At 33.6% G+C, this 60,888-nt stretch overlaps 7 protein-coding genes and 1 long non-coding RNA gene across 14 annotated transcripts; 3 read left to right on the plus strand and 5 right to left on the minus strand.

Annotated features, from left to right (window-relative positions):
• The first annotated feature begins 5,549 nt into the window (after positions 1-5,549).
• Positions 5,550-10,875, plus strand: LOC100867309 (G protein-coupled receptor Mth2). The gene is made up of 7 exons (XM_003690969.4): positions 5,550-5,925; positions 6,223-6,861; positions 7,402-7,643; positions 8,020-8,186; positions 8,268-8,501; positions 8,907-9,179; positions 9,518-10,875. Exons 2-7 carry the CDS (start codon positions 6,748-6,750, stop codon positions 9,991-9,993), a joined length of 1,506 nt encoding a protein of 501 aa, XP_003691017.3. The 5' UTR covers positions 5,550-5,925; positions 6,223-6,747; the 3' UTR covers positions 9,994-10,875.
• A 191-nt stretch (positions 10,876-11,066) lies between these two features.
• LOC100866643 (inositol polyphosphate 5-phosphatase K) lies at positions 11,067-15,244 on the minus strand. Its single transcript, XM_086908204.1, has 10 exons — positions 15,154-15,244; positions 14,887-14,991; positions 14,514-14,630; positions 14,350-14,427; positions 14,055-14,202; positions 13,783-13,958; positions 13,412-13,639; positions 13,180-13,333; positions 12,864-13,053; positions 11,067-12,738 (listed from the first exon to the last, which is right to left on the minus strand). The coding sequence occupies exons 2-10, from the start codon at positions 14,910-14,912 to the stop codon at positions 12,563-12,565; spliced, it is 1,293 nt and encodes a 430-aa protein (XP_086764330.1). The 5' UTR covers positions 14,913-14,991; positions 15,154-15,244; the 3' UTR covers positions 11,067-12,562.
• An 811-nt stretch (positions 15,245-16,055) lies between these two features.
• LOC100867641 (uncharacterized) lies at positions 16,056-24,881 on the minus strand. Of its 2 annotated transcripts, XM_003690972.4 has the most exons (7): positions 23,410-24,881; positions 22,349-22,897; positions 20,751-20,984; positions 19,365-19,525; positions 18,851-19,251; positions 18,166-18,243; positions 16,056-16,445 (listed from the first exon to the last, which is right to left on the minus strand). In XM_003690972.4, the coding sequence occupies exons 2-7, from the start codon at positions 22,703-22,705 to the stop codon at positions 16,300-16,302; spliced, it is 1,377 nt and encodes a 458-aa protein (XP_003691020.2). In that variant the 5' UTR covers positions 22,706-22,897; positions 23,410-24,881; the 3' UTR covers positions 16,056-16,299. The 2 variants fall into 2 exon arrangements, with proteins under 2 accessions (XP_003691020.2, XP_086764329.1); XM_086908203.1 differs by lacking the exons at positions 22,349-22,897; positions 23,410-24,881 and adding an exon at positions 21,160-21,803.
• Positions 24,882-29,684: 4,803 nt separating this feature from the next.
• On the minus strand, positions 29,685-34,943 carry Trp1 (translocation protein 1). Of its 4 annotated transcripts, none has more exons than XM_086908206.1 (6): positions 34,882-34,943; positions 33,079-33,227; positions 32,098-32,538; positions 31,378-31,725; positions 31,210-31,310; positions 29,685-31,099 (listed from the first exon to the last, which is right to left on the minus strand). In XM_086908206.1, the coding sequence occupies exons 2-6, from the start codon at positions 33,112-33,114 to the stop codon at positions 30,934-30,936; spliced, it is 1,092 nt and encodes a 363-aa protein (XP_086764332.1). In that variant the 5' UTR covers positions 33,115-33,227; positions 34,882-34,943; the 3' UTR covers positions 29,685-30,933. The 4 variants fall into 4 exon arrangements, with proteins under 4 accessions (XP_086764332.1, XP_086764331.1, XP_003690934.3 ...); XM_086908205.1 differs by having other exon boundaries at positions 32,098-32,541; XM_003690886.4 differs by having other exon boundaries at positions 32,098-32,541; positions 33,079-33,224; positions 34,882-34,934.
• On the plus strand, positions 33,079-34,842 carry MED18 (mediator complex subunit 18). Its single transcript, XM_086908216.1, has 3 exons — positions 33,079-33,260; positions 33,874-34,102; positions 34,187-34,842. Exons 2-3 carry the CDS (start codon positions 33,900-33,902, stop codon positions 34,632-34,634), a joined length of 651 nt encoding a protein of 216 aa, XP_086764342.1. The 5' UTR covers positions 33,079-33,260; positions 33,874-33,899; the 3' UTR covers positions 34,635-34,842.
• A 553-nt stretch (positions 34,944-35,496) lies between the features above and the next one.
• On the minus strand, positions 35,497-38,590 carry LOC100867758 (protein-lysine N-methyltransferase SMYD4). Its single transcript, XM_003690973.4, has 7 exons — positions 38,056-38,590; positions 37,346-37,874; positions 36,962-37,284; positions 36,582-36,790; positions 36,390-36,514; positions 36,048-36,257; positions 35,497-35,969 (listed from the first exon to the last, which is right to left on the minus strand). Exons 1-7 carry the CDS (start codon positions 38,372-38,374, stop codon positions 35,648-35,650), a joined length of 2,037 nt encoding a protein of 678 aa, XP_003691021.2. The 5' UTR covers positions 38,375-38,590; the 3' UTR covers positions 35,497-35,647.
• Positions 38,513-40,483, plus strand: LOC147657617 (uncharacterized). Its single transcript, XR_015292098.1, has 2 exons — positions 38,513-38,873; positions 39,962-40,483. It is a non-coding gene; the product is annotated as an uncharacterized LOC147657617 (long non-coding RNA).
• LOC100872956 (aquaporin AQPAn.G) lies at positions 38,829-51,204 on the minus strand. 3 transcript variants are annotated; one of them, XM_086908213.1, is made up of 5 exons: positions 50,792-51,204; positions 49,649-49,842; positions 41,435-41,578; positions 39,962-40,347; positions 38,829-38,873 (listed from the first exon to the last, which is right to left on the minus strand). In XM_086908213.1, the coding sequence occupies exons 1-5, from the start codon at positions 50,808-50,810 to the stop codon at positions 38,864-38,866; spliced, it is 753 nt and encodes a 250-aa protein (XP_086764339.1). In that variant the 5' UTR covers positions 50,811-51,204; the 3' UTR covers positions 38,829-38,863. The 3 variants fall into 3 exon arrangements, with proteins under 3 accessions (XP_086764339.1, XP_086764338.1, XP_086764340.1); XM_086908212.1 differs by lacking the exon at positions 38,829-38,873 and having other exon boundaries at positions 39,007-40,347; XM_086908214.1 differs by lacking the exon at positions 38,829-38,873 and having other exon boundaries at positions 39,007-40,347; positions 49,649-50,332; positions 50,792-51,198.
• Positions 51,205-60,888: the final 9,684 nt, after the last annotated feature.

The following is a 60,888-nucleotide window of genomic DNA, read 5'->3' on the forward strand; positions in this document are numbered from 1 at the left end:
AAGGAAGGAAAAAAAAGAAAAAAAAGAACGTTGGTATTTTCAGAACGAGAGATTTACCCGTGTCCCCGACGAGGAACTAGTTTTCGATAAACGAGCACCTCCTCGTTAAGTGGCTCCACGAAGGGGGCCGAAATCGTACTCACCCTATATCCCCGAGCGTTGGCGGGATAGAGAGGACCGGGAGGTGAAGGTGGGAGAGAGAGGGGCGTGCACGAAGAGGGAGCGGTGGGACAGAGAGAGCGAAATATTTTTATTAAAAGGAGGGAGGCGACTTAATGGAGGGAGAGAGACGGATTCGCGGCGCAGTACACCGTGTCGGATGCTGATGCTGCATTAAGCCCCGTTTGCACTTCCGCCCTTCCATTCGCGAGCTTCGATCCTTTTCATATGCTCCCTTCGCGTCGTTGCGTTCCCAGGAATTGTGTTTTCGATCATTTTAATTTCATAGTATAATATTCCCGCCAATTCTACCGAGAGTAATCCCGGCCGCGGTGTGTACCACTCGTTGTCGCGTTTATTTTTTTCTTTTTTTTTTTTCTCTCTCTTTTTTTTTAGCAAGCATTTTCGGTTCAACGATTTTGAATGAAACCGTGGAGGAGATTTGAAACGCTTTGAAGGGAATAATAGCATCAGCCGGATCCGATGAACGTCAATTACGGCGAGTAAAGGAAAAAGAATGAAATTCGCCCGTCTGGTATGATTAAATTGGAACGAAATGCAATTCTAAAATGTTGTTGTTTTATTAACGAGAATGTTTCTTTTGCGGGGAAATTATTATAATATATATATATATATATACGTTAAAACGAAAATGAACGCGACGTTAAAACTAGAACGCAATAAAAATAATTATATCGTGCTAGATACGTGATAATCACGTGGCTAAAAATAAAATTCTACGTGTACACAAAGTACAGAGTAGATTATTTAATTTGTATCACAAATATTAGATGCATGATAATTTGTATCAAATTTTTAGTACAGATACTTACTTCACGATACATCTTATACATTTCGTGTACTTCTATATTTCAAAGAATATACGAAACGAGATACACAATGAGAAGTCTCATTGTGTTGAAGAACCATCGACAAACAATGTTACGAAGAGGGGAACTGCATGTCTAAGGACATAATCATAAAAGAAAATCCTTCCAAATGGAAGTACTATATTGACTCGGTGGCAGTGTTGCATACCAATAAATGATATCGACCTCTCTATTTCGTCAATTCCGCAGTTTCGTCATGTAGATATCGTCGATCTTATCGACTCTCAACCGATATATCGTCGAAGCAGAAAGCGATACATACATTGTTAACTATAGGGCTGTTTTTATCGAGTAAAACTAGTCTTCCTCGTGTTTGTTCGCGACTTAAGGCAAACACGAGGTATACCAACAAGGTCACGTGATGGACTTCGTTCAGGACGAGACGAGGGAGCATACATAGAAGGGAGACGTCACTGACCGTGAACGCACGCGAGACTCGCGACAATTTTGTCCACGACATAGCAGGAACTCCGTGCATCGGCAGATAAAGCGGAAGAATGCGGCCTCGATGAACTTTGATTCGGGGAAAATGCGCTTACTGCCATTTTCTAATCGGCTCTTTCTAATGGACGGTTAAAACGAAGCCTGGTTAAAATGTATTCACGATCTATAATCTACGATTAAATACTTTACGATAAAATATCTGTGGGAAAAAATATTTTCAAACTATTTTCGTGAATAAATTGTACATATAGATAAATTTTTTGTCCCCAAAAGAAAAAGAAATCAATGAAATCTATCTTCGACTGAATATAATTTACCATTGGTAACAACTGTATCACATGAATGGCTTCCGTCAGGTAATCCGAGGGAGTGTTCAATGTTTGCATTTGACGAAACATCGAGGAAATGTATTTGAATTGATCTGATATTGGGATACATTGACTTGAGATGATTAAATGATTATTTGCTTTTTATTTTTTGTTTTTTTTATACTTATATTATTTAATTAAATATAAACGAATAAAATTTAATTTATCTTAATCAACGTATTCATAATAAATAGCATTGCAATTAATTTATAAATAATTATAGTTATTATACGGTTCATAATATTGAATCCACAACAAATAACGTAAGTTTCATTATCTTTTTTTTGAATAAAAATATAATATCTATATCATAATAATTTATTGAAATATATAGAAAAAAATTGTATTTAAAATTTTTTTGGAATAAAATTAATATTTCATATAGAAATCTGTGTTATCGGCTGAATGATGTTTGAGATTCACATCATTTCTTACCAGAGAGCACAATGGTTCCTTATCGTTCGTTACTATTTTAAACGAAATCACAAAACGTAACTTTTCCATCAATTAAAAATAACATTGCAGTTAAGAATTAAAAAGTTCTCGATTAACGTTAAAAAATTTAACTTGTAACATTTAGATATTTATGAATTTATCGAATGATAGATACAATAATGATGATTATTAATATTCGGATTAAATTTATCGATGTTATTCATTTAGATCTAAATGATCTGCATTTATGGAACGATCCTTGTATTATTTTAATAATAATAAAAATATAAATATAAATATGAATCGTTTATCTCGATATAACGAATGCTATTATTACAATCGTACAAATATTTTTCCCCTTTTTACTTGTTATTGTCATTTTTCAATTCGTTGAAAAATTTATTCAAAAATGTTTACATTATGGAAAATCGTATTAAGCATAAAATAAGCAATATCTCTAAACTTGAAACGGTATTTTTAGTACACGATGTTGAATAAAAACATGAAAAAAATTCTCACGTATATATATCTTGCCTGATACTTCCTGATCGCTACAGGTGGTCTGGTAAAACCTTCTTTTAGGTTTGGTACGCCTACACGTTTCAAGACGTCATTGGATTTTCTCTAGTCCGACTCATTCCATTCTTTCGTCCGATCCCATTGATGCTAACAACATAAACCGGTGAACTGTTCGCTGGTACAACTCGTTACGTCAATTGCTAAATTTGAATTTCACTCGGCTTCGCAGAAGTTTAACCTCTCTGCACGTCAATCGAATCACTGAACCTAACTAATCGATCGAAACGCCGTACAATTGGCGGGAATTTACATATGCACGCGGGAAAATTTGACTTTCAATTCTACGATTATCGCGAAATTCAATATTTACACAAGTTTTAAAAAATTATTCAATCGCATAAAAATATGAATATATATTGAATTATGAGTAGAATTACGATACGACCGATAAAAATCACGAATGATGGATTCATAAGTCTTTCTTTTTTTAATATGAAAAATTTATATATACGTATATCGATTGACCGACAGTTTTCATTCTGTTGTATGTCTACTTTCATACAAAACATATTTTCGCTACTTACGATACTTTTCTTCAACAAAGATCTGTTTCATCGTGTATTCAATCGCGTGTATTCAATTTTTTTCTGAATACTCACATTGACGTCAGACATTGTTTTGTACTGGAAATATTATGTATATATAAAATCAACGATTTTAGTTAGGAATTTAATTGTATTATGCATTCATCATCTATAACGATTGAACAATAAGTATCAAGAAACGTTTCACGTTGATATGCCGTACAAGATTACATCAGTTTTTCTTTTCTCTTAAAAAAAAATCTCTTCATTTGGCACAGATACTCGTATAGAATCTATTACTTATAGATATTTGTCAAACTAAAAATTGTTCCAAATATTTAAAAATAAAAGTACGAGAACGCTTACTCATCGTTTTATCTATTATTACTTTCTAGTACAGAATAATGTATCTGCCGCATCATATATTACGTAATTTTTTTTATCAATTCCACTCAGAAAAAAATTAATTTTTCCGAGAAATTATCTTATCTTGGGAAACTTATTTCCTCTATTTATTATTTCTATTAATTTAATAGAAATTTGGACATTGCGAAGGAAAAAAGAATTTCGAACGAAAATTAATTTTTCTTTCTTTTTTTACAACAAGGATAATATTACTTTTTTTTTTTTTCGACGAGAATTAATAAAAACGAAGATAAACGTGTGTTTAAATGCCTCAACAATAAATCACAATGTACAATACCGACGCAATATCGGGATTGATAAAAAAAAAATTTTTTTCTTATAAAAAGTAACTTTGTCATTGATTTACAATAATAATTTCTTTCTGTGTGTAAATAACGATTCATATTAATGAATGAAACGTTCTTTTAACGAAGGATAAAAGAAAATTGATAAAATAAACTTGCGAATTCTTCAACTTCTAGTCAGCTCTCAACCCGATAAACCGATCCTGGTTTCTCTCTAAATTTATCGCTGGTGATTAATCTCATCGTAACTGTGGATACTGTGAAAACTTCAAAAAATTGTTGAACCGTGATCACATTACCCGTGTAATACAATTTTAACGTAACAAAAAATTCTAATCAACTTTTACGAATTCCACATATCGAACGACACCACGCATCTAAACGAAAAAAAAAAAAAAAAAAAGATCCATCCACCCAGACGAATTTTTTACACTTCTTACTTTTATCCAAATTTATAAAATGAAATGTTGTTCTTAAAATACCATTTGACGCGCGCAAATTTTCAAAATTAAATCGAAGGAATTGATTGTTGAATCGAACGAAATGCGCTTCTACGAACATCACCTGGAATCACGACGGAGGAATAACAACGGTTCCTATGACTGGCCGATCCACCCCGGATTCGGGGAAAATTCAAACACAGCTTGCGTTTCGCGGAAGTGATATTTGTAACAACATTTCTAAAACTATATTTCGTCGTATGATTCTACGCTCACGTCATCTCGATCGGCGATAATAGAGAAATTTCTTCGATATTACGTCACATTGTGCGGATATCGTTCGTAAAGGTATTTTTTAACGAGTAGAAAGGGAGGTTGACCGATATCGCGAATTCATTGAATTTTCCTTCGCATTATTATTTCCTTCTTATTATTACACGTTTCATTTCAACGAACGAGGGCAAAAATAAATTTAATCCGGACGTTTTCGTTTCGATTCAAACTTTTTATTTCGAAGAAAGAAAAAAAAAAAAAAAAAATTTGGAGCATTTTGTACCCTTTCATCGTGCACCTCGTACTCTCCGCTTGAGGAGTGGGCAATTTTTTTATACAGAGATCCGAAACGATCTTATCGACCCCGATATTCTTGATCGTCAATGTGCCTCGTGATTCTTTGCGGGAGATAACAGATAATAAGCAGAACAGCGCGAATCACAAAAATATTGATAAATTAAATTGGATCGATCCAAGTAGAAATTTATCGTTCAAGTAACTCGTGTGATTATCTATTTTACTTTAAAAATTTATGTAAATTAAACGTGTATATTCGCGTGTGTATTTATTTTTTAATTAACGAAAAAAAGAGAAATCGAAGCGATAACAATTCGATAAAGGGAAACTCTTTCGTTTCGTTCTGAATGATCCATCGATGCGAAAACGATGTGTAATTACAACACCTGTCCACCCGATCTAAGAATGTACGTATGATGCATCGTACGAGTAATCGTGCACTGATAAATAAAGGCCTTGTGCCTCGAGGAGTGCGGCCAGTACGCCGGCGGACATCGATGGGTGAGCCGCGTGAATTTCGATACATTATTATGTGTATATATTACGTGATTCGCTAAATTTCAATTGGATATTTCATTTCAATTCGATCGAATTTTCGCGAGCGAATGTACAATTTGTTCGAATGCTTCGAATCTTTCTCGTTGGAATTTCTCGTCTTCTTTTTTTTTTTTTTTTTTCCTCCCCCCTCTCACGGATCAATCAAAGGCGCGATGATAATTGTAACAGTGAGATAAAAATTACGTAATTTCAATACGAACGCGTTGTTTCCATGCTTGTGATCGAGTTTCTCAAGTGGATGTGAACAGGTATTATATCACACTTTTTTTCATCCTTTCTTAATCTTACTATCGAAGATACGATCCTCTTCTCGTTTCCTTTTGAAATCGATCGTTTCACTTTTATTACACTCGAATGTTTCTCATCATTCGTTTTATTTTTTTCCTCTTTTTTTTTTTTAATTCCTCGGGTTTTCACTTCGCGTTTGATGACTAATCTTTCGGTGATCCCCCCCGAAGAGGATAAACGCTTCTTTAAAGTTACCTTACGCGATTATGATTGATTAAGTAACGACATTGATTAAGCAAGGCTGTTTGTTGTTCCAGGCCTCGTTCGAATTACGAAGATTTTTCTTCAGTTAAATATACCGAAATGATCTTGCTCTTCGACAGAAAGTATTCGATCTGAAAAGTGAGAAAATAATCAGAGAAGGGGGGAGGGTTGTGTAAACTCGCTCGATGCGCGTGTAATGTCTTGGAATAATAATAATAATTCTGTTACCTGAAATCTGTCTTCAGAACCGTTGTTCTGATATAATTTCAAGCGAGCAAAGCGACGATCATCCTGCGAAAGAAAGCGCAGTCAGAGAATACCAGGAGACACGAGAGTTGGGAGAAGTATATAAAATGTCGTTAACAACGTCCAATTTTCGAATTTTCTACTTCTCTCTGGGTGAAGTTTCTTCGAGTTTCGGGCAACAAGGATATTTTCATTGAACGAAAGGAAGGAAATTCGTGCAACTGTTGACTTTTGAAATTTGGAAAATTTTGGAAAAGGAGAAACAGAAGTTTTACAGAAGTGTTTAAGGAACGGTGTTGTTCGACAGTGTTGAAAATCCGAGAGAAAGAAAAATGTCTGGAGGCGTGAAAATATTTTTAGCGTTATTGCAGATTTTTTTTCGCGGGTTGACGATTTGCACAGCTCGCATGGAAGATGAACCACCGATCATTCATTCGATCCCTTTCGTAAGTATTATTACTTTGTTCGTCCAAAGATAATCTTTAAATACGATAAGATCAATTTTTAAATCAATCGAAGTTATAAAAAGATTGATATGTATAAAATGCTTGACAATGAAAAGTATCTTGGATAGAAATTGTAACGAAGTAGTTTTTTTTTTTTATAATATAATCGAAACACGAGAAATGGATTCTTCGTTCGTTGAAATTTGTTTTGAGGAAAATTCAAAGGAAAGATCAACTTTGAAAATCTTGTTCATGTAAATGAATATTTATGCAATTCACGTGATTGAAATAAAGCTCTCTGAAAAATGGAAAAATGGATAAACACTTTTAAATCGTATTGCGCGATAATTTACATAATAAGATTAAATAATTCATTCTATTCAAATATCGTTTATTGTTTCAACTGTTTTAAAGTGTCACTGTTCACGCTATATTATTTTATCAATGAAATTCTCGAGGTTGGATACCGAATTCCTTTGATAAGATAAATTTTTAAGATCGATATTGTAAAAACGACCTTCGATTTTGTTATCCTTACAGGAAAACAAGACGATAAAACTCGACGAGTACGAAAATTTACCTGTGGTTGGAAAATGTTGCCCCATAGGAGAAGCTTTTGTGATAAACGTAACTGGCAAAACGGTTTGCGCAGTCATGAATCCCTTCATTAGCGAAAATTTCTCTCCTATTTTCTATAATTTTAATGATTCTGGTTATCAAGTCCCCGGCGAGGTTCGAAGTCCATTTGTCGCCATTATTGGAAATCCCTGTAAATACAAAAAGTGAGTACAAAATATTCAAATTACGTACACACTTCACACAGCTTGAATTAATATTAATTAATTTTACTTTTAACTTTTGCTTGAATATATCGTGCGTTCTTTCTCAAGTGTGAAAAGAAAAAGAAAAAATTTAGAGTTTCATCTCTAAATCTCGTATCGTAATATCGTGCATTCTTTGTATTCAAGTTTTATAACATATTCAAGGATGAGTAGCATTCTTTTTTCAATTCAAATGCAAATAATGATTGCAATTAATTTTAAATATTATCTTAATCTATCCGCTGTGTTTCTGAGAATGCTAAAACTATCGGGCATACATCGAGGATATGGTTTGAAGAAAAAAAAAAATAAAATAAAATTTTGCATTATTCTCCAGATACATTTTAAATTCGAACGAAGACGCGCAAGATTTTCATGTATTATTAACGAATGGCTCGATATTTGCACCCGAACACGAGCCAAAAATATTGCAACCCGGAATCGATTATTGCATAGAAATTATTCCAGAGATGGGAATCAACACTTTCGTGTGTTTTCCTGAAGGTGAGCCCTGAAATATACACGTTGTTGATAAAATCGATCCACGTGTTGATTCGCGTATTAACATTAACGAAATTGTTTCAGATCGCGTAATAATAACCGCAGACTCTCGAATTACGATCTACGCTTGCGGCCTTTTAATATCCGTACCATTCTTAATTCTTACGATCGCTGCGTATTCTCTTACACCAGAGTTGAGAGACGTATATGGGAAAGCAGTGTGTCGTTATTGCGGATGTTTGGCTCTTGCTTTCGTCATGTTGGTAATCATACAATTATGGAATATAGAATTGTCGAACCAAACTTGTACAAATATAGGTAAGATGATATATTTGATAATACGTATCTAATAAAACATGTAGTCATTAAATGTAGATAAAGTTACTTGCACGAAAAAAAATTCTCGAGTATCCTTATCTAAGAAATTATCAGATATTGCTATACGATAGAATTGTATCTGAACTTAACTGTTTCTTATTATTTAAATGATATAAAATATAAAATTCTAAATAGCGAAAAGAAACAATGAACACGCATTATATAAATTCTAGTTACATAAGTCATAATATATTCTTTAACGAGTTCAAATGAATGAAATTGTATTCTATTGTTACCGTACACAATGTAATTAGCGACAGTGGAATATTATGGAATAGAATGATATAGCAAAAACCAATGTTGTTTTATAGAATTTAAGATCAACAGTGCGATTGAATTTTCCAGCATTCATTATCCAATTCTCCTTCGTCGCGTGCTTTTTCTGGCTAAATGCGATGTGCATTGAAATGTGGTTATTAGTGCGTTTCTACGTCGGTAAATGTAGGAACAGAGAAAACTGCAAAAGGACAGAATCAAGAACGTTATTCTTTTGGTACTCTTTATGGTGTTGGGGTCCCTCGGTGATACTTATCCTTGTCTCAATGATCATGGATCTTAATCCGATGATACCTGCGACTTACGTGAAGAATTCCGGCAAGGAAAGTTGTTCGTTCAAAGGTAAGTTAAGTATTTGAATTTCATTTCAGATTAACATGAAACATTTTGAGTGAGTAGTATATAATCTATTGAATGATATAATAAGGACACTATGTCGTTCTTATTTTTATTCCTACGACATTTTCAAGAAATTCTTTTGATTTCAATTTAACCTCTATCGATAAAAAAAAATTTCACGGAATATTAATCATATTAACGTTGAAATACGTATAAATGATAATATAAAAGAATAAAAAATAAATAGAATAGATAATATACAGAAAAATATTAAAACAAACATACCATTGTTAAATCAATAAAATTTTTAAAATTATTATTCTTATTATTCTAATTTGCAGCTGAAGACGAAGCGATACCATATTTTTATATACCAATTGGATTGCTTCTTCTCGGGAATGTGATTCTTTTTATTTTAACTTTCATCAAATTGACTAAATATCAAAGGGAACTTGACTTGAGACGTCTCAGAAGAAACGAACCAGTGGATCAAAACGATCGAAGGACCCTTCGATATTTAATGAGAACCGCATTTGTCTGCATGCTAATTTTTTTCTTGATGAGCCTCAATTGGACGATGGAATTAATATCCTGGTACATCGATGGAGATTCCTTCGATTGGTCCTCTTTCGACCTCGTAAACGCTCTTCAAGGTGTTCTTATTTTTGGTTTGTTCGTGCTACGAAGGCCACCAAGAGACTTTATATGGAATAGAATACAAAAATTTCGAGGTATTAATGAAATACCAGAACGAGAAATTGGAAGCATGGAATTGGGTCTGCTTCAGATGATGAATGGTGATCCTGTGCCTAGATAGACATGATTATTGCTTAAAAGTAATTTATTTTTCGATCCTTTCTCAAACTTGTTGAAACATCATGAAAGGATAACAAATCAACTGCCGAAAATATTTGAAAGTTCCTTGAAGAGATGTACAATTTTAGTATAACTTATTTATAAAGTATTGAATTAGTCAAATATGCAAAAATTGACGATTTTTACGTATTTATTTTAAACAAGACTTATCGAATTATTATTTATTAATTAATGAGTTAGAAGAAATTAGTTAACTCACATCACATGAACAATATATTTCATTAACATTATGCATAACAATTTATTTTGTATATCATCTTGATTTCAAATAAGCAATAATTTATTTAAAAGAACTTGATTATGTGTTATGAATAAAGAATAATTTTATATTAATGAAAACTAGAAGTCATAGATTGTGTGTAAGTATATATATATATATGTATTTACATTTAATTGTTAGATTTTATTATTCAAAAACAAATATGATAAAAATTAGTAAAAAAGAGATTTGATAAAATATATAATTTATTTTTAAGGTGAATTTATATTATTTAATAAATTTATTCATATTTTTGGAGAATTATAGCCTGCTTCTTAAAAACTTGTTTTGATTGATATAAAAACATCTGCAAATTATTTTATGATATATGCAAATTGTATGTATATTGATTATGTAATAATAAGAAACCAGATAAGTTTATATATATATATATATATATATATATGTGTGTGTGGAATATGCATATACATTTTTTGAATCTGACATTAAAAAATTTTTAATAATTTTTAGATATAAAATAACATGCAATGTTATTGTTAATTAAAGATATTCAGTATCAATTTCATTTATTTATGTATCATTTTTTTAATAAATATTGTTTTTTTTTAAATTTAATCAATATTTATGTTTGTAGTTAAAAAAGAAATATATTATTTATTTTGTGTATTATATTAATATTAAATATTCTTGTATTAATTATTATCGTTTTAAGTATCCTCGTTTTTGTATTAGGAATAGATATCATCTCAATATATTTATTTCAACATATAAAATCATAAATGATATTTAAGAAATTTTTTGACCAATGAAAAATATTATTTATTTGTATCTTTTGATACTACAGTATACATTTGTTTGCTTTATTTCTGTTTCTAAAGTATTATATAAAAATAAAATAGTATGGATTTGTATAACCAAATCCATTGCCACAATTATTACAATATTTTACCGATCAAAACGAAAAATTTCTTAACAAAATAATAAATATTGATTATTATCTACGAGTGCTTTTTCGAACATTAAGTACGCAAAATAACATTGGCATACTCGTTATAAGCTCTGTAATGTAAAACAATTAAGCATTAATGCTTTTGGGTAATAATTAATAACCCAAACCAGGTACCTAAAGTAATTTTTGAACATTAATGTTGTACAAGTTACATTGTATCATTTAGAGAGTATTCTTCACATTTATGCGTATATTTGCTATTGCATTATCCAGTAAATACTATTTCAACAAAATTTTATACATCATTTTATGTATAAAAATATTAAATTATGTGATAAAATAAGGACTAATTTTTAAAAATTTATTACAAAAATATACTTTTTTTTTATTAATTAAATTATTTACTTTAAAGTTGTTTAAAAGAAATTATTATTGAAAATTATTTACCGAATAATACATTTGTGTACTTGGTAATTTTTTTTCATTTTAAATATTTGATCATTCAAATTTCAAGAAAATTTACATTTATACATAATTACACATATACATAATTATAACATATCAAGTGTGCAAAAGTTTCTAATGTAAGCTCTTTCTAATTCTATAATAATGCAAAATGGTGATTAACAAAAATTATCATTTTAATATAAATAAAATAAATTTGTATAAAAAATTTAAATAAAACTTGCTTTTTGTAACTTTTTCAGTCACTATGCATTTTATGTAGCATACAATAATTTAATTATTATAATTACAAGATAATTAATATAAGAGAATAAAAAATTAATATATAATATAATATTAAATTTGTTTGAAAAATAATAGTAAACACATTAAAGGTTTACTATAACAAAATCGATATATAATTTCAAATATCAGATATCTTGAAAAGAGAGATACCTTCAATGTGCATATTTCATATATATCAATGTTCATAAGATCAAATAACATACTAAAAGATAATATTCTTGAAGATATTCAATTTTTTCTCTACAATTATCTCTATTTATTATCATAAAACAAATAAAGATATTTTATAAACCAACTTAAATCGTTAATATTCTTTAAAGTTCATTTAATGTATATGTTGTATAAGCATAAATGTAAAGTAATATTCTAATCTTTTAGAAATAACTATTATAAGAAGATAACAAAATCATAAAGCTCAAAAAACTACATTTGAATAAAATAATATTCAATCATTCGGTGAAACTATTCATATGAATTTGATAATTTTTGAACATACATAAAGTGTCACAATTATATGTTAAGTAATTATCACTGGTTATTATTGGTGATTATGACGCATAAACTATTGATTGAAAAACTAATTAAAATTTATCAGATAGGTCTGTGATGGCCTGGAAAAGGTGGACTAACGCCTAAAATTCCCAAAAGATTTCCTCGCTGAGCAACATAAACCAAACGATACATTCCAGGTGCTCGGAGAGCGGTATCATTAAAATAAATTCGTTCAATAATCGAATGAGGTTCAAAAGGAATTGGCGATGATTTACCTAATATAAATTTAATTTTTATCATAAATTCGATGAAATAATTGTGATGTATTTAATGTGAAAATATAAATAAAATAAAATAATTGATATATTTAAAGAATTATAATAAAATTATAATATCTTACCTCGACCCACATATTCATAAACAATATATTCATCTAAACTGGAAAATTCATTGGGAAATAAACCTACCCAGTCACCACTAGCAGGTCTGGCATCTCCCAATAATTTATATGACACTGAATTTTCTTCATCTATAAACCAAGATGATACTGGTTGAAATTCTACACCATAATCTTCTATACATGGTCTGATCTGTAAATATAATGTAAATCTTTGTACTAATAATTTTTATCATAATTAATTTTAATTAAATTTCATCAAATTTCATTTTTTTCTAATTATTATTATTAATGATTCTTATGATCTATAAAATCTTACAATAATGTCAAATTCACCAGTAACAGGTTTATGATCTGATTGTATATAATTGGAATGACTTTTATAATTATGCTGAATAACATTTAATTTAATATCATCGTAAATATTTGCATTTACTCTGTACAAAATTCTATCAGTCCATGATGGTCGACGTCTAACATGAAAAAAGAAAAATTTTTAGTTTAAAAAAAAAAGAAAAATGAAAATTTCGAAATATAATAATAAATATTACTTAAGATCAAATTCTTGAGATGCAAATTCATATTTATAAGTAGGCGGGAATGTAATAGCACTTTCATTCAATTCAGCAAAAGCTTCTCCCTTTTCCATTACCATTTTCAATTGATCTTTAGTTAACAAGGTTGTTAATTGGTTTTTTTTAACCAATAAGTCAATCTCTGTGGCAGTTAAATCTTCTCCATGTAATCGAAAATTTAAATCTCCAATCCAAAATACATAACTATATATAGAAATAATAATATAATTGATGAACAATATTATTGCAAATATAATATTTATAAAAAATATTATACTATTTATATTTATAGAAAATTAATTTATTTATCTCAAATTAAATTACCAATTCAAAAAATAATTACTTACTCATGGAATAATATTCTTGAAGTGTCTGGATTGCTAAAGCTATGATTTGTAAGTATTGTATTATAATCCATAATTCTATCTGCCAATAAATGATCATGTGGTGTCAAGTGTGTATTAACTACACACATGTTAATTCCATATATATTTAGTCTTATACTCACTGCACCTTTGTTTCCCTGTAAATAACATATTTTTTTTATTAAAAAAAATTAAAAAACAATTTCATCATAATGCAATCATATTTAAAATAATTATGCAAAATTTTGTCTTACCCACATGCCTCCACATCCTGTTCGTGTATATTGAGTTTCTATCGATCTTAAATGTGTGATATGTTTTCTCAAGCAAAAAATATTTAGAACAAGACCCTGTAAACGCTGTGTACGTATTTTTACATAATCATACTTCTTTAACACTTCTCTACAAAAATTTTAAATAATAAAATTCTTTTCTGACGAGAAAAGAACAAATTAACATAACAATTAATAATTTTCAGAAATTAATTATTAATTACTACATGTACAATTAGGCTTATTGTATTAATATTTTTCATTTTTATATTTATACCTAAAAGATTTAGTCCATGGATCTTCAAAGAATATATCCATTACCATATTTTGTGGTTGAGCTTTAACTTCTTGTAATCTAATATGTATAATAAATTTATAACTTTAATTATGTATATATTTTATATATGATACATATATTTATATAAAAAAAATTATATATACCCAATAAAATATAAATCAGCTAATGTTCTTGAATTGTTAATATTATTGAGATCAAGGAGTTTATTCAAACTTTGTTCTGGATATTTTGTTGCCACATTCCATGTAACAAAATATATTCTAAATACATAATAAATTTAATTAATTTATTATTAAAATTATTTATAATAAAATATAAACAATCAATAAATTGATCAAATATAATAACAAGCGAATATCTTTAATTTGATATTATTAATTTTTAATTCATCATTTAAACATGAAATATAAGTAAGATAAAAAGTTACAGTGTAATATAATATGTGTTTAATCAGAAAAAAAAAAATATTGAATAAAAAATATATAGATAAAAAAGTTTTACAAAAATTTTACTTACCTAAGATATTTCAATTTGTCAGCCATTTTTAAATATTATGTTTTAAGTTGTAACAAAATTTTACTTTAATTTTATTAACATTAAAAATCAGGTACACTATAGTGACTATGCAATGTTTTCCAACATGTTTTATAGGTTAAGAAATGGCATAATAAATGTCAATAATCGATTAAATAATTTCTTCGTTTTAAATTTTCATTAAAATATTATTAACAAGTATTGCAACAAAGAAATTACAAAAATCACATTACTTTTATATTAGGATACATCGAAATAATATTTGTACAAAGAATCATACCGTTGACATCTGTAAAGAAAGTATCTTCTTTAGACTAGGAACATGACGTCAAAAAAGCAACCTGTCGTTTACATACTCACTATATGCATATATACGCATAATTACTTAAAGTATATTGCAATTATAATAGAGAAAATACAGCAATTATATATATAAGTGTATGTTTGGTTGCGAGAAAAGATTAAATAAATTATTATATTAACTTTAGTTCTTTGAATTGCTTTTTTATTTTAATTAATAGAATTTAATTAGTCCCGTTTTTTTACTTTAATTAATTGATTTAAAGAGTTCTACTTACTGTGAATATTATCATCTATAAATAGTAGCACTTGAAAGTAAAATTGAATAATATTTTTTTAAATTTTACTTATTATTAAATTTATTAAAAAAATAATATGAGAATAAAAATATTATAAATGTAAATTAAAATTATTTTCAATATATAAGCCAATGTGTCAATTCATTCGATAAATCAAAAATATTGAATAATTTAAATAAATTAAACGAAAATAGATGAATACTGAAATTCTTTTTGAAGAGTTTAATTTCGAATGATTATTAAAAAAAACGATAAATAAAATAAATCTTTAATTCCAAAATTTATCGAAATTAAAAACGATACTAACACTCTGGTGTGTATTCTAGAACTAATTGTTTTATAACAAGAAGAATTATTGCAAGAATGGCAATTAAATGAAAATGAGTCATTAATAGATAAAAATAACACAAAGAAAAGAAAAATCTATCTGTTTTTAATCCATTGTGTAAACACTTTTCTTTGTTATCATTCAACTTTACAGTATATGGTATATACTGTATAGTATATTTAATTTAAACGTAATATGGAATAAAAAAAAATTAAGACATAAAAAAAACTTAATCGTATTTTTATTTTAATTTATCCGATTACTATAATTTGATTTGATAATCGAACGTTATTTTTATAATAAAATAATAAATCTGGAACGATACTCGAACATGTTGTTATTTACAATAACAAGATAAGCGAACAGAAAATAAAATTCATTGTTTCATTGTTATCTTTTAAAAATTTAAAAATATAAAAAGAAGCAATTCTTTCGTCAAATTCACGGATTTTTATTTGAAAGCATTTATCAATACATCATCCCGGGATGAGCTGCTCGTTGAAAAAATACATTGGGATTTGCTGATAGAGTAGTATACAAATTTCCCGCGTCTTCTGGTCTTAAGTACATGCCTGGTGGTGGTAAGACGAACGTTTCCATCGGACTGTGAACATCTGAAAAATATTTATTTCTCGATTAATCTATTATTTAAAATTACTAATAATCGAATATATATATATATATGTAGAAATTTTAAAACTTTTAAAATACGCTTGAGGAACATGACTAAATTCGTTATCTGTATTTATGGTCTACCGAAACTTGTTATTGGTTTCCGGTAAGGATAAAAATGTCGCGTGTCCGCTTATTCTTCCGGTCGTGTTAAGCAGCGAAGCGTAATTTTTATAACAAATTTATTTGAAAAATATTTCTATTTCATATACGAGTATATGAATATGATATTATTTTATTTTTGTTTTCATGTATTAAATGAACTGAAAATTTTTAGAGATATTATAGTTTTAAGAAATTACGTGTAAAGTGCGGATATTTAACAGTGTTGATACAGAATCTCCATTTAAGAGGTACAATTGTTCTGGAAACGTAACCGCATTTGAAAATGGGTCATACCTGTCACATTGCTTGCAAACTTATCATTATTTGAAAGTTTCTCGTCACGGTCGACTAATTTCATTATTTTTGAAATTGTATCGTCATGAAGAAAACGAAATGAAAGTGATCAATATCCCTTATCGGAAATTAACATAACGTAGAAGAATAGATGAGAAAATAGGAAATAAAATTGTTAATCTTAAAAATAAAATAAAAATTATCATCGATTTATATGATTGATATTCCATTCCGAAGATAAATAGAAATTCGTTGTTTGATTAACTTTCTGGAAAATATATATATTATATGTACGTGTACAATGATCGAACAAAAGAATGTTTCTCAATTGAAAAAAAGATAAAAATCTCAATTGAATTTTTGAATTCATTAAAATTTGATTTATAAGTTTAATCGGAAAATCATAAAATATTGAGTGGATATTACGATAGCAAATATATTACAATTACGGTATCGTAAATAAGAGGATAGTTTATGCTTTGCAGGCTAGTGACCTCTGCCTCGCAATATGTAGTAATCCACGCCCTACTCGTAATAATAGACGTTACGGTAAACAGATGCATCACGAATCTAACATACTTGAAACGTTTCCTTCTTAATTTTTAAGGACAAAACTTATCAATGATATTATATTCAAGAATTAAAATTTTCTTTTCTCCGATATAATCATCTTTGGATAATATCCGACGGATATTATGCATGTACGAAAAAATTTTTTGCTCAAACTTTTACTCATCGGGGAGGGAAGAGAATTTTTCTCGTTCTTTCTCGCTCGTGGAAAAAAGTTTGATCAGTCACCAACAACAGGTCACCGATTAACTAGCGTCGTCTGATCTAACGGGATTTGTTTCCCCTTCCAGTTTAATTCTTGGAGAAGCGCTTGACCTCCGCCTCGAAACTTTCTCCCTCTCCACCTTTCCAGTAAGAGATTTTTCCTCCCTTTCGTTCGTTCCTCGAGGTGAAGGTCGCTAGAGGCGACGTCGTAACGGAAGAAAAGTTTGGAAGGGGAATTCACTCGAGAGGAGAAAAAAAACGAATTCAGATATTTGAACAGAATTACTGCAATACCTACAGTGATATCTTTCTGCTTCTTTCGATCACGATAACAATTCATTTCGCATTGCGATGTTACACGCGGTTTCGATGAAAAATATATAAATGTATTTTCAATTATTTTTATCATAGATAGATGTGAACTTTTTCTCCGTTATTTTAATCGCCTCGTCGATATTTTCCAACTCTAATCAATTCTCAGGGACTTACCGTCCGAGTATATTGGGCTTCCACCATGCCTGCAAGCAGTACATCCAGGTATAGCGGACGAGACTAATGCCACGCGATCTGAAGATAAAAAAAAATGCATCGATCATACACGAATTTTAATTTCAAAATTTATTACTCATTTTTCGTTAAATTCAAAAAATTGATAATCGATATTATCTAATTGATATCGTTATTATCAGATGTGATCGTAAACAACGTGCATCATAAATTAGACGCATTTTTACTTTTTCCTTTTCGTAACAACTTTTATACTAATTTAAACTTTAATTAATCATTCCCTTTCTTCTCGCAACTTACATCTACACCGAGTTTACACGGATAAGAGCACGACGAGAGTCGTCGCTAGTGTTGACACCGTGTGAAACGGATCGAAACGGAACGGTGGAAACTGGGAGGTGCGTGCGTGAAAATACAGGTGAAATTTACGCTGTTCGAAAAGAAAAAGAAAAAAAAAAAAAAAAGCCACGGTGAAATCGCTCTCGACTCAATTTCTGGAAAGTATATTATTTTCATTCGAAAAAAATATCAGACACTTTGAAAAGAAAAAAAGTTAACATCAGTATTCAAGCATCAGAATCGATCGCTTAGGCGTTCAACAAGCTGGTCAACTCGATTTAATCGTGGTGAAAAAGGCGGACAAGTAATTGGCATATTGTAAACGTACCGCCGCTATGGTAATGCATCTTTCTCTTCAAAGAGGCTTCTGCCGGTTTGAAGTGGAAGAAGGAGGGCGAGTAACCGCTGCCAGGAAGCGAGCTGAGCGCGTCGTCCCGGTCGCGGATCACCGTCGCGGACGCCTCTCGGCCGAGGGCGGCCAACTGTCGACCCTTGGGCAGGAACATGGTCAGGAAGACGAGAAGGGAGGTGGCCAGTAGGCCGTAGGCGAGCCAAGCCTCCCTGTCGCTCTCCGTCGAGGCTGCCACCGAGCCGATCGCGCTCGACACCCAAATCGGAAGCGACAGACCGACGGCGAGGCCGATGAACGCCGCCTCCCGGTTGTTGTCGCGGACCCCGCGCGCCCGAACCGCCAAACAAGCAACCGCGACCAGCAACGCGCCCGGATACCTGGGGAAAAGAAACCTTTTTCAACTTCCTTCCCATCTCGAAATTTATTTCCTTTTCAAGAAAGAAGAGAGATGGGAGAAAGGAGAGAAAGAATTTTACAAGTTTTATTATACCCGAGGGAAGCGACTATCTGCCCAACCGGGGTCTTGCAACAGGACATTGTTGAGTTTTGCCCTGCGCTCTGTGGCACTTGGACCACCACGGGCGGCTCCCCGTAAAACCATTGGCCGACGATAGCCACCTGCACGAGTACTGCGAATCCCAATACCAGTGCCTGTAACGAGCAGAGATATATGTATATAATCTTATTATATAAGCTTCCTCTCGAAGAAAAAGTATGGTTTTTCGATGTTTGATCGATTAACGCCGATAGAATGCCGGTAATTATTACGACGGCATCCCCAATTAACATTCTGCTTGTTGTCGCGCTATAATTCATCTGTGAACAACCAGTTCCCCAGCCAGATGGACGGCCAGGGCTTCCATTAAACGAAAACGTGATTATAAACGGGGGGGGGGGGGAATTATTGGACGAGGAAAAGGGATGATTATTTATATTTTTCATTTGCTTCCAACAAGTTATTTCATAAACTGGTTTCCACTCTTATCGTCGCTTCCTTTAACGCGCGTAATCATATGTGAGCGGGCAATAAAAGAAAACCCGTTGAATCCGTTATCCGCGGCGAAGAAAATGTCGGCTGGTATATTAATGTTGCATTCGACGAACGAGGAAGGGCGTGCTTAACGAGTGCAACAACAGTTGCACCTACTGCCATTGGTAGCGGGCGTGCAAACTATTGCTTTCCATTCAGATCCCGCGCGTACAAATAGCGTGGATCGGGATCGACATCCGGATCTCGACGGGCACACGACGAAATAAGAAAAATCCTCGTTCGTGCATCCTCCTCGTGAGAGTTGTTCCACGAGTTTCTGCCGGCCACGAGTTTTCTAAAGCCCTATTCACACCGCCTCGCAACTTTCGATTCTAATTCTCGATCAGTCCCTTTTAAATAAAGAGACTTGCCTCGATGTGTGAAGCTTCGAAGCGAATACGAGTCGTCGAGGCGAATCGATCGAATCGATGGAAAGTGAACGATCGTCCAGGTCGAAGAAAATTTTCGTGTGCAACGAAAATAATATTATGTTATAATTAGAATAGAAAAAGAAAAAGTCATATTTCTCATATTTTGTTACTTCCAATTTCTGTGAAATAAGAAGAAGAGGAATACTTGTTGTTGTTTTCGACGAGAAGCATAATTGAATTCGATTTGTATTATTTTATTCGTAAATTTCTGAAAACCAAACTTGCGCACTGCCTCCGGATTTTAATTTAAATCTAAATCGATTAAACAGAGAGAAAAAAGTTTTACTCGCAATTTTATCAAGAATATTAAATTTGAACGTTACTTTGCGTAAAACGTTAATTAAATAGTATCGTAATGTGTGTCGACGTGCGATGCCGACTAATTATATTTCTCTTTAGCGATATGTTAACTCACTTGATAAGGCGCCGGTAGATAAACACCGCTATTTAACGAGAGCAGGAACACGCATTTAACCAGCAAGGCTGCGAAGACGAGAGCGGCGGGCAAACCGACTAATCGAAATGCAGCGCATGAGAGAGGGTTTTGGCTGAGCGAGGCCGCCGCCGAGAGTCCTGCCAGTAGGAAGAGGCCTAAAAGTAGAGCTTGTCCCAAAAATAAATGTCGTCTATTCGGCGCGGTTACTCTTGCCTGAAAAATATTATTATTATTATTATTGTTGTTGTTGTTGTTGTTAATTTTTCTTAAATAATAACACGTAACTCGTCATTCTCTTCGAAACTCGGAGAGAATGTTTATTCTAAAAAAAAAAAAAAAAAAAAAAAAAGAAATTCTGGAAAAGAAAATAATAACGTTGATGTTTCACCATGCTCTGATTTTTTTTTTTTCCCTTTAACAAGTTGGATCTCGATACGGCAATAAAAGAAAGTGTAATCGTGTAAATGTATGCTTCTTCCCAAGGTTGAATTCTCATTTCCCTAATTTTGTGTTTCTATGTTAATGTAAATAAACACGAAGAGATACGAGATAAAGATTGTTCGCAGAATTGATTCACGTTCGTTATATACACACAGTTTTCATTGTAATAAACGAGATTTAATTTCACTAATTGGAATGGCTAATAAAGATAAAATAAGCGTGGAAAAGAACGAAAACGATCTATATCTGTATTAATTCGTATAAACAAATCGATCGTTTGTTCAACATCGCGTACACGCTTTGTTCTCGATTAATTTTCTCTCGTAATTAAATCGTTTGCAAAGAAAACAGAAATTCGATTTTTGATTCGATTTTTCGCGTCAAATATTATGTCATTACAAGTGTCGATATTGTGAATTAAAAAATTGAAATGAAAACTTTGCTCGACAATAATTCGACACCATCACGTTACATTAGTTTGTACACACAAGTATATCAAATTTGTTGTGGAAAGCTGCCGTTCAATGGAGTGTGTCGCTACGAGCAGACGACACGAACAGAGGAAACTTGGCAGTCGCCACTATGCAAACTAGGCCTAGGTCCCGCTCGAAATTGCGAGCGTGCCGCGGTTATTGGAGCTTGTCGAAGCGCGAACGAGAACAATTACCATAAAATCCCCGCGTTTCGTCGTCTACGTGTCGTCTACGTGAAAAGACAAGAACATTTCTCTCTCTCTCTCTCTCTTCGAGCTCTATTAATCCACTTCTCGACGATTAGAGACAAATGCACCACGTTTCGTATCATTGCACGCGAGATCGGCTCAATTGGAAGCAACTACGACAACAACAACATCTTCCTCCCCCGCTTTTCCCCACGTCGTCTCGTTCCACTTCCGGAAGAATCGAGTTATAAATCGTCCATTTTCCAACCAACGAATTAATCGCCATGACACGATTCCTAGCATTCGTGAAAATAAATATCGAACGAGTGAATCAAAGTTGGCGAGTTTTATTAAAAAAAGTACACTGAAAAAGATATATAAAGCGTGCTCCCCCCCCAGCGAGAGATCGCGATCGAGGGAGATCGGTTTGGATACGCAAGATGTAAGTCGATAAGGCAAAGGTAAACGAACCGACCTTGAGCAGTACGAAAACCTCGAAGCCAGCCATGAGGAGCATCGTGGCAGCGCTGAGGGCGGCCAGAGGAAGAGCCCAGGGTCGTTGCCTGAGCAAGGACCTCGGGTACGATCGGGTGTCGGGCTCGGCCTCCTTCTTCGGGGGCGTTTTGAGCACCGAAACGGTCCTGTTCGGGGCAGGGACGCTGATGACACTCGCCACGCTCGCCAGCCCGTTCCTGTCCATCGCTACGTCGCCGGGGACCAGGAAGAATTCCGTGGACAGCTCGTAGTCGTTCGAGGATTGGGCCGCCGTAGTTCCGGTTGGACCGAGCCAACTCGCCGTGGCCCACGACAGGATGATCGGGCTCAGTCTCATCGCGTCATCCGTGCTTCCGCGCTCTGTCTATGCACTCTTCTTCTCTCTTTTCTTTCTTCTCTCGCTCGCTCTTTCTCGTTCTACAACTTTGTCTTTTCTTTCTTTCAACGTCACCGACGGGACATGCACCGTTTCCTGCGTAAGCGCATCCTTACATCCGCCCGCCTACCTTCCCCGCGACGAATAGGACACCTGCAATCAATCGATTCCGTCCTCTTATATAATTACACCGATTCGTTTCTGGAGCGAGAGGAATTAATTTTGGATCGGGATGTGTAAGCAAAAAACGTATTCTTTTTAATATATGAAAAGGATCGATTATCTATCCACTCGAATGTTTGAAACTCTCTGGTTACAAGAGATTTACCAGAGTAAAGGTTCGTTACGTGTTTTCGCGCGGTTAAAATTCTATATTGGAATGGTCGACTGTTTTTGAAAAATTGACGAGTATTAAAAGCATGGACGAAACGAGGAGGCCTATTCTCCGCCAAGCATGACCAGTCCGCAGGCATTCACGGAGTTTAACACCATTAATTATTATGAACAGGGTCAGGCGTAAGTAGAGTGAAGCACGGGCTGAGTAAAACCAGAATAAAAAACAAGTGGAAACGAGCATGCGTGGTTACGGCGCATGCGTGATAAAAACATCGAAATATTGGAAGTTCGCCTATGTTCGTGTCGTAGATCGTGTTTAATAAGTGAACCTTTCAAGTGTCGATCATTGTCTGCCTTCGATATCCGTTTCCACACATTCTTTTCTTTCTTCTCTTCTTCCCCGAACGATAACGATACTCTTTGTCTCGTCAATTCCCTTAATATTAACGAACACTATCGTCGAATCTGAATCTGAAGAACACGTTTTTCTTTCTTTCTTTTCTTTTTTTTTTTTTTTTTTCCTATCCTCGAGAACGATTTTTCGCTACTACTTCGCTACTAATGGGTCAACGAACACTGTTAACGAAAGCTGTTTCCAAGATCCTCGATACTGAATGAAAATAATTTTCAGTGAGAGGGCATGGATTGATGGGATTCTCCGGCGGGACAAAGTCGGCGGAGTGGCCACGAAGCGCGCGTTGTGAGAGCCAAACTCCGACTAAGCCAACAAGCATTCTCGAGGGAGAAACTGGAAGCAGACTGGAGTTCCGTTCTGGAGGTGAAGCCTATCCGTTACGGAGGAGCCAGGGAGATGGTGATGACGATGCTGAGGTGGTAGTGGCACACAACAGGAGCGGATCCACGCGAATCTTCCCGATCAAATTTTCTTTTTCCATCGATTAATCGATCGAGAAGATTTTTCGCGTAGATATTATTTAGAAATTTTCTATTGAATTTTCGAAAATGCACGATCGATTAATAATCAATCGATCGAGAAGAGGAAAGATACTATTCGGAAGAAAAGAAAAAAGAAATTGATATCTCTCGTTCAAAATTTTTCTCCAAATTTTCCATTTTCCACGCACGATCAATTAATCGTGATCTTCTATTGAATTTTGAAGAGAGAGAGAGAGAGAAAAAAAGATATTTTTTTATCAATTATCTTACGTCGTATATATTTATAAACGCGACAGTTATTATTATTATATTTAAATAATCGGTTTGGATTAACTTGAAATTAATTTTAATAAACGATCGAGTTACCTCATGCATTATGCAAGAAACTAGACCCGAGCAGAAAACTTTACCCGACAAGTGTACGAATCAATTTCTTTTCCAAACTTTGATAAATGTAAAATCGATCGTATCTCAAGTGACGTAATTAAGTGACGGTGTCCGATTTTAAAAAGGGAACGTGTTCCTTTCTCCGCGTGTGTAAATTGTTAAAAAGAAAGAGAGAAAAAAGGGAGGGGGAGGGAGAGGGGAAAAGTGAATTTTAATTATGCCAGCTATTATCGCGCTACAGTTCCACTTTATCGTGTCGGAGGTTGGCTTCGATCTGATCCGCCCCTGTCAAGATGAGAGAAGGATCAGTGTGGAATAAAAGAGAAATAGAGAGAGGAACGAGAGAGAGAGAGAGAAAAGGAAGGAAGGAGCTGGTCCTCCGAGGACCGGACCCGGCCACGCCATTTACATATCGTACGTGTAATAACCTCGAAAAAGTTTTCAACAATGGCAACCCCCCAAAGAATTGCAACCGCGAAGAAGAGCCTCCTAGAGGAAAGAAGGCGAAGCCTCCACTTCTAGGACGTGGAACGATCGAAGAAACGTTCAACGTTGTTTCTCTGGGCCGAATGAAAAATGAGAGATATTCTCACGGAAAATTCCACTACTGTCTTTTTCATTTAAGAAACCTGTTGTAGAGAAGACGAGTTATCACAACAGTTATTTCCCTTTGCGAGGTTCAAATAGATCGTTGCACGACGTTCGATTCGACTCGAAAATGGAATAAAATAATTTAACTTGAGAGCCGGTGGAAATTATTTACCTTGGCCTAGAAATCGTAAAATAATTCGTGTGAAAGTGATAACGCGAGAGAGAATGTTTCTCCTTTCTGGATCTAATTATAAACGGCGAATCTCGATATATATATATATATATATAAGCTCGGGCTAGATAACATGTAGGCGTCACAGATCAATGATCGTTTGCGAACGTGCGACACGTTCGGTAGCCCATACACACGATCAATCCCTTGCAACCCAAGGGTTCGATGAACTCTACCTCGAAAACCGGACAAACCGTTTGGTTCATCCACCATCCTCCGATAATCAAGTTCGAGAACGCGCCTTACGCTTCTTCTTCCGAAAACAATGTTCTCAACTATGTTTATCTCGCCCGTACGAGCGAGCTAGGAAAAAGCTGCTCTACTCTTCGTACAACGAAGCGATTTACAGATCGAGAAGAGAGAAATTTCCTTGCTAAAACAACATAATCGCTGTTAGAAATGGGATTCGCACGAGAGAATGAAAATTTTTATTCGTAGAAATAACGTCTTCTTAAACGTCGAAGGGGGGAAAGAACAATAGGAGGTTGTCAAAGAGCTGTGCACTGTGTGTATATATATATATATATATACATATATATATACAAATGCGTGCGATGTACAATGTTTCGCAATAGCCACACCCGGTCACTTTCTCCGCCAAAGCCAAAGTCATTCTTGTACCGTAACTTACTATGCTTAATGACGCAAGCTGCCCACGCTCGATCTAACGCGAGCCACACCGTTGATCCGCTTTCCTCTCTCCGTACGTTAGCCAACCGTGGAATTTAATTTACAAGCATCGTCGGATAGGAGGGGAGGAGGGAGGGCAGAAGGGGGAGGAAGAGGGAGAAGGGGGGAAAAAAAAGGATAATTAAGACGCGACTCTTTAATGGCAAAAAGCGGAAGATCGAGTCGAGTGACGACGGCCCTGACCGAATTTCTTCGCACTTGAACGCTCGTTCATCGAAGATTGTGAAGCTTTTTTAAAAATTCCAACAAGTTCCATTCCATTCCATTCTTTTTAAAAATCAATTGCACGTTCGAGTTTTTATATACATTACAATTTGTTAGTTCGTTTATTATTTTTTTCATTTTAAAAACTTTATTTACATAACCTAACCTCTCCGAGATTCTTCTTTTTCGATTCTTATGTTTTTGCGGCTTTTGTCATTCATCACAGTATTTTAAGGAAAAAGTGATAAAAAAAGAAAAGAAGACCGAATGAATAGAGATTCTCGAATAAATTGTAACGTACGATATGAAGTGATATCTCTCTCTCTCTCTCTCTGTACGAAAAGGATTACCTCTATGCGAAAGGAAGCTGTGGAGCGTGGTGAACGCGAAATTCCTTCCTCCACCCGAGGAACCCTAAATGATGCGGAGCACCGAACTCTCGGTATTGCAGTAAGGAGAGGAGAGAAGTCGCTTTCAACCGGTTTCAACAAACTAAAGCTAAATAAAGTCATGTAGCGGCGCGAACGAAGGAAATCGTTCTGCCGATAATTGCGCCCACGAAAAACTTTTCGAGCTTGGCCGCGGAACGATCATTATTCGCCCCGTAAATATTTAAAAACAGCAATCATCTTCGTTATCGAGTTTCCATCTGTATAATGTACCACCTGTGCGCGTACGAACCTGTACAAATTAATAATAACCGTTTCGTTTCATTTAATAAGAAATAAAGATTCGTGATTAAATTAAATTAATTTAATCCTTTTGTTTGTTTGTTTGTTTTTTTTTTTGAAACGTCGATTCGTCGTCTTCAAATAAATAAATTTAGTTTCGACATTGATCGAGAGAGTTGTCGTTTATCTGAGATTTGATTACAGAGCGGAACCGTCGTAATTCCCATTCCGGAATTAATTTTCAAGGAACAAGTTCTCGGTATAATTAATAACAATTCCCTCAAGCGATACCTATAATCGATCAAAGAGGCAAACATTCTTTCGCAACTCACCCCTTGTCTATTCTTTATGCCTCGTAGGGTTTGATACGTTGATAAGTCGACCCTTCCACGGCGATTCATTTGAATATAAATCCGGCTGTCTACACACGTTGAAAATCTCTCGGGAACGAACATGTAGGATAAGAAGGATGGGGAACCAAGGGAGGACCAAGAAACAAGTCGGACGAAGAGAGGTAGAGAAGAAGGAGACGAAACGAAGAATTCTTTTTTCGTTGCACATTGTAACCGCAAACCGCGGTGGTCGACCATGCAGGATATTTTTTATTCACCTTATTTTGGGTTCCTCCGCGCGTTTGACTTTCTTCTTTTATATCGTTTTAATATTCGCGCACGAATAGAGTTTACAAGCATACTTGTTGTTGTACGTATATAGTTTCTTCGTAACTTTATTTCAGAATATCGTGGTAAATGCGAAATATGAATACTTGTAATTGCATCTGCAAAAAGAGTTAAGAAATTTTAGAATATACGTGAAAAATATAATTCAATGAAGAATTATTTAATCAAGAAAATTAAATTTAAGAAATATTTTTAAGAAATAATTTAGGTAGCCCGATATATACGATATGTAAGAGAGAATAATGAATATATAATTCAAGGATATAATATTGTTTCACGAGTTCGATGACCCGAAACTATGGAAGATTTTAAAAATGATAGTATTTAAAATCTTTTTCACTTCAATTTTACCGTTATTCATTTACATATAATCATTATATTCTGGTTTTAATTTTAATACTTGCAAACAACTTACATAATCACTTTTCGAATGAATAAAGTAAGGTAACAAAGGGATACGATATTCAATAAAAAAAAAAAAAAGACTCGAAGAATACACTCGATACCGCTCGAAATTGGATAAGAAAGATTCTGTCACGATAAATTTATGATGGAAATTATTTCAAATTAATGCAAATGCAAAATAATAAGTAAAATTTTCATGAATAAATCTATTGAAGAATGACAGAAAATGAATTGAACGAACTAAACGAATAAAAGCAATAGATTCGCATAAATCACGATTCGATGAATAATCTCCCGTATTCTCGAGTTAAAAAAACACCTGTGTATACCTGTGAAGGAATAAAGAAGAATCCAAAAGGGCGACTATTATTTTATTCTGCGCGCGAGTGCATTGTTAAAAGAAACTTTTATTACCTCTGCCAAGGACGAAAGCTCACCACGTAATCTCGAGGAAAGTCTATATGGAGTCGTGAAACATTTACTTCTTTACATACGTATTATACGAAGGGTACGTGCATATAAGACCGCAATGCACGTGTCTACGTGCGCTTACGATGGGGTAACGATATTTATTATATGTCGGCTATGAATTATGGGCCGTTAACTTTGCCTTCGTGACGCGGCCCTTTGCTTCGCGACCAACCAGCCTACGAATCGCCACTCTGCCTATAGAAAAATATACATATTATGCGCATGCTTCGTGGGTTGATTTCGAGCGAAAAATTTACCTTTGATAAATTGCAATTTTCGCGAATTAATCGAACGAAAAGAATTAAAATGTTAAAAGAATTTAAAAATGATTCGATCAAATCGAAATGGAAAAAAAATCTATTCGGAAACATTATATATATATATATATTATAATATATATATAGTATAATATATATATATATATATATATATATTACACATCTAACTAATAATACAATAATATCGTGAAACATTATAAAAGAAGTATATCTCGAAATCGTTATGTTCTTATGGAATGTTTTCCAGTAATGAATAAAATTAGCACCGGTTCGGTGACATTCCAAAAGAATTTATTACAATATAATTAATTGACAGTAAAAAATGGTGACTAGAAACTAGTTTCTTCAATAATCAAAGAAATTTAATGAACATAAAAACGTAAGAACATAAAAAAAAATTTCAACGAATAGTATAATAATTAAAAAAATATCTGTTTTTTTATGATGTTTCAAAATTATTAACTATAAATTAAAAATGAAGAAATTTTATTGTATTTGTTTTAATATATATATATATATATATATATATATATATATATATAGGTTTTTAATTTTATACATTATTATTTGATGTTACGTCATTAAAAAGTTATATAGAAAAATATTATTATTCTGCAAAGTACAAAATGATATTTTTATATATATGATATTTTAAATAAAATAAAATAACATTTTATTCGGAAGTATTCATATTTTAATACTTTTAAATTTATCATTTTAAGATTCTAATAATTTATTACTCATACATATATGATTAATTTCATTATCGAAATATAAATATTGCTATATATTTGATAATAAATCATAAAAGTATTATCTAACATTATTTACGTATATTGATTATAAAAATTAATTTATTCTATATTTAGAAAGAAAATTATATTCTATCTAAATACTTTTTTTTTAAAATAAAAATACTTTTTTTTATTAACTAAAGAGTATTTTGAATTTTTATGAATTATAAAAGAAAGACTCCAAACTTTTATAGTTATCAATCAATGAAATGCTTCTAATGAAAAAATTGTAGTCTACAAATTGAGACACAGTTAATAAAACCAAATTTGTGGTTACAAAAGTAAATGCGTGTGAATACAAAAGTAACTTAAATATATTTTATTTTAATAATAAAACAGGCAGCAAAGGGTGACCCAAACTTAATTTCATTAAATTCATACAGTTAAAATAAATCCCCATTATAAGCATATCTTAAGATTTTAATACAAATTATTAAAGTAAACTTTTATAATTAGTGATATTAAATGTACCATACAATTATATAAAGAAATATTATTTATGAAATGTTTAAATATATTTTTCATGTTTTTTGATAACAATATATAAATATACATGTATATATTGTTATCAAATATATATTTTCTATCATTTATTTTAATATAGTTAGAGTCACGATTCGCGCATCTACAATGATCAAGATGATTATTCTGTAATAATAATAATAGTAATAATTACAATAATAATAGCAATAATTATTATCATTGGAATTTTTACATAAAAATATAAATTATAGTTTACTGTATAAGAAAAATCTGTGAAATCTCAAGTCTTGGCTCTGCTGAAAATAAATTTTGCAGGCAGAGTAACAATTCATCGAAATAATTTTATAGTCTTGTTTCTGGAGATTCTATTTTATCAACTGTACAGTTTTGGAACCTGAGAAAATCATATTATTGAAATTTAATCATTTATGTTGATAGTTATATGTAGTTATATGTTATGATGTAAAGATGTAAAAGTATCAAATAATATCAATTTCCAATTAATTTGGGCAAACCTCAGGCACCTATATATTAACGTAATTATACGTTCTTATAAAATAGTTTTTTTATAAGTAAGGTGTACACAACTAAATGAATGTTGACTAATAATAATTTAAATAAAATATATTTTTAACATATGAATTTCCATTTAACTGGAATCTTAAAACTCATATTCTATCACTTCTCTCTGTTGGTACACCGTAATTTATAAATATGTCCTTTGTGTAAAATACACGTACAATTTTTTTGTTCAATTATCTATAACATTCTAAATGCAAAAAATGCAAAAATATTAGTATAAGCAACAAATGAATTGAGTTTCTAGAATTTATATATACTATATTTTCTCTTTTATATGTACTGGGGTATCCCCGTTTTATTTTGTATGATGTTAAAAAATCAAAATTTTTGTCACAAAATAAACCTTACTTCCAAAAGTTAAAAATTATACAGAAATATTTTACTTATGGATCTATATATGATTTTTAATTAGAATTGATAAGATTCAACCATTATTAGCATGGTAGTTATTAAAGATAAACAAAAACTATTTATTGCCAATTCCTGTTCTAAACCATCACAAAATCTCGACCTGTGTTAGATTTTTCACTTTCTGAACCTTCGCTACCTTCTTCACCTTCTAATGCAGAAGGAAGTTTATTTTCCTCACTAGACGAGATTTCTTCGATATGAGTATGTTCTTTAGATAATTCTTTGATACTAGGTTTTTCTTCTCTGTAAATAAAATATAAATATGCGCATGATAAAATCTTCTAAATTTCAGACGTTTAAAACATTTAAATTAATCTATAAGAATCAATGTAACATAATCAATTTTAACTTACAATTGTGTTGGTGTTTCTTCTGTATCAGAATCTTTTTCTTTCTTTTTCTTTTTTTTACTAATTTTTCTATCACTTTCAGATGTGGAGCCATAATATTCATACTACAAATATTTAAATATATATACAATTTATTCATTAAATAATAAATAATTTCAAATTAATACATACTTGATAAGGGGGCCAGAATGAAGCAAAGAATCCAACATCTGCAGTTAAATTAGGCAAAAGCCAAAGATGACATCTGCCAAGTGTTGGAACCCAAAGAAGGCAAAATACAATTAATCTAATAATTGCTAATGCCAAAATAAATACAAGGAATCCAGCAGCTGCAACACTTATATAATAAACACCATGACGGATTGTTAATGGCCACAATGGGAAGAGACAAACACCAATTGCACCCAAAACTACAAGTGTTCCAAAGAACCAATAATATATAGGAATTGGCTCATATATCCAAACATAAGCATCATTACAATCTACAAAATATTGTTCCATATGCATCTCCAAACGTACCTAAATCAATTAATAACTTTTTAAATAATTTATTTTATTGCATATTCTTTTCAATATAGAAATTTTTAATAAGATATATATATATATTGTATACCAAAAATTTATTTAATAACCACAAAAAGATCATTAAAGAAAATTCACTTTTTATTTTTTGGTACAATGCTTGAAATTATTTTAATATTTATTAAAATATTTATATTGTTTAAATACTTAATAACATAAATATAATAACAACAAAAAATAAAGTCACATGTAAATTCATAGCATTGAAAGAATTATGAATAATAAAACTTATTCATAAATATATAATATAAATACAATCATATAAATACACATTAAATAAATAAATTACTATTTTATTTTAAAACTTACTTTTGGTTTTTTCTTTTTTTCTTCAGTTTTATCTTCACTATCTTTTTCACTTGTTGTATCTTTGTTTTCTTTAGGTTCTTCTTTTTCTTTTTCAGATTTCTTTTCTTTTTTAATTTCTTTAACCTTTTTTTTTATTCCACGAATTTTATATAATTCTTCTTCGGAAATTACTACTTTTTTTGCTCGATGAAAAAATTTATGTCTCAACATCAAGTCAAGAAATTCTGTAACTTGTTTACGTTTTTCAAATTTGGTTTTACTCCATGGTGAATTCTCCAATAAAGCATCCACTGCACGTGAACCAGTAAAGTATTCAACATTGTGACTTCTATCAAATTTGGTTTTTTTTGAAGGTACATTATTACGAATCCATTTGGCTACTGCATATTCTTCTTTAGATGGTTTTTCTTGAATAACTTCGTTATCTACATTTGATGTTTCCTGCTATAAAAGGTTAAATTTCAATTTTTGATATTTTATAATTTCATTATAAAATACGTTAATTAATATAGGATATTATATTGTAAATTAAAATTATATTTTATTACGAAAAATATTTAAATGTAATCGTAATTATGTATATTGTATATAAAAAAATAGAATAATAAAGTTTAGATAATACAAACACGAAATATAATTAAAACAATTGTTGAATTTCTATACAAAAGAATTGTTTGACATAGACATTACGATTCTATAAACAACAAAATAAAATAATTTATCATATAACAAGTTAATCATATAATTGAATTTATAATTGAATCATATAATGAATTTTATATATCGAAAATAAATTGTTTGCTACGTCATCCGTTACTCTATTACAACACTTATTCATATTGACACGTGCTATGAATTAAAGAAAAAATACGAATTTAATATAAAATGGAATATTATAACTTTTAATTACTAAATAAATATCACAATTTATATGTAGTATTGAATAATATTGTAATAATTATAGCCATATGTGATACTTACATCTTTGCGCTTCCTGCTTTTCCTACGTTCCGCCATGTTGTAAATTCCGTTTTGCGCTTGCGTGTTCAATATTATTTACTCATTAGCAGAAGCAACAAACGTGGCATGTGCTTCTGCGTAATATACTACGTACGGTGTGTAGCCGGCTTCTTAAATATTACACGCGTTGTTTGAAGAAAAAGGTATAATTAATAACTTTTTAAATACGTTAATTTTTAAAAGTTCATTTCTTTCAATTGGAATAATTATGGTTATTGATATTTCATATACATTTTATGATGTTTTTTTACAAAAATGTAGTAATTTTTATTATTTTATTCTAATATGTTGATTTATAACTAAAAGTTTTTTTAAATATAATTTTATTATAAGTTTTTCTAAATATAATTTTTATTTAAAAAATTCTTTTTTAACATAAATTTTGAATATAATTCTTTTTTCAAAAAATCTTATTTTTTTTTTGTGTAATTATATATAATGACAAAAAGAATTCATGTCATTTTAATATAATGGATTTTATAAAATAAAATAGAAAAAAATATGAAATAGTATAAAGAAATAAAATAATTTAATACGAATTGTTACAATATATTTTTGAAAATAAAATTAATTATTTTTACTCATGTATATGAAATTAACTATTATTAATTTGAATATTGCATACATGATTGCATGGAATAAAATTAACTATATATTGAGAAATGTAATAAGCATTAAAATTAACGTATTAACCTATAAAAATGAGTAACTGTTAAACTCTTTGCTATTTTTCATATAAAAAATATATTGATATAGGAAATTTAACCTTAAAAACCTTAAAAATGAGTGCACCAATAAGTACAGCAATGGATAGTTTGTCAGCTGCAATTAGATCTAATATAATTCCAAATCAAGAATATTTATTACAAGGATCAGTATTAGATAGTGCAGTAGAAGTATTACTTCATAGATTACGTGGTTTATGTGATAATGTGGATACTGGGCCAGAAACTTTTAATGATCATGAAATGTGTTTTAGTATTAGGTATGTTTAATAATTTTATAAACATTAGAAATATTGTATTATTCATAATTCATTAAATAATTCATTAAATGTTTTATGTTTTAGAGGATCTGAACAGCCATTACTTTTACGTGTAAGAAGGGCTTTAGATTATCAAGATATGCCCTGGCAATTACGTTATATCGGTCAACCCGAATTGGGTGATAAATCAAGACCCACAATTGTCAGAAGCAGTTTAGATATAGCAACTAGTAATACAGTTGTTGACTTTTTAACAGAACTTGGGTGTAGATTAGATTTTGAATATATTGCACGCGGTTATATGTTTCGTAAAGGTAGAATGAAAGTAACAGTTTCCAAAATATTTAAAATGGGTCAACAAGGAAAAATACCTGAAAGTATGGAAGCAATATCTCAAAGTTATTTAGTAGAATTGAGTGTTTTAGCACCTAGTGGCCAAGATGCAATAGCGGAAGATATGAGAATTTTTGCAGAACAATTAAAACCCTTAGTACAGCTTGAAAAAATTGATTATAAAAGACTTGTACATTAATATAATAATCAATATTGTATCTTAATTATATTTATTTCGTTTGTATAAATTTTACCGATATTGTCGAATAATGTTAAAATATTCCCTTTATATATTTAGTCATACTATGTTTTGTAAAATTTTCGTTTTAGCTATATATTGTAAAAGTGAGAATGTGATATATATTTTTTACGTTAAAGATTAAAATATATTGTAGTTTTAAAAAAAATGTATATATGAAAATGCATATTTAATTAAGTTTTCGTACCTGTTGGTTTGGGATCACGCGCCAAGCAATGATATAGACAAAGAGAGTAAATAGCAGGAAAAGGATAGAGATAGGATTAAAAATATTGAAATCAGCGCCATCTTCAGAGTGCCGCAAATGAAACACAAAGGAAGGATAGAAACATAGTAAGAAATGATCTCTAATGCCATCTTTCGAGCATCAAAGACATTTTATAAAGGTAGAGTAAAATAGAATAAGAATTGAAGATCAGCGTCATCTTTTAAAATAATTCTTTGGCGAAGTTATCTTTTGCATTCAAGAGATAGCGCTAACACTCAATTCTTATTCTATCTCTATCCTTCTTTCACTATTTTCTGTCTTTTTTTTATGTGTTTCATTTACGGCACTCTGAAGATGGCGCTGATTTCCATATTTTATTTTATATCTGTCCTTTTCTTATTATTACCCATTCTTTTTTGCCTATTTTTCGAACTTTATATAGCATATTTATTTGCACGGCAAAATTTATACTCAAGAAACGATTACGTTATCTTTGTATTATCGATCGATTAAAAATTTTAATAGACTCTATTTTTAAATGTTGTAAATACACATCTTCTTATGTATTTATATCATATAAGTATAGATCAAATATATATTTATTATACGTATATTTATATTTTTATATGTCATATTGTTTTATATTTTAATTTTATAAACAATTTATTAATATATAATATATAATATATATCACTTCTTAATCGATATTTAATAATTGTAAGATAATAATTATTTCACTGAATTCTTAAATATAAAAAGTATTACCTAAAGGAAGCATACATAAACGAACGCCTTGTTGACAAAGATGATAATCTTTTATAGGTAAGGCTAAAGTTTCATCTAGAAGTTTTAAAATTTTTAAATAAGATTTTAACGCTTCTCGGTGGTTTCCTTGCTCGAGATTTCTGGATGCAATTTTAAAAATTGCATCTGTCTCTTGTAGCGCTTTTAATCCTTTGAAAATATTCATACATTTCCCACATTTGGAACATTCGATCATAAATTCGTTCGAATCTGTTTTTACGGGTAGAACGTTTCCACATTCTTTTCCAGTTTCGCATTTAAATCTAAATATCGAAGAAAAAAAAAATTAAAATCAAGAAAGTTATTTTTCATTCATAAATTTTAAATAAATTTAATTAAACCTTAAAATCGTTGGATCGATTTCTTCTAAGAGAGGCCAATGTTCTCTACATGCTTCACAATTGCAATCGAAAAAATATTGCAATCTCAATTTTCTCTTCCGTTCCTTTTCGGGAGTAGTAGTAAAAATTTGACCGTAGTTCTCGGAAATTTCCTCTCCCGATGAAATGGAACGAATTGCTCGTACAACCATAGTGGTACCGATAAAGTATCTACATGACCAATGATACTTAATTAGATATTCTTTAAAATGAACAAGAGTAACAAATTCATATTTGTCATTAAATCATAGTCTCTATAAATGATTATTATCAAAGATACTAATGTTATTATTCTATATTCACCTGATGATACCAGGATTGCACGAATGATTAAATAACGATATTGTCGGATAAAGTCCTCCACCGATAAATTTGCTTTTAGCGTTTGCTAAATTATTATCGGCTTTTGGTATCACCAATTCTGATATCTGAAAATAAAATTGAAAGTGAATGAAAACGATTATTAATTCGTGGAAAAAATAATATATAACTTACTTCGTGAGCGTTAAATTGTATCGTCATCAAATTATGTAGAATTAAACCGCCTATATACAGTTCACCATCGGAGAGTTTTGCTTCTACCGTATCTGGAGTTTTAACGTGTTTCGGAAAATAAGGGCCCTTTTTCAACAGTCTCAATAACCAACTAGCTATATAAGTTCTATGAAAGAGATCTTCTATAGTCCTTTTGTCCTCGTGAGTTACTATATGAAGAGAAATATCAAAAATGTACATACATCGTATTTTTGACAATCTATTGGTAAGCATACAGATATATTCGATTTGTTAAAAAATTGAAGAAACAGCTTCAAACGTAGTTATACATTTAATCCTATTTTTACATCGTAGATAAGTTCTCGAAGAAATTTAATTACCTAACCTAAACATAATTTTGAAATCATCGGATCGATAAGGTTCACTCGCGGACACTTCGAATTTATCCTTCGAATTCGTTTTCAAATCTTTCAATTTGTACAATTTGTCGAACGATTGTTGAACGATTATCCTCAAAGCCAGAAAACAATTTATAGAGGTTTTCGACAACCACAAAGTAGGCAATATCGAGCACTCGTTTTCATGGATCTTGGCATCCTTGTTTCTACAGGAAATACTGCAATAAGCGACACAACTGCACGTCTGGCAAACAGCTGGTACCGGTACGAATATCTTTGTGAAACAATAGAAACAATTGATGAGTCTGAAACGTAATTACTTCGTTATATAAATATATATGTATTTTGATGAAAATTCGAGCGAACCTGTATTCCGCCAATAGGAATGCGCTATACGGTTTCTCTATTGCCAGTATTTCCCCAGGTTCGATATCTTTAGTAGCAATCGCGTGTCTGCCTATGTTACCACCTTCGTCTCTTATTTCAACCGCTTTGCTGCAAGAAGGGTACAAAGGATTGCAGTCCTCGATCTTTAGAGTCGGTTTCTCGAGCTCGCCAATGTTCCTCTTTTCAGGAATTTTCGGCCCCTTACGTGCCAACTGATTACCCTTCTCTATCACGGCGAGCATGATTCTGATGTCCGCTTCGAGTTTTTGTTTCTTCTCTCCGGATAATTTCCCATCGTCCAAAGCTTTTAAAGCGCTTCTAAATGCCAAGACAGCCTCGTCGTGCCTTTTTAACGCGAGCAAACATCTCGCCCGTCTTTCTTCGATCTTGTAACGCAACTCTCGAGGATAACCCGCGCGTAAAGCTTCTTCCGCGTCGGTGAGGGCGTAACTGTGCTTTTCCAGATGGTAAAGCGTTGCCGAACGATTTGCCAATAGAACGCCTACATCTGGGTGGAGGGGATTAATTAATCGATTCGTACGTTTTAATAAAATTTAGATCGAAAATTATTTCGTACGTAATTCGTGGAGTGATAAATTAAAATAAAATGAAGAATGATGAGATGGCGAAATTTTTAACAGCGGTGAAATAAATATAACCGGTTGATAACATCAACAATCGTCAATTACCTTTTTGAGGTGCGAGGAGAACAGCGTTCGAATAAATTTCCAACGCCTTAATGAATTCTCCACGACCGAAATACTTGTTACCAACGTCCTTGAGTTTCAGAGCTTTCTCACCGTTCTTCAACATTTGATCCTCCACTTCTCCGATCTTTATAGACAAATCGTAAACTTGCGGATAGCGCAACATGAACTCGATCCTTTCCGAATTGCTATTCAAAGATATGAATTTTTTCATGTCTTGCGGTGTAATTGCATTTTGCAATTGGTGGAAATTTGATCGAAAGAAATGGCTGATTTCTTCGTTATCCTTCTCTTCCAGCATCCTTTAGATCGATTCTCTAAAAATTCTCTAATCTCCTCTCGAGTTTTTTAAAATACTCGTTCACTGGCTTGGAGTGGGAAAACAACGTAAGCACACGTAAGAGTTCGATCTCTCTTCTCGAAGAAAGATTATTTTTCCAATTGCATCCGCGTTGTCGACGGTCGACGACACTCGATGCTACTGGCAACTTGCAACACCCAAACCCGTCCAAAAACTACGTTCATCTATTCCCGTGTGCGCTATTTCTGGTTGCATCGGGTAGTCGTAGATGCGGTGCAATAGAACAAGCGAGTTACAAACATAAGCACGTGTAAATCGATTCAATCTTTCCAATTTGTTTTACAAACCGAATCAGACAAATCTCGTCGAACGTGTATTTTGAGCGAGAGGGGAAGGATGGAATGGAAGTATCATTTTTTTTTCTTTTTTTTTACATACAAAAGCTTTTTAAAAATTTTCGATGAGAAAGAAGAGTGAGTCTTTATATATTTAAATAAAGGTAAAGTTTACATTCAAGTTTAATTTATATTTCACAATTTGCATGGATATTAAATTATTCATTAAATCTTTCGTTTAATTTTTTTTTTTTTCCATATGTAGGATCGGGTTTATTGCGTTATGGAAAATAGTAGTAGATCGTTACATAATTTATTAACCAGAATCATTTTATATGTCTGAGAAAAGAATAATTTATGTACACACACACATATATATATATGTATGTATATATAGCATGCAATATAAACACATATATTTATACGTGGAATCTTACGATACAATTTAAGTACAGTATGTACAAAACTTAAACAAGGTACAAAATATCGATGTATATATAATAATAAATGTAATATTTTTCTCTGTGAGACTCGATCGAGTGAAATCGCAATTTGATAAGTTATCGATTGATATTACATCGAAATCTTATACAAATTATATATAATAAATATATATGTATATATTAATTTCCTATCAGTTTATAATGTATTCAATTAATTTCATTATTCGTCTAACTAAGAATATACGATGGATGTTAAACAGTTAATTAATTATATCATTTTAACAATAACAAAGTTCTATCATCTCAACAAGATTTACGCCTCTTCTATTTCAAAGAGTGCAAACGTATTAATGGTATAATATTCCACGAATTAATTAACCCGCGTTTCCATAATTCGATGTCGTTAAATCTTCTTAATTGACTTGTTTCCTCATCTTATTTTTCTCCTTTTTTTTTTCACGGACATATGCAAATAAGCGAAACGTATAAATATACCCTGTCTTGTCTTATATTTACGAGCACCGTGTATATAAACGAGAGAGAGAAAGAGAGAGAGAGAGAGAGAGAGAGAGAGAGAGAGAGAGAGAGAGAGAGTTTTGTTAATCTAAACCAAAACATTACATATCCTTCCAATTCAAAACAAGATATCTTATTACAAAAATACTCGTTACTCGTTGATTTCGAAGTGAAAATACAAAAAAAAAAAAAAAAAACAAAAAGAAAACAACAAACAACGCATATCGTCGCAAAAAAAAAACGACGTATTCATACATTCACAAATTCTACTCGAGAAAATCTAAAAATCGTAGGAAGCCTCGTCGTCCTCCTTTTTACGCCTGAACGCCATCTTGTACAATCCACCGGCCGCGCAGGCGCCGATCATCGGCCCGATCCAATAGACCCACAGATTCTTCCACTGGCCAAGTATGACAGCGGGACCCAACGTTCTGGCCGGATTCATGCTGCTTCCCGTCACTGGCACAGCTGCCATGTGGGAAACGGTGATCGTCAACCCGATCGCCAACGGTGCCCATCCCTTCGTATCGCTCCTCTTCGGATCTGTGACCGCGTGGACAACCAGAAGCAGAAGGAACGTGATTATCGCTTCCATGAAGATGCCCTGGCTCTCGCTCACCATTTCCCCCAATCCCGTGGCGCCTAAACCCTGACCGATCGCTTCCTTAGGGATCAATAACTGGAAAGGAGAGAGAAAAAAAAAAAAAAAAAAAAAAAAATAATAAATTGGAAAAATTTTTCTTCCAAAAAAAAGGGGAGAAAAAAAACTTGTCGTTGTTAATACGATGAAATCGATTAAAGAGCGATTCCAAGAGCTTTTTTTCTTTTGCAATTATTCGTCAATTAGTTAGAGTTGGCACGAAACATTATGTCACGGAGGGAACGAAGAAAAAGAAAAAAAGGGAAGATAAAAAAAAGGGGGGGGGGGATTAAATCAAACATGTTCTCCGTTCGGTCGTATCGTTTTTATTAGGTAATTATAGTCGCATTTCGTTCAATGAGCCAGGTTTTGGTGGTCGATCGATGGGTGGTAATGGTGGGGTTAATGGGCTAACACGTTGCATTATGTAACAGTTCGATGCAACAGTGTTTCAGATGTAATCGCGTTGCAACAATTATTACTTATTGCCGTGTCGCAAAAAGGAGAAATTTATTCGTTATCCGAAACCGATAACCGAAAGTTTTTTTTTTTTAATCAATCGAACCATATTTATTCCATTAAATCCGATCCGTTAACGGTCAATTTGCTCTTCTCGTCCTTTTTTTTTTTTCCTCACGTCACGTATTCATAATCGACGATCGACACGCCGTTAGTTTTATTCACGGAACATCGGAGAGCTCATCAATAAAGGCTAATCGTAGAAATTAATGGGCGGCTGTGAATTGACTGTCTGGAACGAATCAGGCGTAACGTATATCTGCAATTTGTTCGAGCTGTTGCTTCTTCTCACGTAACTAATCCCGGCTTACTCGGGATAAGATAAGACCATGACCTTCCAAAACGTTTTAAGTAAACGATTAAGAAGCTTTTTTTTTTTTTATAATACTTATAATTGAATGAGAAAGATAAGAAGATCGAGAATATATATGTATATATACGTGTATATATATATATATATATATATATATATATATATTATAAATAAATTGCAAATAGCGGTAATAAAAATCCAATTTAGAGAATGTAGTAAAAACAGTATAATTATTGGCCGATTGACACGCACGAGCCGCGTCCCGTGCGAGAGATATTATATCAATAATCTTACCTTCAAAACTCCCGAACCCGCGATTGCACCACAACACTGACAAACAATGTAGCACACCGTCTTTAGAAAGCTGCAGTTTCCGCTCACTAAAAGGCCCACCGATACAGCTGGATTCACGTGACATCCCGAGACCGGACCCAACACCTTAAAATACGAAAATAATAATAACAACAACAATATAAATCTTAATCTTGCGACAAAGACATATCAAAATTCTGCGGCCACGTTTCACAAATATTTTCTCGCGAAATGCAAATCTCTCTCAAATTTGCCTCGATCGTGTTCTAGAAACACAGGTTACGTATAACACGCGCGTTACGTATCAAAAAAAGATAATAACTGGTACACTGTGGTGTCACAAGATACTTTGTTTGTCGTCCGTGTTTGTAACCGCTTTTGCGAGAAACTTCTCTAATTCTAATTTCGAATTTCGCAATTTGCGGCCGGTCAGAACACGATAAAAAAAAAAAAGAAAAAGGATCTCGAAAACTTATCTCGCGTCACGGAACGATTTCCTAACGATTGTAACGTGTATGTGCAATAATGGCGAAATCCGAGGGATCTTATCGTTAGATCCACGGCTACTGTTTGGTACAAAATTCGAAGCTCGTGTCGTCTCTCCTCCGTGTTCCGTTTCTCACAAAAGGCGGCGAACAACGGCCCATTTCGTTTCGAGCCCTTGAAACACGCGCGACGTTGCGACTCTTGGATATCTTGCATGGCAACAGTCGCCCTTAATTCGCGTTGCGATACTTGGCCAGGCAATAAATGTGCGTGCGTGCATGTGCTCTTTTGTAGGTAAGTATAAACGACGAACGAGTTTTGAGAAAGATTGACGCAACGCGATTGATTTGTACGTCTTTTTTTCTCTCTCTCTCTTTTTCAGAGCAAAACGTGCATGCACCATCTCTTCTCCTCTTTCGCGCGTGAATTTTTCTTTATCGTAAACTCGACCGATACAAATGGTTGGTACTATTCGTTTCGTAAATATGGGGGAAAAAAATTCCTAGACGCGTATTTGCGTATCGAATAATATTTGGATCGGATGAGTGGGTAAATATGCGTGTTATTCGAACGAGTAAATATTAAAATATGCGTGTTACGAGGATTAGGTGGGAGAGCAAATACGTCGCAGACTCTTCGGCGTCGCTCGACCCGCCGGAAATATTTGTAATAGTATCGTGGCAGAAACCAGTTGGAAGAAGTTGGGATTCCAAGCGAAACGAAGAACTCGTAAAAAAAAAAAGACACTCGCTGGAGAGCAGATTAAGAAAGAAAAGAAACAATCTAGATTTTATCGCCCGATATTAAAATCGAAAGTTTTCTGAATACATCCATCAATTTTTAATTGAAACACGTGATACACTTACTTATATATATATATATATATAAATTTTTATATAGAGTTCAACGATCTCGAACTTGCAAATCTGTGAACGAAATTTCATATGATTCAGAGTAAAAGCGAACGTGTTAAGAAAAATCCACGAATGAATGCAAATCATAGAAAGGAAAAAGGGACACGAATCTTGGAATCGAGAGAGGAACGAATGGCGAAAATTTAGAGGAAAGAGAGGGAAGTGTAAATGGTAAAGTCTAGATGGCGAGTCGGTTTGTGGCCAGGTTGCGGCCCAGTTCTCATGCACGTCGACAAGGTCTCGGTTAGCCCCAGGCGATCGAGATACACATGCGCCGACCAGTTACGCCGCGAGATTACGCAACTCATCTTTTCCCCCTCTCCTCCTCCTCTTTTTCTTCTTCCTTCGTGTCTTCTTCTCGATCATTCTCGTTTCTCGAGAGTGTCGCAGCCACGTTCGCCAGGATAAATTTTGACCACGGAGATCAAACGGCGTGATGTCGACTATATATAATTGATTTTATTAATTACAAGATGGAGTACAGGTGGCTCTCTCGAAACACAGGAGGCAATTATCGGTTTGGGGAGGAAGGGTTTCTCGCTTTAAAAGGTTTTGCGTTCCGACGCGCGCTTTTGCGAAAATTAATTCGAGTTTATCTCTTTCTTTCTTCCTTCCTTTTTTCTTTTTTCTCTCCTCCCGGGGAAGGAGGCCTTGTGCCGAATGAAGGAAATCCTACCTCCCCTTCCATTTTAATTAATACCACCGCTATTTGGCGAACGCAACCGATATTACACGCACGCGTGAACCCGCAAAGGGGAAAGTCAAGTTGCTTCAACTTTTCATCCGATTACCGGCCGGCCTCCGTCCTTCGTCCGCGCAACACTTGTTCCAAGAACGAGCGATAAACGAGCGGGTCGTGCACTTTTATTCGGCAGCCTCGATCAAATTTTTCGTATCCCCTCCTCTCTACCGTATTCGCTTACCTCACCGCGTAATCTTGAATTATTAATCAAGAGGGCGACTAGCCTATTTGGTGGTAGATGTTTGCACGTGTCGGGCTAAAAATCGTAAATTTTATTTTTCATTGTTTTTCCTCTTTTTTTTTTTTTTTTTTTCTTACGCGCTGTAATTCATTCAAGGATTCAAGGCGAGATTTAAAACGTTCCCTCGGATTAGAGTCTCTAGGATCTCCCTCGGGCTCCCCCGTGACCCACAGCCCCGGGATACCTTCTTCGCGGTCTCTACCCACATCCGCTCTCGTTCTCTTCAACGAATCGCGTAAAGATGCTGAGTTTAATCCCGAAAAATTCGATCGATCGATAATAATGGGTTTAATAAAATCTGCAAATTTGCACGTGCGAAGGTAATTCGATTTGGAAATTTTCTTTCCACGATTAAATGCATAATTCGAATTTTAGTAAAATAGAAACAGAAAATTTCGATTAAAAATTTCGAACAAAGTTACTTTGAATAATTAACTTATTAAAATCGAATAACATTTATAATTGTTATAGTTGATTTTCGTGTAGTCTCGTTTGGAAATGCAGTTATTTGCGATTGTTTTTGAACGATAAATTATCAAAGTAACTTCAATTATTGAACTTTGTCGATCGCCGGGACATTGATCTTTCGTTGCATAACGCAGGTCGACAAAGAGGGAACTGTCTCTCTCTCTCTCTCTCTGTCTCATACAAGCCTTCGAAAAGAGGCCCAACCAGACGACTCTAATATTTGCCAACAAGGAATCTTTTCGATCGTTTTCCAAGCTACTCTAACGTTGCACTCTGTGCCACTTTCGAAATCGTCCAGGGATCGAGGAATCGAGGAAGAGGAAGTTGCAAAATTCAGGAAGATGCAACGATCGTTAAAATTATCCCTCCTCGAGATTTTTTTATTAAGTTTCTATTACGTTTCGCTGGAAGTGAAAAATCGAAGCTTGGCCAACTTTCTCGTCCAATAACGAAAGAACAAAAGTTATTAATTCTATCTAGTTGGTTGTTCACACAATTTGTTCATCTTCATCGTTAAGAAACGATCTTGAAAAGGATTATCGGTTGGACAAAAGGCGTCTAAAATATGACGAATGATGCACGATTGAGCAAGCCAAGAATTATCCTTTATCCGTTCCTTGTGTTCTCTGTAATCCCTCTTTCTTCTCGACAGCGAAGAAACGTTTATTTTTTGACGAATAAATATCTTATTTTTATGCGTTTAAACAAGCAAAAGTGAAAATACGGCCGATTGGATTTAGAATAAATTTCAGATTGGTTCGTAAAAATGAATCGAGAATCCATCCATTAGTCAGAAAGGGTAAGCGCTCTTGTTGCATACATATTGTTATGGAAAATTAATTTTAAAAAAATCGAATTGAAAATGTTAAACTTTTGTAAAACACGAAACAATTTTCAAGTTTTCTGATGAAAACATCTTCTTGCATGCATATTGTAATTGATAAATAAACAATTAATAAATCGAGAGGTTGATCACTTGATACTTCTCTGTGATACTCACTTTTATCACTATCAATTAAAAGTGTCAAGTGGTTTTTGTTTTAACTAATTACATAAAAAAAAAAAAAAAAAAAAGAAAAACTCGATGTTATTCATTTCTCTTTTCACCCATTGCGATTATGCAATGTCTTCCTCCACGACGACGATTCGTCTCGTGAGAAATGACACGTAACGCGGGGTGGCACAAACGTATGATTTGCATTCAAATTATCAACTTTGACTTTTGCCGCCCCTTCCTCCTCCTCCTCCTTCCTTTCTTTCCGCGTCTTCCTTTATTACAGCGTAATACACGGCTAAAACAAAAGGAACGAAACAACAGCATCGCATACGTTCAAAATTGTTTATTCAAATTTATACGATCCGTAATATACGCGCAACAATTGGGCAACAATTTTCCTCTCTCTACTTTCGTCTCTTTCCACTCGTGACTCACCAATTTCACCACTTTGTCCCATCCCAACGTGAGAATTGCGATTTTCCCTTCCCGATTCTCATCGCAATTGCCGAGATCACAAACGGAACTTGACTTTTGAATAAGAATAAGATAAATAATTAGAAAAAGTAATTATTAAATTATAAATTAAACATAATCGAATTTAATTTGAAGAAACGAGGGGAACGAAGCGTAGGGTTAATAAATAAACAAAAGAATCGAGATATATATATATATAATTAAATTATCATTAAATTTAATTGGAAGAAACGAGAGGAAGCATAAGGCATTAATAAATGCCTTAAATCTGCAACGAGAGGCAGAGCAAAGAATATCGAAAGAGAGACAAGAGTCACATTAGTCGATCGGAGGCGAGTCTCTCGAGTAGGTTGTCGGAGCCTTCGGGGCAGAATTGCACCATCCGGTGAGTTAGACCCCCTTGGGCGAATCACCGGCCTTATTTACCCTTCTACCGACTCGTGTTGCCGCCGGCCCTCTTGGATCGAGCAACGCGTGTGTCACGTGTCGAAACGGGATACACGCGTATGCATATAACGTAACGAATGCGCATAAAAGGCGTTGCACGCGCGCGATATTAATTAATCCTCGCGAAAGAATTTTATATTGTATCCTTCGAAACATTTTTTTTCTCTCCCTTTCTAAAAAGAAAGCTCGATTATTAGAGCCGAAGCAGGGCTCGGCCATCGATTTGATCGATGCTTGGATCAGGATGATTAATGAACAGTGTAAAAACTTACTGTATAAATTATATAATTATTGTGATAATCGAACTCGCAGAAATCGGATTCAACATAATTTAACTCTCGTCCATTTGCAAGAGATAAGCCATTTTTCTTTTATATGTACGAAAAATATACGAAACGATCAGAAAGAGAGAAAGAGAGAGAGTTATTTTTCATGAAAGAGCGAGAAGAGCGTGGGAACCCTTAAAGCGTTCGATTAATTACTGCATCTTCTATTACTGACTGTGCCCGTTCACTTCTCTATTTACTCGCTAACGTCGCAAAAGTAAACGCAGACAGAGCAAATACTAACCACCGACTGGTGGCCTGCGCCTGAACTAAAGATGGATCGAGCCGAGGAACGCTTCCAAGTATCCGTTAGGCCGATCGTTGTTCCGACGTTGCACGACGTGAAAGGCGAAAGATAAAGAAGAAGAGAGCGAATTAGTAATTGGTTCGCCAGTGAGTGACTCGTTAGCTTCTGCCCCGGTTACAAAAGTGGAAAGAAACTCCTTAAAAATGGGAAAGATTCCTTTTATCGATCGTGTATATATATATATATATACATATATGCATTTTTCTTGGCAAATAATTTCGCGAGATAAACTCGTTACGTATTTATTCTCGAGGAAAAAAGTTAATTTTAAAATTACGACAAAATCTTTTCCAATTATATTTCTCTCGTATCAAAGTGAATTTGTTCGAGTCGAATTTATCATTAAGAAGCGAAAGAAATATTTAGAACGCTCTCGGCAAACGAATTGGCAGAATAAACTTGTACATATTCGTTCGATCGATAGCTACCTAAATTTATCATTCTCTTCGAAACATTCGATCGTTATAGTCTCGATTATTATGCAACGATTATGGGCTCACGGTTAACCGTTCTATTTTAAATTTCTCGTAACAGACAGAGTAGCTGGATGTCAGTCATTGAGAGAGTATGCTCGATCCTCGTTGAATGATTCTTTTTTTCCAAATGTCAATGAATGCGGAGTAAATGTACGACCTCCGTGTCGTTGGACGCTCGTTTCGTGCCTTCCGGCATAAGAGGAAAGAGAGCGAGAGAGAAAGAGAGAGATAGAGATAGATAGATAGAAAGAGAGAGGCAGTCTACGTGAAACGTTTCAGAAAGGAAGACGGGAGATTTCGCGGGTCCGCCACGCTTCCCACGTGTTCGATCCTACGAAGCCTACGCCTAGTCGGCCGATCGTGTTAACACTCGAATTCGATTTTTTTCTCGTTTTACTTTCAATGTTGCTTGAACACTGAACACAAGTGGATGGACTCAGGTTTTTCGATCCCTCCTCCTCGTATAATTAACGAAAGGATAATAGACGCGTGAAATTTGAATCGTGGAATTGTTGATGGTTGTCGGCCGAGGCGAGATATTGAAACGAAAGTTGCGTAACATTGGCATTGAGCGGTGAGGAGGAAAATAATGTTCCAAAAGAGAAAATAGGTCGCGTTCAGAAAAGATTTACTTCGTTTAATGGCATATATACGTTGCGATAAAATGTTGCGCGCTCGCTTCATCGGTACTTCACACTTTAATATCTCTACTGTGCTCTGCTGCAACTGTTGCGCGTTCCTCCCCTCCTCCTCCTCCTCTCTCTCTCCCTTCCCCTCGACTGGAGATAATAAATGGCCAAGTAATGTAACTGCGTAGACACTTTTGCATTGTTACACGTACGATATTTGATAGGACGAAATAAATAAAAAAAAGCCTAGTTTTCGAATCTTTCGATCATATTCTCACGTTAATTTGTAACGAATCGAAATCAAATTTCTCGCCTTCGATTTAATCGCTTCGTTTGATTTTCAAAAATTTTTAAACAAAATTCGATAGATCGTTCCTGAAAGATCGGTTAAAGATATATGTATAAATTCGGTTTCGGGGCAAAACGAAAAGAACGTAAATCGATCGTAAAACTCGAATAAAAAAAAAAAATCTCCGCTTTCGATTTCAACGATGAATAATTCGCGCGTGCGGGCTTATCGGATCCGACGAATTAATTCTCAATTTGCTAATCGAGCGAAAGAAAAAGAAAGAAGTCGAATTCGAGCGACGAACGATAGCGAGAGCGATGGAAACGATCCGAACTTCGCACGAAACCTCGCATGAGGCATTGACGGTTTTGGTGGCGGTGAATGGAATCCCCTCCCCCTTTCTTTCTCCGTTCCCCTCTTATGTTCGTGATTCTTATGGGACGAGTCGAGAACACGATTACTTTTGTCCATTCAATGAAATCAGATAAACGCGAGGTGGCGAACCATTTATCACGCGAGTAACACTCCCGCAGGAAGGAAAACTCCTCGAGAGAGAAAGAGAGCGCGTAGGCCGGCGAAATTTCGGCAAACTCATTATTCATCCTATGCCTTTGATCGTTTCGAATCAACACGATATTAAAATATTTTACGAAATTGTTTTTAAAAATTTTGGAAAATTTTTTCTTTTTCGACAAGTTTTAGGATATATAGTTTATACAATGCCTGGAAATTATTCGTCAAATTTTCGACTTTTTCTTACCCGTTTTAATTGTCATTTGGGGAAGGGGAGGGGGGGTTAAAAATTTGTTTTTTCATAAAATCGCATATCCGCTTAAGCCTTAAGACTCGTATGTCGAGTGTGGCTCGACATCATGCATTGTAATTTTTAAAGTAATTTAAAACGTTTAAATCTAATTTTTTTTTTTCCCAATACTTTGTAAGAAAGACTGAATTTGTTATATTTTTACACGATTAAAAAATTGCTGCTAGCATATAAAAAAAAAAAATAAAAAAGAATTAAGAAGTGCAAAGAGTTAAATTATCGATATTAACTTGGAGATTAATTTTTCGTTTTGGATAAAATTATCGAGCCATGGCTCTCGAAATATTCTCGAGAAATTCGAAATTCGAGAAAAAGAAATATCGTTACGCTTGGAGGCGTGATAATAGATTGAAAATAAAAATTAAGGGCTGCAAATGGTTAAATCGATTAACTTGGAGATTAATTTTTCGTTTTGGATAAAATTATCGAGCCATGGCTCTCGAAATATTCTCGAGAAATTCGAAATTCGAGAAAAAGAAATATCGTTACGCTTGACAATTTGTGATTAATTTGACGATGATTATTATCGTTGCAAAAGCAGAAGCGTGAACGGTGTGATACGAAACACGTGACTTACGTGAGCTAAGCTGGCGACCGCGAGGCCAAACGTGAACGCTATGTGTACCACCGTTGGAGGATTGTTTGCGGTCCACGTGATGCAGGATGCACACCCGATCAGCACGAGAAGAAAGGTTCCCAGGGTTTCGGCCAACAGCATCACCAAAAACTCGACCTTCGTCACCTCTTCGAGGCCGACGAAATCTTTCGCGCCTGGACAGAACGAAGAAGAAGAAGAAAAAGAATGGAAATAACGTAGCGTATTATGTTGTCTCTCAATTGCAACATTTTGCTGGTAATTAAACGATACACGCGAAAAGGAGACGCGTTTCACTCCACGTCCATCCATTATTGAAACGTCAAAATTCGTGTGCATTCGCCGAACGTATGAATATATAAATATTCGTCATTGTCGGTGCCGACCATTGTTGTTGTTGTTTTCTTTTCTTTCTTTCTTTCTTTTCCTCGCGAAGAAACGTCTTGTTATATATATATATATATATACACGACCTGTTTGTCGGTGCGTCGATCATCGAAATACGGGGTATGAATTTTTAATACGTTGTACCAATGCTGGTGTTTGCCTTTCGTCTCTCTCTTCCTTTCTCCTTTGATTCTTTTTTTGGGGAAAAGAGGGAAGAGCAATAATTATGCAATCCACTAAGAGGATGGACGACGTGGGTGACGCGGATTTGCAAGTGTTCTACAAAAGCAAAGGAGAAAAGATGAAGAGGAGAAGAGGAGAGGTTCGTCTCGATAATGTCGAAATTCTATTTCTGATTATATTATATTACATCGTGGTGACACGATCATTACGTAACGTATATATAGAAAATAATATACAAAAATCTTATATACATTATAATAAGTTAACTTGTTTTTAACTCGAAATTTATGCAAAATGCGACATCGATAAATACGACGATTAGCGCACGATCATGGTGATAACGCGAATAACAACGAACGTGTAATCTTACATATTTATAAAAATTATTAAAAAAAAAAAAAAAAAGGAAAGGAAGAAATGTCAAAAATCGTATTACGTGACATGATCGAAATGATACGTAAACAAGCAAAGTCAACCAATTGAATCTAAAACACAACTATACATTTTTCTTTTTCACAAGATGGAAAAGGAGAGTAGCTTGGAGAGACCACGTACCTTTCCAACCCTTGCCCATCCTCCTCTCGATATACCAACCCTCGCCTCTCCTCAACAAGCACAAGTTTTCGCGGCAACAAAAATCCTCGGATCTCTCTCTCTGTCTCTCATCTGAAGTCCATCTCCCAATGGTGTCGATCACAAACAATCCTCCCCCCTCCCTTTTTTTTTTGCACAAAGGATTTCGAAAGGCGAGAAGACAATGGGCCTTTACGACTTATCGCCCAGCTTCTATCGCTGCGTAACTGGGACCGAACACCAGTGTTTCGAAAAGGAAAAGTGATCGAAAAGATCGTGTAAGAGGAGGAGAAGAGGAGGAGGAGGAGGAAGATGAAAGAAGAGAATGTGGTGCACACGAACTCGCGATGCTCCACGATACACCACGTGGAGTCTCTCTCTGGGCTATTGAGTCTGTGGAGCGCGAGTTTCGCCTTCATATATCGCTGTTCTCCATCCTGCTCTCCTCCCTCTTCCCCTCCTCGATCGACACGCGGATCCCCCCTTCCCTGCTCGTCGCGCAGCCCCACCAAAAACTCATTCAAAACGTGTCGAGGATTCCTGAGGATCCACGAGAATTCTGGATTCTTCTTCTTCTTGAATCAATTGAATCGGTTTGATATTGCATTTGGAATCGATTCTCTTTTTCTCAACTTTTTCCCAACACCCTCCTTGGGATGGAATGGATCGTGGAATTCGATCGAATTTTTTTCCACTCGTCCATGGATCGGCAATGATTATCGGAACAAATAAAAAAGAAATCCACGATCTCGATAACGTGCACGGTGATAGGTTGAAGAATGGAAAACAAGATTATCGATAGGAAATCGAGCGTTTAATGATAATTGTTCGTTGCTACCAACAGAAAGCAACGAAGGGTATTTATTCACGGTTGGCGTGTTGTTACGTGATACGTGATGCAGTATATACTTATTTTCTATGATTATATCAAAATTCTTTTCATTAATTGAAAATTATCACGATCTCTCTTTTGATCCAATCTCTTTTAAAAGAGATTTCCACTTGTGTTGCTCACTTCTTATCCGAATTTTAATTTAATTGGAACGAGTCGAGGGTATACGAGTTTTGCTTTTTCCAGAGTAGAATTAAAATAAATGATATGAAATATTCGTTTCCCGAAATCTTGAAATCTCGAACGATACGATCTCGAGGAGAAATTTTTTTTTCCTCTTGAATGAATAACCGCTTTGTAACATCATTTAAGTCACATTAGACTTAACTCTGTATCGTTAAATTCGTAATTTTTCACATTTTTTTTTTCTTTATTTTTTTTACGTATTCAATTTTTCACTGTTCACCAACAGTATTTATAACCGTTTAACAATTCCTCATAAACTCTAATTGTGCGCGACAAGTGTTCGTTATAAAACACATTGTTTCCTATATAATATTCCTTTTAATTCGTTTAAAAGGAGACGCGGTCGCGAAAAACCGGGAAAAACATTGAAAACGTTGAAAACATTGGCGGGAAGTTAATGTCGAACAACCGCATTACACATGCAAATCAGGCATCCTCGACGTGACGTTGCAATTGTTCCATAAGAACGTTCCATAGGAAATTCATACGAGATTCATGGAAAAAACACGATTTCTCACCGACCGTGAAAATATAAATTAGCAAGCACGTTTTGTTTTCTTTCTTTCTTTCTTTTTTTGTTCTTACGTCAATGCCAAGCGATCTGTCTCTCTTTTGATTAAAAAAAAAAAAAAAAAAAAAAAAAAAGATTTTCATTTCGAAAGATTTAATCTCGACGAGTTTCGATTTCTTTCTTCTTTTTTGAAATTGCGATCGAATCGTGTCTCAAAAATTTTTTGCTTCTTCTATCTCTCACTCGATCGTGTCTCTTACATAATCCAGTTTTAAACTAGACGAAAGAAAAGGCGATCGAGCAACGTTCACGCAGTTTCGCGAGTAACTGAGTGTTATCAGAATTATCGTTATAACATTCGTCATTGACTTTCAATTCAATCGTCCTATCGAAATTTCCATCCGTTAAAACACGAGATGCAAAAGGATTTCTTAGAATTTCGCAACATTAATTTTCCTTTAATTTTTATTAACGAAAAATTTCATCCATAGCGCACGAAAGATTAAAAAAAATATCGGCCAAATTCTTGCCAATAATGCGAGATCCCATCACGTGTGTTTGTTCCGCTGACATCATCGGGTGGAAAACAAGGTGATATCAAGGTAATTACGACATCACGGGTCAACAGTGTGTACGTAAATACGTGTCTAACGAAACGGTATACGTTTTCGTTTCCCACTTTTATCAATGGTTATCTACGCGACCGAGCGTTGTTCCACGCGAGATAAATAATTATGTTGGCCGAATTCTTTCTCAGATTGCAAAAGTGTACCTCATCGCATCGTTACACGTCCCTCGATAGTAATTAAACGATATTAATTGGGTCACTTGCGTAGCGTCTCCTGTAAATAGATCCTTCGCGCACCTGCTGCTTCGTTTACATTATTCGATGCCACCAACTTATTCCACGCTAATTCTTTTTTTGATTCATCTTGCCACGCAAGATTTATCTCGTTGCGGTGTATTAATGTAGAAACGTTTTCTTTAATAGTTTAGGAAAATGCAAATTTTCGAGTCGTCGATCTAATTAGGATCGACGGTAGCGTGTATGAAAGCGCAGAAAGGTAGAAAAATATTTAGGTTTTTCGGGCGGTTATTTTAATTAAGTACCTTTAATTGGACTCGTGTACCGTCGGCCTCTGTTAACTATCAGCAGCTAGAACACCTGTGCCTATCTGTCCGCTCGTAGGATCCGTTGGTAACGTAGGTAAGTGAACATGAATGGGCAAGAAAAAGATCTCTCGATATATCTCTGCAGAGTGATCCAAAAGTGTAATAAAATGTATACGATTCGTTCGAGAACACGCGAGCGACAAAACTGTTGGAAAACAGTAACTTAACACGATATAACAATTGAAATTATTATTAATCTTTTTAACGTCGCAAGATAAGTTCGCTATTTAATTGTACGAAATGTCGTACATTTAACATATTACGCTTTCATTCCTGAACCGCGCCTACATCATTATTAATTCGTGGCAACGAAGCATAAGCATAAAATGTCAAAACGTATACGAGAGATACGAGAAACGATTCTCGTTCGTCAGATGTTATCACGCGGCAAGAGAAGAAAGAGCATCGAGCGAGGCATAGCTCGAGCAAAATAACGAATCATGCAAACTAATCATTGAGAATTTGGCCGAGACCGAGCAAGTGATTTCAAAAGTGAGGAGATCTCGTAAAATAGACCGGATCTATTCACGGAGGAAGTCCGTTAAATGTCAAATTTCACGACCCTTGAGCGAACAATGAGCAAACGTGACCCGCGGCGTATTTCGTAAACTCGATGCCCCAGAAAGTAAAAAGGGCCTCGGGGCTGTACTTGTAAATTCGAAGAGCTCGTAGGGTACGAACAAAAACTCATACGGATTGTTTATTATTTGCATTATTAGTCCCCGTAAATCGATACAAAATCCGCGAGAGAAAGGGGCAACATGAAGTTAAATTTATTATAAGAATACTAATTGAATTTGTTCGGATAACAAAGTTCATTCATGTTCTGTATTTATAAATAAAGGAATTACTAGTGAAATTGTTGAACAGAAGAGAATATTACTGGTGTAATTTGAAAATGTAATGTACATTACGCAAAATGTGTAATTTATACATTAAATAATTGCTACATCAATCGATACCGCTGCACCGATGATGAATAAATAAGGTTTGGATAATTGATACTGTATTTTCTACAATTTTCTGAACCTTTTATGGTTAGATTTCATTACATGCAAGATGAGCGATCCCTATGAACGAAATATCATTAGAACGTCTACTAGAGAAATATAAATACGCTAGTGGTTTTACTCGTGAGAATTGGAAAACAAATTTTCTTTGTTATATTTCACTTAGTTTTACGTATAAGAAAGTATTAATCATTGATGTATTCCTCAAATGGATTTGAATTCCATCGTATCATTCTACTTATCGATTTCTTTTTCACATTAACGCACTTATTAACAAACTTATCGCTATGATTAACAATTAACATAACCTGATATATGTTTTTAATACGTTCGAATACGTTCTTTCTATTTATCCTAACCTAAATCTGAAAGATTCTGCACAAAAACTTGATATGATTTCAACCAAATGTTTGCATCTCTAAATTTCTGTCTAGCATTTCTCCAACAATTAACGTAATTTGATATATATTTTAATAGATTCTTCCTATTCAAACTTAACCTAAATCTAAAAGTTTCTGCACATATACATACATACCATTAATAGACTTTCCTTTTCATATCGAATAGAAAAATTACAAGATCACTATCACCTTTTTGTTATTTGGAAACAAATCACACGAATAAAAAGCAATACACTTATATAGCAAACGCAGTGGATAGAAATATTCGTAGGCACAACAATCGCACGCAAATGTATTTCATCATTCTATGCTTTCCGACTTTCCCTCTTTTTTGTACAAAGTGCAACATGTTCGATTGCGCGAGCATTCGATAACAGGTCGGAGAAAGAAATTAGTTTCGTTGAACTTGGAACGCAATGACAAAAGCAAGCTCGTAAGCACTATTTTACAGCCATCTTACTTTATGAACAGTATCTCGCGCGGTAATATCCGATAGTTTTCTATTTTACCAGCGAGGTGAACGTGAGCCCACGAAATTACCACAATTATATCGCGATCATTCTTTTGCTCGCCGCTTGTAAAAAGCACGTTCCCGCGAAAACTTTCCTTTTTCAACAACTCGTGGCTGGAAACTGGCTACTGGAAAATTAAACGCGCCGGTTCTCAAACATTAAGATCTTCCTACGAGATTTTATTAATTATTTGTATGGTAAAAGTTTTCGGCGTTAAGAGCAGGCGGTGAAAGTTCTTTTTGTTCTTAAACTTATTTTATTCGTGTTGTTCCCACGTGTGCTGATTAATAGGATACGCGGAGCAAAGAGAACTACTGTTTAGAAAAATGATCGTGAGAGCGTTGTATTATATTAATGTATAATATAATAAGTACTTTATTTTTTTATCCATGCAATAATTGAACCGTTTTTTTTTTTTGAAAGTGGTATAAGTCCATTTTTGGAAAAAATGAGTTAATGGTAGGTTTTAGTCAGATATTCTCTTTTTATATTTATAATCACACGGTCACGAAAATTAATAAATTAATTTAAAAAAAAAAGTTGAACTGTAAAATGTTATCGCAGGAATGTTTAATAAGTCCATTCGTAATAATGATGAAATTGAGAAATAAGATTGAAATATGAATAAATTTGTTATTATTAGTTATCGTAACGAAGTAATTTACTTTTCATACTTGTTTATTTATTTATAAATTCATTATGATATAACTGAAATTATTTTTTAATAAACTCGATTATTCGTTTGTACTTAATTATTTTTTACATTAAAAAATAATTAAGTACATTTCAGAAAAGCAAACTTCAATTAAAACAAATAAATTTAAAATTTTTTATATTTTTCATAATATGTTATATATTGAAAGTGGTATAAGTCCATTTGTAGCTAAAAAATCGTTTATTTTCTTTAACATTTTTATCAATCACCATTGCATAATAAAATTTAACAAGTTTATAGTTTTAAAAACGAGTTAATTAACGTTCGCCAATATTTTTTAAGTTGATTCAAACTCTTAAATTATCTCAATGTATGAACCACTTTCAAAAACAACGGCTCCAATTATTGTTCAATTAGGATACAATGAATACGACAGTCTATGACCTTGTTACACGCGTTTTTCCACGAACAAAAACTTTTACATTTTACCTTTCGATATAATATAATATCCAAATTAAATCAAGTATCCAAAAATAAAAAAAAAAAAAAAATAAGAGACAAAAAAATTAACAATTATTCTATTAATTAATTATTCATTCATTTCTCATCATACTCATACTTAAAAAACGCGTTACGTAAAAATCTTTTAATCTATTTCGATGAAATTCGTATTGTATTGCGAATTACATTGAGAACCCACAATTGCAATCGTTGCCTTGATCACAATTGCAACCGAAATTAGCGAGCGATTCTTAGGTAAAAAAAAAAAAAAGAAAAAAAAAGGAAGAAAAAAAAACAATCGTTACGCTTCTAAGAAGTTGAATAGGAAAACAAAGTGTTACGCGAATTTTCGCGTAGGTGCACTCCGTGAGAATTTGTTAAAAGAAGGAAAATTACTCGACGATACTATTCGTTGTTCGAGCCCGCGTACGATGAGCTAGTTGAACGAGCATACACGCCTGTTACGTGATGATAGTTTTAACGAGCTTCTCAGAATGACTCCATTAAACACATCCATTTGTTTCCTCGATACGCGAAGGGTCGAGACGAGATTCGTTTACCTTTCGAATTCGTTAAAAATCCGTCAACTTCAATTTTTTCTTTTTCCTTTTTTTGTTTAACTCGAAAAGATTTATTATAACGATTAAAAAAGAAGAACACGTATATGGGACACGTCATGTCATCGACTTGCGCAAACGTTACTTACGCGCGGGGTTAATTAAAAGGAGTTAGTTAAAAAAAAAAAAAAAAAAAAAAAAAAGACCGAATATCATCGACGAGTTTTCTTCACGAGAGAATTCTTACGAATCCGCCCGAGACGAGAAATCTATCAATTATCCTTCTACGTATATATTTCGCGGTTCAATGATTTTATCGATGGCGAAAATCGTTAAGAACGGCGGCAGGACTGTATTGTATCGAGGGTGAAACCGCACGAGTGAGCAAAGCACGAGACCATGAAATCTCTGTTACGCTTTATTCGCGTATTGCGGTCCACCACGTTTGCGGGACGTCATCGTTAAAATATTCTTTAAACTTCTGGACGTAATCGAAACCTGAAATTAAATATCCCCGACGCCGCAAAAGGCTGCAAAACGCAACGCTCTTTACGCTCGGGGCAATTTTCTCGAGCGGAAATTATGAATGTCAGTGCATAGAAAGGCTTGTATATAATGGAATGCATACGTCGAGGAGAGAGAGAGAGAGAGATGATGGTGATGTCATAATCGAAACGAAAACACGGAGTGGAAATATATTTCATTTTCTGGTAAACGTAAGATAAATATCGTAATTTGTAATTTTAAGTGTCAAAGAGATGTGGCAAGGTACATCGAAATGTATCATTACGGTGATAAACGATGGTAGAAAATGTCACTATTTCAGAAAGAGATCGTCGACAAATTGTGGTTAAGTGTCCCCTTAACGTTACATTGTTCCAGAGTGTCGATAAATATGCGTGATCGATGTTGCAAACTTGTGTAATAAAATTTAGTTATCGAAGCGAAGAAAAAGGAGAAAAGTCTTATATCACGACGACGAATTATATATCGAATAACTATCCGCATGTATCTCGTTACGAGTTTCTTTTTATTTCGTTCGTAAAAATATCAATGTCGGTGGGTAAAAATATCAATATCGATGGGTAAAAATATTTCTACGACGAGGTCATTACATTGTGTAATAGATAATCATGCGATGATCTTGCTGCGCGTTACAATGTTTATTATCAATGACTCGATCTATCGAGAAATTCTCCTCTCCGCGTTTCTTGATTAATCGATTAATAAATTAAGTGTATTGACGATGTAATCATCCATGTCTGTTCTTTGTTACGTGTAGGAAATTAAATGGAAATTAAATTCTTCTAAGAAGATCGTTAACAGTTCGCGACGTTTGATCGAGAAAAAGGATTTGCATGAATTTATTTTATTATCTTAAATTTGCTATAAATTTTGAAACGTTCAATTGATTGATAATAAAGTATAGCCGAACGTACATTGGCTTGTTGCGCTAAACGCTGATTGATCCTCGTCAAAGATATTTTTATCCTCGTTGTAATTAAACCTAATTACGAAGGATGATTTTATTGGTTGAACTTTTTTTTATAATTCACGTTGCGTCGGATCGAGTAATGTGTAAATCTTTATACTTTTAAATTTTATTGAAAAACCATCTTATTTTTCCTCTGAATATTGTAAATATGGCTTAACGATTGCGCATGCTTGCGAAGGTTAAGGTTACGTATCGAAGTAGTAACAGGAAGGTTGCACATTATGTAAACTTATTCGTTGTGTACGTGTTGAGAAAATCGTGAGAACAATGCATTCCCCTGACAGAGAGCACCGATTAAACCGAGATTTGTCTCAATGAAATAAATAAACTAATTACGAATTATTACAAAATTACTACGCGTGTTTTCATTCTTATATAGGTTATGTGTTTTTTACCCGTGATCCTAAATCGAATGATTGTTTTAATTCGAAATGTATATTTTACGAAACGTTTCATCAGAAATATCTCGTTTCTGAAAAAGGTGCGATGACACGAATGATTAATTCAACTTGTATCTTTTTCTTTTTTTTTTTATCGAATATCGAAAGTCAACGTGATCACTCTCCTCGTTCCTTTTCTCTTCGCGAAACGCACGAATCGTATGATTCACAAAGTGGTTTCTTTTTTTGTATCACGCGTGTCGGATAACGAGACATCACGAAAAGTACGAAACATTGACGCGAATTCGCATCGTGTAATTACGCGATCCGGATTCATCCTGTGGAGCCGGTTTGCAGCACGTGCTAAGTTTAATCAATCCAGTTAGGCCGAGAACTGGTCGTTCAATCTTCGATATTCCCGAACAAAAATTACAGAAATTCACTTTTTTTTTTTTCGATCTTTGTATCTTTCGTCGATTTTAAATGATCTATTAGCCTGCAAAGAAAAAAAAAGGGGGGGGGGAAATGTTTCTTTTTATAGCAATCATGAGAGATACTCATTGGAAAATTCGATTAAACGCGTTATTTTTTTTCTTTTTTCCTTATTATCCATCTCTTGACATTACAGGCAAGACTGCACAATGTGCATCGGTATGCGATTCAATTTTCATTCGGTATGCATTCCAAGTTAGATGCGCGCAAAAGAAACTCATTGTCGTACTAACATAATTCGCATTCGTTTTACAATTTACGCATAGCAATATCCCCCTCCCTCCCTCCTCCCCCGTTTTATTAAGATACATGTGTATCTTGTGATTATTGCGTTTTCAATTATTCATCCTCCATTCGTTTTTTCTTTCTTTCAATTCTTCGATAATGTCAAGCAAGTTTGTTAATCTAATCTACGAGAGAGAGAGAGAGAGACCATTAACTTTTCCCTAGGGTTATTCGCGTTTCGCAATGCTTTTAAGCGTAATAACTTTGTACCAAGAAAATATTTATTTTTAATTGAATTAGGAAAAAAAATAAATTACACGTTGTCGCATTCGCGTGTCTCGAAAAGTTGAATTATTAAATGTGTAAACGCGTTTTTACGAATGAAAATAAATTTTCCAGTTTTAATACGTTTCACGATGAAAAAAAACACGCCACGTTTTTTCAACGAGATAGAATTCTGAACTCGTCTCGGTGGATTTGTTTAGTACACGTAACACGTACTAGCCTTCTGTACCTGAGGGATTCGCACGATCAGGCTCGCGTGCGACTTGCAATCAAAGTCAAGGTGAAATCTGGAAATTTCCAAACACCGCCGCTGAATCATGCCAGTGTACCAGATCTCCGTTACATAGAGATCGGAGAGATCGTCGTGTCGTGTCTCGAGAACATGACTTTCTACGACTATCATAGTTACATAGATTTATCGAAAAAGATCGAGTTTTTTTTCCCCCTATCCTATTTTATTTCCTTCGTGAATACGGTCCTTTTTTTTTTTTTTCTATTTTCCAACGAAACATTGTTTCTCGCTTGGAAAACGTTCAAATTATATCGCGATATTTGAAAGAAAATTTGAACTTTGTCTTTTATAATACACGTATATTGATACTGTACATTGTACGTTTGTCCACTGTCATGAATTAACACCTTATGTGCAAACAAAAGCGAGTCGCGATCTATCGAGAATCCTTACAATTAATTTAGAATTAACGTCTCGCTTGCTTCTCCGTCGATAAATTGAAAATCATTTTTACAGAGTGAAATTATCGAAGTGAACGATTCAAAGGTACTTTTTTAATTTTGATTAACAGG

The sequence above is a fragment of the Apis florea genome, unplaced genomic scaffold, assembly GCF_048593485.1.
Source record: "Apis florea isolate Af1SG1 unplaced genomic scaffold, ASM4859348v1 contig_3068_pilon, whole genome shotgun sequence".
Lineage (NCBI taxonomy): Eukaryota > Metazoa > Arthropoda > Insecta > Hymenoptera > Apidae > Apis > Apis florea.

Coding starts and splice junctions, on each gene's coding strand:
- MED18 (XM_086908216.1), top strand. CDS start 33,900: ATGAGTGCACCAATAAGTACAGCAATGGATAGTTTGTCAGCTGCAATT. Junction 34,103..34,186: donor GAAATGTGTTTTAGTATTAG/GTATGTTTAATA, acceptor TTTATGTTTTAG/AGGATCTGAACAGCCATTAC.
- LOC100867758 (XM_003690973.4), bottom strand. CDS start 38,374: ATGCTGGAAGAGAAGGATAACGAAGAAATCAGCCATTTCTTTCGATCA. Junction 37,285..37,345: donor TTCCTATTGGCGGAATACAG/GTTCGCTCGAAT, acceptor ATTACGTTTCAG/ACTCATCAATTGTTTCTATT. Junction 36,515..36,581: donor TACAATTTAACGCTCACGAA/GTAAGTTATATA, acceptor TTTTATTTTCAG/ATATCAGAATTGGTGATACC.
- LOC100872956 (XM_086908214.1), bottom strand. CDS start 50,005: ATGCACACGAATTTTGACGTTTCAATAATGGATGGACGTGGAGTGAAA. Junction 41,579..49,648: donor CGGTCGCCAGCTTAGCTCAC/GTAAGTCACGTG, acceptor TCGTATTTTAAG/GTGTTGGGTCCGGTCTCGGG. Junction 40,348..41,434: donor CGGGTTCGGGAGTTTTGAAG/GTAAGATTATTG, acceptor TCTCCTTTCCAG/TTATTGATCCCTAAGGAAGC.
- LOC100866643 (XM_086908204.1), bottom strand. CDS start 14,912: ATGGCTGACAAATTGAAATATCTTAG. Junction 13,640..13,782: donor TCAAGAATATTATTCCATGA/GTAAGTAATTAT, acceptor TTCTATATATAG/TTATGTATTTTGGATTGGAG. Junction 13,054..13,179: donor CTGGTGAATTTGACATTATT/GTAAGATTTTAT, acceptor TTATATTTACAG/ATCAGACCATGTATAGAAGA.
- LOC100867309 (XM_003690969.4), top strand. CDS start 6,748: ATGTCTGGAGGCGTGAAAATATTTTTAGCGTTATTGCAGATTTTTTTT. Junction 7,644..8,019: donor AATCCCTGTAAATACAAAAA/GTGAGTACAAAA, acceptor ATTATTCTCCAG/ATACATTTTAAATTCGAACG. Junction 9,180..9,517: donor GGAAAGTTGTTCGTTCAAAG/GTAAGTTAAGTA, acceptor TCTAATTTGCAG/CTGAAGACGAAGCGATACCA.
- Trp1 (XM_086908205.1), bottom strand. CDS start 33,114: ATGGCGGAACGTAGGAAAAGCAGGAAGCGCAAAGAT. Junction 32,542..33,078: donor AAAGCAGGAAGCGCAAAGAT/GTAAGTATCACA, acceptor AACCTTTTATAG/CAGGAAACATCAAATGTAGA. Junction 31,311..31,377: donor CATTCTGGCCCCCTTATCAA/GTATGTATTAAT, acceptor AAATATTTGTAG/TATGAATATTATGGCTCCAC.
- LOC100867641 (XM_003690972.4), bottom strand. CDS start 22,705: ATGAGACTGAGCCCGATCATCCTGTCGTGGGCCACGGCGAGTTGGCTC. Junction 19,526..20,750: donor ATCTACCGGCGCCTTATCAA/GTGAGTTAACAT, acceptor TGCTCGTTACAG/GCACTGGTATTGGGATTCGC. Junction 16,446..18,165: donor AAGCCCAATATACTCGGACG/GTAAGTCCCTGA, acceptor AATATTTTTCAG/ATGTTCACAGTCCGATGGAA.